The sequence below is a fragment of the Chrysemys picta genome, chromosome 7, assembly GCF_011386835.1.
Source record: "Chrysemys picta bellii isolate R12L10 chromosome 7, ASM1138683v2, whole genome shotgun sequence".
NCBI classification, from domain to species: Eukaryota; Metazoa; Chordata; order Testudines; family Emydidae; genus Chrysemys; species Chrysemys picta.
Genome location: NC_088797.1, coordinates 28,783,116 through 28,855,204, shown reverse-complemented (window position 1 = coordinate 28,855,204; position 72,089 = coordinate 28,783,116). Strand labels below are relative to the sequence as shown.

The 72,089-nt window shown below is 42.8% G+C and overlaps 1 protein-coding gene across 3 annotated transcripts; it reads left to right on the top strand.

Annotated features, from left to right (window-relative positions):
* The first annotated feature begins 24,762 nt into the window (after nt 1-24,762).
* Nucleotides 24,763-58,499, top strand: NINJ1 (ninjurin 1). Of its 3 annotated transcripts, XR_010589065.1 has the most exons (5): nt 24,764-25,446; nt 43,371-43,584; nt 50,909-51,261; nt 51,870-52,035; nt 56,325-58,499. XR_010589065.1 is itself a non-coding variant. In XM_005305436.5 (4 exons), exons 1-3 carry the CDS (start codon nt 25,363-25,365, stop codon nt 52,022-52,024), a joined length of 453 nt encoding a protein of 150 aa, XP_005305493.1. In that variant the 5' UTR covers nt 24,820-25,362; the 3' UTR covers nt 52,025-52,035; nt 56,325-58,499. The 3 variants fall into 3 exon arrangements, 1 of the variants encoding a protein (XP_005305493.1); XR_006174306.2 differs by lacking the exon at nt 56,325-58,499 and having other exon boundaries at nt 24,763-25,446; nt 50,912-51,261; nt 51,870-52,008; XM_005305436.5 differs by lacking the exon at nt 50,909-51,261 and having other exon boundaries at nt 24,820-25,446.
* The last annotated feature ends 13,590 nt before the right edge of the window (nt 58,500-72,089 follow it).

The following is a 72,089-nucleotide window of genomic DNA, read 5'->3' as shown; positions in this document are numbered from 1 at the left end:
CCACTAAAGTCACTGGCAATTGATTTCAATGTGGTCAGGATTTCACCCTGGGTCTTTTTTGTTGAATGGATTGAAAGAGTTAAATTCTGCATTCATGTCAAAGCAGTATGCAGGCACGTGTGGTGTTTGGGCCCACACGTATGCGGTGTGTATGTACATATCTAGACAGATTATTGATTGATTAAACATTTTCTTCCCATCACCCCCTCCCACTGTTAGCAGCATTGGAGAACAAATCCTGACACAGGAAACCTAAGAAGGAAGCACTTTCGTGATCCTTGTTGTTAATGAGACCGTCACTCTTCAGGGTATCAAGCCCCAGAAGGCTTGTTGCTAGGCAAAGGAACAAATTAGCTTTGTCACGTTGTTCCATGGATGAGTCTGAAGATCTGAGTATAAGCAAGCAGCTGAATTCCAGGCGTGTTTTAATATTTACTTCATTTAAAAACTGGTATTTAGAATGAATTAAACCTTTAACTCATGTTATGTCCTACTATTGGTTTTTGGTGTTTGTTGTAGCACTGTCTCTGAAGACTTGCATTAAAATCCTTTTTACTAAAATAACGTTTGTAAAGTCTGGTTTTCTGGCTTCCATTTATATTAAATTTTACATAGTGAGTTTGCCATAGACATTATTATGCCATAATCTTTAACAGCATAAGGTATTCATTGTCTTGCATATATATAAATGTATCATCCTACCCTGAAATGGCCTTCAGACTTGCAATTGTGGTATCAAAACATCATCTCCATGGAATGAGAGCACTTTACAGTAAACTAGGAGTCTCCACAAATGCAACATCAAGTTGTGCTGCATACAGCATAATAATGTGATCTTTCTAGGCTTGTCGTGACACAGTCATGAGGAGACTGCTGTAATTTCTATTCTAGTGAATGGTGAACTAAGATTATTTTTTAAGAAAAACAAACCATGTAAAGTAGCTACTGTACAAACTTCACTGGTTTACTGTTTTGAGTTTAGGTAATTTGACGGTTTATTGCTGATAGCTGAAAAAGTGGCCATCTGCGGGGCAGTGAAGCCTGGCAAAAGAGTTGTAATTGCAAAGTAGAATGAAATACCATGACCTAATACTGTGCTAAGTGATTGGCCATTTCCATTTATGTTCAGTACTCTGTTATTTCATTTCTGTTATCCAGCCAGCATAATTCTCTATAATACAAAACTTACAGTGGAAGATATTTTTAAACAAGAGTTTTCATTTACCCACTGTTTCCAAACAGTGGTACCCAAGATACCAACTCTTAGTATAGGAAATGATTATCTGTTGGCAAAGGTTGATTTTTTAAATAGTGACCATGGCAGGTTATGGCTTTCATTAACTATAGGACTGAACTAAAAGCTTAGGTCCAAGCCTTGCCCTTGAATTGCCAAGGGTTAAATTTTAATCCACAATCCAAGTTTGCCCTAACAGATTTGTTCACGTCAAATCCAGACCTACAAGAGTCTTGTTTTCTGGATATAGTTTGCACTGACCCCAAACTCAAAATCTCTTGATAGCAGCTCTTGAGATTTTGGTTCAGCTGAATCTGAACCCCCAGTCCTAATTGGGATGAACACCAAACCTCGTCCTAACCCCACTATGAATCAAAGCCTTTCATGCACATATTTGTCAAATGTGAGAGAATTGCTGGGGGTGGACGTACCCGGTCCCCTGTGCGTATCACTCCCATCACTAATCAACCCTTCCTGCATCTACTCCCCATATCACTCCTGCATGTGTGCGTGTACACACACACACACACACACACACACACAGTCAAGTCTGCCTAAGCTCCTGGACTCTCTCCCCACCAATGGAGTGAGAGGCAGTGAATTAGAGAGCCCTGTCAGCAGGAAATCTTTACTCCCTTTTGCCAAAACCCAGGAACCACCCTCATTGCTATAGTGGGGGTAGGGCAGGAGGGATGAAGGAAAAGGATGAAGAGGGAGGAGGCAGAATCTTCACTTCTCTTCAGCCTGGGGAGAGAGACAGGCACCACTGGAACTTAAGCTGGTAGTTCACAGTGAGTGCCTGCAGCATCAGTGGCATTACCAATTCCCATTACCAAGGCTTTTTCTCTCAAGCTCTCTAGAGACAGGTAAGTCTTCCTGTGTAGGTGCTGTCTCTTCACCTGCTTCTTGCCATCATTTCACGGAGCTGAGACCATGTGACATTGGGATGCCACTTATGACCACACATTTCCATGACTCTTCTGCAGTTTTAGATTCTATCAGCACAGACTGCATCATGCTCATTATTTAGCTGGAAGCCTGAGGTGTACGTCTACCTCCTCTGTTTGCCCCTCGATAGGTTAGCATCACTGGTTCAGAATCTGAAAGACAGCATGTTCATTTCCCCCCCAGTACTTCTCTCCTGATTTTTCTATACAAATAAAGGATGCATCTCTCCTCTTTTGTCTTCCCCATTTCAGGCCAGGATATTTAAAATTTCATTTGCACCAATGCCAGTGTGGAAAATTATGTCAATATTATATACCTTACACATTATTATACAGAATAAAAAATGACAAACGCTGTTGGGTTCAGAGTTATGATACTGCTTTGTGCTGTGTTTTATGACAGTTTCCCAGTGATGAAGATCAGCTGTACTTCTATTTGTCATTGGAATATTAAAGTTGGTTTACATTAGACACTGCCGAGTAAACATGATATACCTGTTGGCTGCAGCGTTTGCCATTTCTTTTCCCAGAGAGAGCCATTATTCTCTACTTCAGTACAATGAATCCTTTTTCATAGGCCTATTTACACAACTACTCATTGTGTATGAAAGAACAGGTGATGTGTTGCTTGCCATAAAATCATGAAATAAATATTCCAGAATACAAACGGCCAAATGCAACCAAGGCTTGACAGAGAGCTATAGAACTGTCAGCACAAGTCACGTGCATGCAAAGTCGCCTTTTCATGTTAGTCCAGGGGTCATTAACCTTAAGATGACCAGCACTTTGTAAGGGATAAAGGAGTCTGTCCTCCACAGTCAGGACAGCATGTGCACGCATGCACACATGATGGAAACATTTGCACGCGGCCAACAAAAGGGAAAGTTCACTCTGCACAGCTAAAGCAGTTCAATATGCGGTACAGGATTTGGGAGTAGTTAGCACACTGGGGACAGAAAGGGGGAGATCTCAGGAAGGCAGAACAGACAAAAGAATGAGATGTGGGGAAGAGAGATGCCAGTAGCTAGAAAGATACAATATGTAAGTGTTATCATCCTGTGACAAATGGGAGCCCTGCAATACAAAACCGAGCTCTCTTCCTTTCTAATCAATGAAAAAAATGTAACACAGCATGGGACATGTGGCTCATATAATGTTTTTCTTTTGGCGGGGTCCTAAGACTGCCAAGAGGGAGAAGCAGCAGCAACATCTGGGTAACAGTATTTTTTTTTTTAATTATACAATAACACCCACAGATCCCAACCAGGAATGGGACCTATGGCGCTAGACACTATAGCCCAGATTCACAAAGATAGTTAGAACCTTCCTCCAATTGATTTCCAGTGTCGTTGAGAGGCATATATAGCCCCAAGCATGTGCAGCTACTTGCTGCATAGAAGTAAATCTAGATAAGATATGAATGTTGTGGGCTGCTGGACTGTCTAGGTCCATTTTCCTCTGTATTTCTTACTACATACATCATGGAGATAAAGGGGGGCAGAAGTAAGCATGGTTGTATGGTTTGCCTGGTTGTTTCTTATACCTGTGATTTACTAGCACTATGAGGTTATGATGAAGCAGAGAACAGATGATGTCACAGGTAGGAATTCATAATTACTCAGACCTTTCTTCTTCACTCTTGGTGCTGATATTTTCTGTATCATGTAGTTATACCCGAGAGCTTATTTGAGTAGGAGCTGTCCATAGATCCCTGGGTTTGGGAGGGAAAGAAGTGGTCTTCATCCAATGGGTGCATGAAGAAGAGAAGTACTTTTATCCTCTTTTGCTTTTTTGAATTAAACAGCTGACACTGTAATAAGTACAGGGAAAACTATACAAGACAGCCCCCATGAAAAGAAACCTCAATGCCTTAAGAGATTACCCCAAAATACCCCCAAACTTATTGACTACAGTTATGATCCACCTTCATAACGGAAGGCCACTTCTATTAAGCAGCCAATTTTTGTCTCTTGAGTTATGGCTGAAGGCAGCTTTCAATGTATTCTTGATTTCAGGCTTCTCACTTATCCAGGAATGATTGAGAGTGGCTTCTTGTTTCAGTGTAGCTGAAGGCCCTTCAACAGGAGAAGTTGTGTCAGAGTGTATCAGATGGCCCCTGCATAAAAACAGTGTATTGTGCTTGTTATCTATAATCCATCTGAAGTGATGGCACAAAAGGTTCTGCAGTAGGAAAAGCTTTGTACAGGATGCTGCATCTCTTGTTCCTTATTTTCCTTCTACAAAGCAGAACAGTTCTTTGTTGTGGAACTGGGCCCTGTTCTGCAGTAGCAACAGCACTCAAGCAGATGTACAAGAGGAAAAAAAACCCAACAACCTCTGCTTGCAGGAAAAGCCTGTTCAAATAACCTGCTTGGGCTGGCAAATCCCGCTTGAGCGATACCAGTCCCAACACCGATAGCTAAAGTGCCCAACTATTAACACAGTTTAGAGAAGCAGCCTTTTAGAACGATTCTCTGTTTCCTACCACTTAACCAGTTCTTAATCCACAATAGGATTTTTGCCTATTGCTCTGATTATTTAGGTAACTTAACTTTAATAACCAGCTTGTTAAAAGCCTTTGAAAAAAAAGATAGAATGTAGCTACATCCACCAGTAAGCTCTCAGGTGTTTTCAAATCCTTTCAATTTGTTTTAATAGGTTAAAGCAGCACAATGTTCTAGGGTTACCATATTTCAGCAAGCAAAAAAGAGGACGGGAGGAGCCCCGCCCTAGCCCCGCCCCTGCCCCTCCCACTTCCTGCCCCCCCAGAACCCCCAACCCTCCCCCCGTTCCTTGTCCCCTGACTGCCCCCTCCTGGGACCCCTGCCCCTAACTGCCCCCCAGGACTCCACTCCCTATCTAAGCCTCCCTGCCTCTTGTCCCCTGACTGCCCCAACCCTTATCCACACCCCCACCCCCAGACAGACCCCTGGGACTCCCACGCCCCATCCAACCACTCCCCACCCCCTGACAGCCCCCCCCCAGAACTCCCAACCCATCTAAACCCCTCTGCTCCCTGTCCCCTGACTGCTCCGATCCCTCTCCGCACTCCTGCCCCCCTGACAGCCCCCCCCAGAACTCCCAACCCATCTAAACCCCTCTGCTCCCTGTCCCCTGACTGCTCCGATCCCTCTCCCCACTCCTGCCCCCTGACAGCTCCCCCCCAGAACTCCCAGTCCCCCACCCCACTCCTTGTCCCCTGACTGCCCCCTCCTGGGACCCCTGCTCCTAACTGCCCTCCAGAACCCCACCCCCTACCTAAGACTCCCTGTTCCTTGTCCCCTAACTGCCCCCTCCTAAGACCCCCCCAACTGCCCCCCAGGACCCTACCCCCTACCTGTACCCTGACTGCCCAAAACTTTCTCCACTCCCCCCAAAAAGCCCCCCCCGTTTCTTGACTGCCCCCTCCAGAACCTCCCTGCCCCTTCTCCTGCCCCCTGGCCCCCTTACCCTGCTGCTCAGAACAGGGTGTTGGGCTCTGTGCGAGCCGGACACGTGGCTAAGCTCCCCAGCACAACAAAACCCGGTCCCTGGCCCTGCACAGTGCTGCCGGACCGGGCTGCAGGGGAGAGCTGCCCTTGTATCAGCACAAAGTGCTCTCGCTCCCGTTTTGCTACGCTGCATGGCAGAAACCGCTCCCAGTTGCAAAAGGGGAGGGCTGCACTTTGTGCTGATACACTTGCTCAGAATGCAGGGCGGAGCCGGCTCCTCTACAGCTGCTCCGGAGTCCAGCCCGGGACTTTCCTGCAGCCCTCCCTGCCGCTCGCTCTGCTCTGCCGGGGGAGGGGGGAAATCCCGGACATTGTGAGTGCTTTACAAATTCCCCCCGGACGCTATTTTTAGCACAAAAAGGAGGACATGTCCGGGTAAATCCGGACGAATGGTAACCCTACAATGTACCCTTAGTTACAGCATGCTGCTTTGGCCCCATCTTGTTCTATTTATTCAAGTCTTGTGTTACTTTCTCCTTAGTTACACTTTCAATCAATTGGGTCCATTCAGGAAAGACAGTCTGTAGTGATGGACACCTTTGTAAAACAATGCAAATCCAGTTCAGGGGAGATTTAACACAACATGGTGATATACAAATGCTTCTGGACAGCATCACATCTAAGGCAGCTCTTACCACTGCAGAAAAACTGCCCTTTCCTTTTCATTTATTAGTTGATGATTTGTTAGGGTTTTTAACGTTATATTGGCTTCATATACTGATTAGATTATATTTTGTTTACTGAAATGCAATATTTTCGATGTGGATACAGAAAAAAATCACTCAAGTTTCAATAATTCCGTACATGTAATACTAATGTTAGTCTCTCCCCTACTTCACGTTTTATTCCCTTGGTGACTTGAATAAATAACCATTTGATCACAGGCTGTTTGAGTGGCTAACATCCTAACTTCATCTTTAGAGACTTACACTAAGGTCACTGCCCGGTCAGTGAAAAGCAGTTTCTGAAAAGGAATTGTCTCATTTTCCACAGTGACGATGGAGGCAAATAGCTCATTTAGCTTTCTTGCAACCTTGTCGTCTTCCTCCTATGCCCCTTACCAGTGAGTTCATGAACAGATGCACGTGACTCCTTCTTGTTCTAATATATTTTAGATTATCTATCTTAGTATTTATATAGCCTCTTTTAGGTCTCAATTCAACTTCACATTTAAGTCCATCTCTATTCAGTACGGGACATATTTGCTATTAAGCACGGGTTTATTGCTTTACACAACAGAAGTATTAATGCTCAGCTTATGTTTTGCCTCATATAGGCCTTGATCCTGCAATTGGATCTACATAGGTGCAATGGTCTCAGAGAGGAATTCAACTGCAATTTAAATTCTGATTTGTTTAAAGTATTTGGGCAGGATTCATCTTAGTGCCTGTACATTTCTAATCAAGACTAGGCCATTCTGAAAATTTAAGTGAGTTTTCTCTCTACTTTCCACATAGTAATTAGAATATTTTAGTTAGTAAGCAGAATGGGTTTTAAGTATTGGATTGCTTTTGGGCTCAGACTAGTCCTTAGAATAATGCATCTTTAAGTAAATGTATGTGCTGTTGTTGTAGCCATGTTGGTTCCAGGATATTAGAGAGACAAGGTGGGTGAGGTGAAATCTTTAATATTAATGTATTTAATATTATTTTATGAATATCTTTTATTACAGAGGTTGGCTCAATAACATATTACCTCCCCCACGCTGTCTCTTTAAATAGATGACTGGCTCAGTAACAAATAAATACTTTAGAGCAATTTAACTTCACACATTATGCATGTATCCTAGCAGCAGCTTTATATGAAACCATATAATCAAGTGAACAGAACATTTCTCCTCTCCTTGTGTACAGCCAGCTACATTGCAGAAGTGCTTGCTGGGCAGACCTGGAATGTCATTCAGTAATGAAGTGATTAATGTTTATTACCAACACTCTGAATGTCTAGAACACTTTCTAAAGAGTCTCAAAACATGTTACATGAATATTAATGAATTAAGCATCACAACACTTATGGAAAGGAAGTATTGTTACCACCCCCATCTTATGGATGGGGAAACAGACCTAGATGTCAGTTAATTTCTCATTAAGCCTTATGGAATAACGTTACCCAAGTCTGTGTTAAACTGGGGTATAGAACCTAGGATTAAAGAGTCCAGATTGCAGGCTTCCTTCTCTAACTCGTAGAATACACATCCTCTTTATAGGCTACAAATTCCATGTGAAACAATGAAGCAGCATTTCCAGTTTGTGTTGAGATTATGAGTTTCCTTCTAAAAGTCAAAACCTGATCATCATCATCACTTTTTTCATAATAATCCCATATGGTCCAGCTCTTTTCACACCTTTCTAGAAGTGCAAGTTTCTGTTCAGCACCCTGAGTGTCTGCAAGAAGTCCCTTTAAAATGGCACTGAGACTGCCCAAAGAGCTTTGGCATCAGCATTCATTATTTGTATGGCTTATTAGATTTCCTGTTCTAAAATAAGGATTGAGACCCTAGAACTGCAGCAGTGCAGAAGTTTCCAAAGCAGAATTGCTGCTTTCCCAGTACTAGGGTGCTTCCTGCCTCCCATCACTATCAATTAACTCTCATTTGCATTTCAGTCACTGCAGAAAGTGAATGCAACCCTGAAAGATAAAATCCAGCCTATCCTCTGTTGACCGTACGGGGAGTAACAGAAAAATAATTGGAGGCACTCCTCTAGGAAGTAAGGGAACTAATGACTTCCTCCTCATTCTAGCCTTCACTGGAGAGTGGACTCATAACTCTCCATCACACTGACCTACTCACAGTGGTTCTCAAACATCATTGCATTGTGACCCCCTTCTGATAACAAAAATTACTACATGGCCCTGGGTGTGGGGGAGGAGAAGGGACGGAGCCTCAACCCCACTGGCCGGGGCTGAAGCCCTCGGGCTTTGGCTTCAGCTCCGGGCCGCAGCAAGTCTAACAATGGCCTTGGCGACCCCATGGTTGCAATCCACTTTGGGGTCTGGACCCACAGATTGAGAACCGCTGTTGGGGGATTTAGAGCTTGACAGCTCAGGCTCCTGGCAGCCAGCCACACTGCAGAAGTCATTTGCATATGGTCCTACCGGGCTAACCATAACGTTTAAATCAGTTGTTCTCAAACTTTTGTACTGGTGACCCCTTTCACACAGCAAGCTTCTGAGTGTGACCCTCCGCCCCCTTATAAATGAAAAACACTTTTTTATATTTAACGCTATTATAAATGCTGGAGGCAAAGTGGGGTTTGGGGCTGGAAGCTGACAGCTCATGACCCCCCCCTATAATAACCTTGTAGCGCCCTGAGCCTGAGCGGTGCAATCGCCAGTTTGAGAACCCCTGGTTTAAATCCTACCTGCATCTGTGCAGTAATGAATTAACACAAACAGGATTCTTGGGAACCTTCTTGGGCCATGATGTTAGCATGGGACTGAGACTCAGGAAACCTGGATTCTTTTCCCAGCTCAGCCACAGACTGCCTTTCTGACTTTGTGACCATCACCAACAAATGGGGATATTGAGGCACAGAGGACAAGAGAGGATTTATACTTTTCTACATCACAGGAGGGATGTGAGGATTGAAGCAGCAATATTTATAATGCACTTTAGAGGTCCTCTGATAACAGGCACGCTGGGAAAAAAAGAGTGCCTAAGTGACCTAGGCTCCTTCGACACGTCTGAAAATTTTAACCAATAAATGCAAAGAATTACATTACTATAGCAATAACTTTCAATGGGATGTTGCACTTCTGTTATGTGACCCACTTTGTTTCACTAAATTTAGGGAAACCCAGCAAAAGTGTATTGCAACCAACTCTTGGGGAAAGTGTTATTTCTGTATGTGATATTAGGGTTTTTTTCAAGCTTTGTTGTTAGTTTTGTGACCTTTCAGTGGCTGAGTCAATTCAATTCTTGGCTTATATGCTTAGTTAGGGAACACAGTTTAGTTAGTGCAGCCATCAATATTTAATGATAATGTAACAGACACCAAACAAATACAAGAAAACCCAAACCCAACATCTGGCAATACTTCAAAGTGTATGTACTTATAAGTGAAAATGCAGTAACATAATGGTAAAAGAATAGCATTATTGGAAATGTTCCCAATATACTGTATCAAATCTTTTCAGTTTATTCAGTCAATAGAAAGTAGAAAAAGCTAGAGGGCGCTGCCTTCTTTTAGACTCTCTTACTAGGACAATAGAAGCTCTCTGTAATGTATAGCTTACACAATATATTAAAGAGGAGGAGAAAGACATTTGGTTTCTTATTCCCGAAAGAAAACTTTACTGACAGACTGCCACAAACACCTTGTGAAACACCAGGACAATGTTGCATCTTACAACTTGCCAATAACATTGGCAAAGCTTAGGCTTCAAACTGGGTTCTCGTAGCAGAGATGCAGAGGAGAATGAACAATTCATGGGGTCAGTTTCTAAACTATGTGCTCCAGTTCAACCACAAGTTACTGGGATTGATGCAGGAATCACTGGGTGAGACTCTGTGGACCTGTGGTATGCAGGAGGGCAGACTAGATGATCATAAATAGCCTTTTCAGAAACCTCTGAATCTATGTTTGGAGGGGCCAGAGACTGAGTTACCCTCTCCCCACTAGAGGTAGACCTGTTAGCTTAGGGATGGATGCATAACAGCAAGGCCTAGAGCGTACTTGTTGTGTGGATAAACTGGGGGTACCATTTCATGTAGATTCCTCAAACCAAAAATGCTACTTGCATTCTAAGCATTCCTGTGAGTTTCCAGAGCCCATTTACAGCATATTACACATAAAAATCCCAGTCAAAAAGACTTGGTACAGACAGATTTATCAATTCCCAGCTGTATCTATTAATTTTAATTATTAGAATGTTATAATTAAAAAACCCAAACGCTTAAAAAAAGATTCTAGGTATCTGAAGGTCTGGAAATACTCATTTAAGGCTCCTCCACTCACCTTCACTCTGTCCCCTAAACAATGGGAGGACCTTCACCAGTTGCTACAGTAAAGAAATATAGTCTTCTTGGTTGCGTATATTAGTTACAATAGTATACTCTTATGTTATGCTATATGAATCCATTCATGGACTGTGTGCGTGTCTTGGACCCATCTTGTGACCGTGTGTAGATTACTTGGCATCTGTAGCCATTAGTTCATAATGTTCTGAGATGATAAGTACCTGTGCTTCCATCCATCCAAAAGTTATAAAGAAAAAATAAATAATACAAACATAGGCTCCACTCCTGCTTTGTGTGTACTATTGAGCCCCATTGCAAGATCAGGGCCATAGCTATCTAGAGTTAGTGCCATAGCTCCATGATACGCAACGAGATAATACTGATAACTGCTTTCAAAATAAATTAAGTGCACAAGGATTTGGGGGCATAGGCGGCCAGGGGACAGGTTTAGGCAACCTATCCAATCCTCATATTTGGTCCTTCAATTCTTACCTTCCTCTCTCCTTCAGTGGAAGGGATGCTTTAGGGCCTGAGGACTGTGATAGTAGCTATGGAGCAGCTATGATCTTGTGTGGAGCATTCATTCCTGTCCCCTGGGTCGCTCCTGAGCTGGGATTTAAGGGGAGGTACTCCTGATTCACTGCTATGTAAGTGAGAGGATAATCAGGGCCTGGCTTATTATGCCACTGCCCTCACAGAGAACACCCTGCTAGTCACCCCCACTCTTTTATCATGAGGGGAGTTCAGCTCAGGCACTTCCACTGACCGCAGCCGTTAACTAAAGCCAGCCTACTTCTCCTGTAGTAGCCTGTTATGCAGAGGTGCTGGGAAAATTTGTATAGTGGAGGCGCTGAGAGCCATTGAACCAAACTGTAAACCCTGGATATGATGGAAACCACATCAGGCCAGGGGGTGCAGCAGCACCCTTAGATCCAGCACCTATGCTGTAATGAACTTTTTGGAGTACAGAGTATTACACAGGACAAGATGCTGCACATGTATATAACATAGGAAAACTAGATTACATTGTATTACTTGAGAAACAGAATGTGATCAACGCACTGAAGACGATCACAGTTCATATGCAAAAAGGAGCAGGGTTAAGATTGGGCTTTCTACAATAAGGGCAGTATTTCCTAATTTCTGACAGCCTAACCATGGACCCACAGTTTTATCATAGCAGTTTTTTTGTATGGAGAATTTAATAGTCTCCTAGTTAGTGGTTTGCAGTGTTGTGGGCAAGCGTCACAGGGTGTTCTCTACTCACCGCTGGGTGGCACCCCTTTCTAGCAATTCTGGGGATTAGATCTGCCTGGTTCAGCACCCTCTTCCTTCTCTTGCACTGTTGCAGCTTTCCTCCCACTCACAGAGTTGCAGTATGGCTGCTTTGTGACTCAAGCCTGCCGACTAGAGCAGCTGTGATTTTTCCCTTCAAGGGGAATCTTTCAAAGACTCCCTGCACAAGCAGTGGCAGGCAGCCCTCATGCCCACTGCCCTGACTATGTCACTCTCAGTGACTCAGGCTGTCTTCCCATCACTGCTCCAAGCAACAGCACTCTGCAGAGGCTAGTAGGGGAGACCAGGCCTGCCCTCTACACTGGGTTCCACTCCAGAGCTCTATAGCAAGCAGTTAAGGTTGGAGATTAAACCAACCTTACTACTCTCTTTCCTGGACTACTTCCTACCATGCTTCTTTAAGTTCCTCCTTCATCAGACTCCTTAGTCAAACCCCTCTCTCTTAGACCTACTAGGTAAACCCTTCCTCACGAGCTCCTATCTCCCCTTCCTTCTCCCTTACCCCAGAGAAAAACACTCCAGACTTCCTCCCTACTATCCCACATGTGTTGCCAGCCTCCTGGATTTACAGAAACCCTACCTGTTCCTTCACAGGTGAGCTTCCTTCTAATTAGCTCCCTGCACTCAGCATACGTCTCTCCCCTTTGCAGCTTAATTAGCTGATTGCATCCATCTAGCCTAATTCAACTCCTTCAGGGCTGGTGTGGGGACTACAGCCCACCACAGTGAGGTAATATCTTTTATGGGACCGACTTTCTGTTGGTGAATGAGACAAGTTTGGGAGCCACACATAGCTGAAGAAAACCTGAAGAAGAGCTCTGTGTAGTTTACAAGCTTGTCTCTCTCACCAACAGAAGTTGGTCCCATAAAAGATATTACCTCACCCACCTTGACAGTTATTAATTTAACCAAAAGGTAAAACAGGTTGAGGAGCTCCACCTCTCAGGAGAATGCTTTGCTGGCTAGCATAAAATGGCAATGAAGTGTGGCTATTCCATAATGGGGAATTCTTTAGACACAAACAAAATTCCTAGCCCCACATCCTTTAGCAGAATGGTGCTACAGCACTCCTAAAATGAATCAGTTTCCTGCACACTTTACAAAGCCCATGCCAGCCCTCTCTATTAGTGCATGCCTTTAGCATACTCTCCACTACGCAGCTAAGATAGTCACATGTGGGCACAAACACAGCTTTCCTTAGCTGGTCACTTTATGTGCTTGGATGTGAAATGTGCTGTGCTTGTGCATTAATATTTCATATGATCGTAAGTCCATGAAGTCAATATTAAATTTCACTGGAACACTCAGTAAGGGCAATATTCATATTGAACTTCAACTTTCTACCCTCACAGGGTTCAGCTGTAGAGTTTTTCCACAAGAAAAGGCAACATTCTTCTCTACTGGAGAAAGTGTATTAAGTTATACATTAATATTATATGTAGTCATGGTACTCAGAGAGAGAGAGAGACACGCAGCTGATATGATTTTGGAATAGAGATCATGCTTAGAAAACATCAACCTGAAAATGTGAACGTTATGAGTGTCTAAAAAATAAGGAAAGTATGGAAAGTGTTATGCTTCCTTAACAGCAGCAGTCAGTGATCTACCCTTCTAATCCAGTCATCGCCATAAAAAAGTTATTGATTGCCAGAGGATTCTCAAACCACTAGCACAGTTATTTCCTATTTTAAGTAGAGGGTTAAGATTGTGGTATCTGAGATGGCAAGGTGTGGTAACACCTAGAAAACAGTGAGTGCTATTATCTTACGGAAAGCAGGGGATGGGATGAGATGAATAGGCCTCATACAGGATTTTGCTGGGACAGGGTTAACAGAAAGTCCTGCTGTACACAGCCAGATGCCCGTATGAAATCTGTACCAGGAATAAAGTGGAACCATCTGACAACCTGGCTGCCTGGAATCAGCTAACAGAAGGTTGTGGAGTAGCAGGCTCTCTGGAGAGGAATATGAATAATCTCTATAAAGTAGAACTGTAGTTTGGACTAAGAGGCTGGTTGTTTGTGTCTTTGTCTATTGTTTATAACTAAACAGCACCATCAGTGTGTGAAATGTAGTCCCGTTGTACAGATTCCTTTGTCTGATTTCCAGCATTGCTCACAGTGGGGTTTTGTTTTAGATTCTCTTTTACTGGTATGGCGTGCTGTTGGCAGGATTCTGAAAGAGTTCTCTGTTTTAAGACTAACTAATTCGATCCCTCCCCTCTCCTTCCATGGGAGGAGAGGGAAAAGTAACCTCAGGCCTTGGCTACACTGGCGCTGTACAGCGCTGCAACTTGCTGCACTCAGGGGTGTGAAAACGCCCCCCCCCCCCGAGCGCAGCGAGTGCAGCGCTGTAAAGCGCCAGTGTGATCAGAGCCTGCAGCGCTGCACGCTCGCTCGCAGCGCTGCAAGCTATTCCCCTCAGAGAGGTGGAGTACATGCAGCGCTGTGAGAGAGCTCTCGCAGCGCTGGCGGTGCGACTACAGTCGCGCTTCACAGCGCTGAATTCCCAAGTGTAGCCAAGGCCTTAGCTGATGCAGGGTGTCTCCAGCTAACATTGAAATCTTGTCTCTGAAACACTGATATATTAGATGCCTGTATATATATATATATATATATATATATATATATGCACACACAGAAAACTTCTTAGCAATATCAAGTGTTTTTTTCCAGTGTGCATACCTGCCTGTAAAAAAGAAAGACAAGGTGGATGAGGTAATATCTTTTATTGGACCAACTTCTGTAGGTGAGAGAGACAAGCTTTCGATCTTATATTGAGCTCTTCTAAGCTTGAAAGCTTGTCTCTCTTCAACAAAAGTTGACCTAATAAAGATATTACCTCACTCACCTTCTCTCTCTTATATCTTGGGAACAACACGGCTACAACAACGCTCGGTGAAAAACAGAACACAGTGCAGTCAAGAGAGTTGCTCTGGATGTATGGCTGTTTTGATGTGTACTGTGAACAGGATGCAATATAGAGAAATGTGTTACTGCTTAAAGGGCAGCAAGCCCAAGGGAAAGGGACTAGCCATGCAAGCACTACAGTCTGGAAGAGTGGTTTATGTAAGGACAACTTCCTAGGGTAATGCCAGCTACTCTCTGGGAAAACTAACTGCATTACAGTGCCTTGTTAAATAAATCAAATAAAATATTCTTAAGCTGCAATTGCTGGGGTCAGCTGACTGTCAGGAGTTCCAGACATCCATGTGTCAATGCTGGAGAATTCATCTAGATGTAGGTCTAAAAATATGCCACTCTATTTGTTTGGTTTCAGCATGTATGATAGATAAGTTTGGCAGAGGCCCAAGTCTGCCTGAAAGGCTAGTCTTGGTGGGTATTGATGAAAGAAAACGGAGAGGGGGAAGCCAAGAGCTTTCTCCCCTATTTTCTTTAAAGACTTTACTGGGAGTTTTTCTTCCTTGAGTAAGAGAACAATATTCTTTCCTAAATAAAAATGACTGATTTTTAACCTACATACATTTTCATAGATATTAAAGCCATAAGAGACCTTTATGATTATCTAGTGACTCTAGTCTGACCTCTTGAATAATACAGGCCATCAAATTTCACCAAGTATTTCCTGCATCAAGCCTATAGCTACTTTTATATTAGTCTCTGAACAGGCAAAATATTTGAATTCTTTTCAGAATATACTGACTGCAAAGGTGGAACAAACTAATCCTCCTCCCCACCTTCTGAGTGTGTGTGTTTGTATTTAAAGGCACATAGAGATCATTTAGATAGAACACTGGCCTGACCCTGAGAGCATTAAGGCTTAACAACCCTTCATATGTATCCTCAATAGGGTTTGATCCCAGGCCCTTCAATACAGCAGCACAGGTTTAACAATTCAAAGTAAAGGAATAACTCCAGTAACTGGTAACTGTCATATGCAGTTATCTAGTGGACCAGAGAGAGTGGCATGTGACACACTCTTCACCAATGTGTTACACAGCAATAATTGTTTGCTAATTGGTTTGGTTCTAAACAAGAAGTAGGAAATTAATTTTAACTGATTAGGACATAGGATTTCTAACCTTAGTTCACACAGAAATGTAACCCTTTCTCTGCAGCAGTATAAATGAAGTCCTGTAACGACTGCATTCTTCGTAAAGCTCCATAATTACTACTAAACTGGGCCCCTGCTGAAATCAGTGACAAAACTCCCATTGACCATGACCTCCAGAATAGGATGGGGGTGTTTAATCCATCAGCAAAGCTTGTCTCTTAGCAGCCGGTGTAATAGTAGAAGGGAAGCTTGTTGCCAGAGAATAATCACCACTTTACAGTTTTTAATGGCACAAAGTCTCATTAAGACCTTTAAGGATAAAACCAAATCTTATAATGGCATTAGTTTGGGATTTTTTTTCTTTTAAAGAAGGCATCATGTGGTTAATTATAGCTGAGGGGGGGAAAATACTCATTTGAAAATTCTTTTAAGCTAATATTGGAGAATATTTATAGAAAACAACTTTTATATTTGTAAACTGCAGTAATTGCTCCAGAAACCTTATTCTAAGAGTTCTTCATTCAAGTGTCAAAAACATAGCAGAGCCCCAATCCTACAAACACTCATACACACTTAATTTTACTACCACAAGTAGTCTCAGTAAAATCAATAGGGCCGCTCACAGTAGTAAAGTTATGCATGCAAGTGTTTGGAGGATCACAGCCAAGGTGACCTATGTGAGCAGTCAAAATAACCAAGTATTTTGAATACTCAATTAATGGCTTGTGAACTAATCTATACTGCAAAAGTTTCAACTATATTGCAAACATTTCAGCTAATCTGAGGAAAATCATGACCTGCTCAGACAAATCATAGACAGAAGAACATGCAAACTTTGTCGAATATATTTTGTTATTATTTGAGCTGTAACCCTACTCCAGTGGAATAGTAGTTTCGTGTTCACAGGTATACTCCAAATCCCAAATTAGAAAATGAGACATTTTGCATTATAAAAGATACACAAGTGGTGGCAGGTCTAGCATCTTGCCTCTTTGCAACACAGCTGACTGACTTTCTGCCACTTGCTATATAAAGTATGCAACTAATTTTTGGACTCTACAAGGAGTCTATATTTTCCTAGGCATTGTTTTATGATCTGAATCTTTAACTGTGCTGCTTATATTAGGAGGGCTGATCCAATTTCTTTCCAAATCTCAAATCATTTTGGTTTCAATGATTTGCTTACCTAAAGATTTTCTGAATTGCACCCATATTACTCCTCTGCATATACTCATCTATGGTATTTGGGGGTAGGGTGGGACTATTTTCAATCCAGAGTAAAAAAGGACAGGTATTTGGAGCAACAAAGTCTCATGAAGCAATCTGAAGCAATTCTGAGTCTCTCATTTAAGATGAAAATACACTTGTTGGAAGGTACAATGCATGGCTGGGAGGAGTAGCAGGAAACACAAAAAGGAAGGCACAGAGTGTGGAACAATATGGTGTGAACATTTTAAAAGGAGGTACAGTGGTAAAATGTAGACCTAAAAAGAAACAAGTGAACAAACTGTGCACACACCTTACCACTGAGGTGCTGAAAATTTTTTGCTCAGAATGTATCGGCCAGCCAAAGCCATCTTTTAAATAATAAATGTAGGAGCAAATACAATAAAGAAGGATGTGCTGTGGGGACAGGAGATTATAAACAGGATTACAGCTATTACTGACACCAAGTGTTGGTTTTGGAATTGCAGCCTCTATTCCCAGGTACAATAACTCTATCAGACATTCATATTTCAATCCCTCCCTCCCCATTTGGGTCTTTTCTTAAATAAAACTTTCCCTATTTTATTCTTTGGCAGGAATGAGTGACGCCCTCCTTTCCCACACAGAGATTATAGTGTATCATGTTCTATTGCTTTAAATTTGTGCTCTGGCTAGGAAGCACCAGACTCTTGTACTGACCACAAATGTCAGCCTTTACCACATACTTTTTATTTTGGGAATCTCTTCAGACACGCTCTGCATCCCCATAAACTGCACTGTGTTAAAGAAAATGAATTGCTAGATACAAAGAAGAGTTTAGCAAAAAAATGATGATAATTCCTCAGTCAGATCATTCATTCTCCATAACTAAGAAACCAGTGCTGTTTTATGCCCGCCAAATAAGCATCTTGGGAAAACTGGTTAATTATGATCCACTGCTGGCTTGGGAGACCAGCGCAATCTGAAAGTGAATTTCACTCAGATGCCAGGATGTAGGGCAATGGGGTCAGCGCCTCTTGAAGGCTGCAACTGAGGTTTCATTGGCTGATCTGAGTGGTAGTCCTAACAACATTCACCATCCTTCTTCATAACACTCGCTCATTCACATGCTCTCTCCTTAGACTGGTGATCTCATGTAAGGAAATCCAGACACCACACAGGTTCTCATTACTTTGTAATGACTGTACTTTCAGTTCCTAAACAAACGGAATGACTTGCAGTACAGTATTAAGTGACTAGTTCATTACTAGTTTTCCTATTGATCATGTCTAGGTATACAGTATTTGGGTTTTGCCTCAGTGCTGGAGGTTGGACTAGATGACCTCTTCAGGTCCTTTTGAGCCCTGTATTTCTATAATTCCGTGTCACAGCTTGATAACCTCTCCTCCCATCACGGGCAGTCATGACTAATGGTTTGTAAATATTACGTTAAAGGGAGCACTGGGTCTTTTCTTTATTGTTAGAAATTAAGCAGTCAACTAGAACATTTTTTTTTTAATTTACTCAGAGTAACTCTCAACTCAGATGCTCCTTTTTGGGTAAGAAGAAAAAGTTCTGCTTTTACACACTAACGGTTGGACTGACTGAAGCATGAGAAGAGAATGTGCTTTGCCCCAGGTCACACGCTGCACTGAGTGTTTCAGCCTGCATTTGAATCCTGGCTCCCAGCCCTTTTATGTCAAACACCAGAGACCAAAGTGCTTCTTAATATGTACTCTTTCCCCATAAAACTACAAAAACAGGCTACATCCCACAAATCTGTTTGTATGGCAGCTCCATGCAAACATCATAGGCAGCATAATGCCAGAACCATCTAGAACTGCTGTACCTCACACACACAGAGCTCAAGTATCAGAGGGGTAGCCGTGTTAGTCTGAATCTGTAAAAAGCAACAGAGGGTCCTGTGGCACCTTTGAGACTAACAGAAGTACTGGGAGCATAAGCTTTCGTGGGTAAGAACCTCACTTCTTCAGATGCAAGACGCTTGCATCTGAAGAAGTGAGGGTCTTACCCACGAAAGCTTATGCTCCCAGTACTTCTGTTAGTCTCAAAGGTGCCACAGGACCCTCTGTTGCTCTTTACACACAGAGCTGAAGTTCACCTCCCCAAATCTTTTAGACTTACAGCCAGAATGCTGGACATCATTAATACTTGTTGACCCCTGATGTTTTCAACAAATCTATCAAAAAGAGTGTGTAGGGGAAAGGAGAGGGGGGGATACATGGGCAATCAAAAACAGAATTTTTGATAAAAGTATCACAGAAAAATTTAAATTCAGAGAATTTTGACCAGTTCTACTCACCAGTGTTACTCCTTAAGGCTGCTCTAGCTATTACAGGCCAAGAAAATTGGGGTTTTAATCAGGCATTATCGTGATGACTGATAAAGCAATTGACGGAGTGGTTGACCACGTGCTCAGCTAGGCTGGCCTCTACCAGCAGAGGCCACTAGCGCACAGCCCAGTACAGGGTCCAAGATGGGAAGCAATATGCCTCCCCTGTGTCCTGGAGCTGCCTCAGCCTGTGATGTAGTTTGCAGCAAACTGCCCCAATAATTACCCTGTTGCAGTGGCCCCTATTGACCATTGCAACACTATAGGCAGAATGGCCAGGCCCACCCCTGACAAGCCACCACAATACCCCTTGCACAATTCCTTCCCATTGTCCTGGTAAATGCTTCAGTCATGTCCCTCTGTCACCTTGGATATGGTGGTCCAAAGCAGCAGCAGTATGTGCGTGGGGTTTTTTTTTAAGCTCTTTTACTCTCTCCTCTTCTCGTTTTATATTTCCACTACATAACCAGGGGAGTTCAGAGTACACCTTTGTTTTCAAAATGTTATTCCAAATATTATTCTATGGTGTTTTCTCACTTTTCTGAGAGTCCATAATGCTGTAAAGCTTTACTTCTATCTTCTCTAAATACAGACTTTCCATCCAGCTCTGTTTTTTTTAAAGTCCACAATGAATCCGTATAGATTTGTAGATTATGGGAATTTTCTTTAAGTCGTCCAAGATATTCCACTAAAACAAATGGCTGCTGGTTTTTATCATGAGAAGCTGTATATTTTTTTTTCTTTTTTCTGATGTACATTACACTTTTTATAGACAGGAAGTTAATGACCAATTGGATTGGACTCATCTGTAAAGTTTTTTCTTCAGTAACGTTTAGCAGTAAATATGGAAGCCTAACCTGTGCTTGTTTGCATTCAGACATGTTTGACAGTTCACACACTTTTATCTGCAATGTAGCAAACCTAAAAGTTTAGTGACTTGCTGATAGTTGGTTGAGTAATCAGTTTTGTATAAAATACTGTAAAGTCCAATAGAAAATGATTAGCAGCAGTGACTCAGTGTAATCCTATATTGAAATGCATACTGATTTGTACATAGGAAAGGGGTTGGGACGGCTTTGTGGCCTGCATCATGCGGGAGGTCAGACTAGATGATCATAATGGTCCCTTCTGACCTTAAAGTCTATGAGTCTATAATAAACCATGTTACAGGAAGTGTAAAGGCTCCGCCAAATCACAACACGCCATGAAATTCAAAGAGAACATCAGAATTCCACTCTTAAACTGACACCCAAACCTTGCAGCACATTTGCTGGATAAGATCATATACTGTTTGGAATTGGCTACAATAATCTGGTGCAGAGGAATGAGTTTAATTTCGTGATTAATACTACTACACCTCTACCCCACTATCACGCGACCCGATATAACATGGGTTCGCATATAGCGCGGTAGCAGCGGGACTCTGGCGGCGCTTTAAAGGGTCTGGGGCTCCGGCTGCTGCGGGGAGCCCCGGGCCCTTTAAATCACCGCTGGAGCCCTGCTGCTGCTACCCCGGGGCTGCGGCAGCGGTGCTCACTGGCGATTTAAAGGGCCCAGGCTCCCCACAGCGGCCGGAGCCCGGAGCTCTTTAAATCACTGCTGGAGCCCTGCCGCCCCTACCCCAGGGCTGCGGCAGCGGGGCTTGCCGGCGCTTTAAAGGGCCGCTACTCCGGGACTGTGGCACCAGGGCTCCACCAGCGATTTAAAGGGCCTGGGGCTCCCCGCAGTGGCTGGAGCCCGGAGCTCTTTAAATCACCGTCGGAGCCCTGCTGCTGCTACCCCGATATAACGGGGTTTCAGCTATAACGTGGTAGGGATTTTTGGCTCCCCATGACCGCGTTATAGCGGGGTAGAGCTGTATATAGCTAGCACTTTAAGAACATAAGAACAGCTATACTGGGTCAGACCAAAGGTCCATCTAGCCCAGTATCCTGGCTTCCGACAGTGGCCAATGCCAGGTGCCCCAGAGGGAATGACCAGAACATGTAATCATCAAGAGATCCATGCCCTGTCGCCCATTCCCAGCTTCTGGCAAACAGAAGCTAGGGACACCACCCCTGCCCATCCTGGCTAATAGCCATTGATGGACCTATCCTCCATGAACTTATCTAGTTCTTTTTTTAACCCTGTTATAGTCTTGGCCTTCACACCATCCTCTGGCAAAGAGCCAAGTTCTCCATTCTGCCAGCCCTTTAGCGATTGTCTGTTGGTGCAAAGAAGCCATGAAACTGCTGGAGAGCGTTAGGTGTGATGAAGGAATCCCTTGGTAGTGTAGCAGTTCTAGCCCACATCTCTTCATAAGGAGCAAAGCCTAAAAGGTGAAAGTTGGAGTGTCTCTATGCTGTGGATAATCTCAGTTGCTCTAACTTAAACTGGGGGATGAATGAGTCCCAGCCAGAGCCAACATTTTTAATAATGGAAATTTATCGGATTATATACTAAGGAATTATTCTATGTTTAGATACAATTACTCAGATCTAAACGGCATAAGAATAGAGCTACTGAACAATCAACCTGTAACTGTGTAAAGCCTTTTCACTGTTGGAAAGCAATTTCAGTTGTAGCTATGATGCTATTTGAGAGTGGATTATGTGTGTGTATGTTAAAGGAAGAGTCCATGTAATTTTTTAATCTATACTCTTTCAATCTTAGGTAATCATAGATGTTACTTGTAACAGTAGTAAATTTAAAAAAAATCAGGAAAAAAGTGATTGAAATTATTTTCCTCTATTTCTTTTCACATTGTTTACTTTTTGCAGTTGTAGTCACTTTGTGTAGTCAGTTTCACTGTTTCTACCTATTTTAGGGATCTGTGCTGGTGTCCTTTACCATAAAATCTGTACACTATACAGTCAGTCATTCCTTTTTATGTGGGTCATTCACACAGTAATAGAGAAGAGAAATATTTCTAGAAAAATAGGACAAGGAGATTGCAAGCCCACAAACATTGGAAGGAGGATACAGATTAGTATTTAGGTTGTAAATGTCCTTTATATTCATGGCCTACAAAGACCTTCAGATAAATGTCTGAAAAAATTGCATTTTAGAAAAAAATGTAATGGACCAATAACACTGAGATTAAAAAAAGTCACCAATTTGAAATTTATTTTATTTTTTTAAGAGAATAAATTTCAAATTGGTGACTTTTTAATCTTCCCAGTGTTATTGGTTCAGTAAATATTTTTTCTAAAATGCAATTTTTTCAGACATTTATCTGAAGGTCTTTGTAGGCCATGAATAAAAAGGATATTTACAACCTAAATAACTATTCTACTGTTGAGATATACAAAGTCTAAGGTCAAGCGCCTTCATCCACCCAAAAAGTACAAGTTCCCGTATAGCCCCATTTCTTGATGTATATTAGGTTAGTCATATTTGGCTGTGTTTGACCCATTGAATTATAACAACTATTTCTACACGGCCCAACCTGGAAGGAATGGCTTATCTGCCAAAGCCCTCCATTAACCAGCAGGATCAACAAAGCTTCCTAGTAAGGAAGATAATTGGATTTACTTACTATGTAAGGGGTTAAACATCTTAAACAGAGCTCTTATCTGCTCTGCATGGACATTAAAGATTCCTTGGTGTTTTTTGTCAGAGTAGGGGGTTTGCCTTCATCTCCTTGGTGAAAATGGCTCATCCCTGATTGTTCTATAGTATGCTACATGCTGGCTGCCATCTCCTTGCATGCCAGTGATAGATATCACAAGCAATTCAGGTCCTGACATAAGACCCAACCTTGCACATATTTATGCCTGTGGATAGTCCCCCTGAAACTATTCACTTGTATGCAGTTCCTCATGTCTGCACATCTTTGCCCTATTTTGTAAAGTGTTTTGAATGCAAGCACTATGCAAGATTATTTTCATTTAAAAATCATCATACAGTGAACTTCAAGGAAGTGCATAGTCCTTGTACTAAAAGACCGATAAGATTTTGTATATTACAATGGCCACTTATCTAAAAGATGTTTGGAGAGTGTGGTCCCCTGATTAGTGCAGTGGGCTAGGAATCAAGATTTGTGGGTTCCATTACCATCTACTTCTAACTTGCAGTGTGACCAACTCTTGTTATTTTATTGAGAGTCTTACATTTGGTGTTTTTCTTCATGCACCAGCCCCTGGAGTCATGTTATTTTATGAGAATGTCAGCTTTCTTTTTTTAATTAAATGTTTAGCCCTCCCAGTTCCAGAGAAAAGCTTGAAAACCTGTCCTGAGTGTGTTCTAAAGGTTTGTAAACCAGAAAGCAAGAACTAAAAATATATTTAAAGAAAACCCATCTCATTTTGAAAACCAATCTCAGGATTTTTGAATATTTGGGATTAGGAATACTAAATTTACTTTGTGATCGTGAATAAGTGGCTCCTCAACAATCTGTAAAATGGGGGTAACTCTTACCTACCTCTGAAGAGTGTTGAGAGATTTAGACCTTGTTTAGACCTAGAAAAGATTTGCTGGTATTGCTATACTGGCAAACCCCTCCTAGTGTAGACACACTTCCTTTATACCAGCACTCTTTTGCTGGGATAAGCTGTGTCTACACTAGGAGGATATGAACAACCAGTTATACGAACAATTTTTCCTGAAAGGAAAAAAAAAGTCACATAATGAAAATGATGTCACTGAAGCACAAGTTGACATCCCTTCACATTCTGACAGGTTTCAGAGTAGCAGCCGTGTTAGTCTGTATCCGCAAAAAGAAGAACAGGAGTACTTGTGGCACCTTAGAGACTAACAAATTTATTAGAGCATAAGCTTTCGTGGACTACAGCCCACTTCTTCGGATGCATCCGAAGAAGTGGGCTGTAGTCCACGAAAGCTTATGCTCTAATAAATTTGTTAGTCTCTAAGGTGCCACAAGTACTCCTGTTCTTCTTTCTTCACATTCTGGTGTATTGGAAATGGCTTTGCAATGGTTTACAGGACAAGAAGAAAATGAAGCAATGCTTCATACTGCAATTTATGCTCTGCACCTATTGTGATTTGAGATATTCCATTTTATGAACTTCCTGATTTTATGAAGTCCTCAGTCCCCAATGAGTTTGTCAGATAGGGGTTCTACTTGTAAGTTTTTGCCAGCAGAACTGTGTCTAGACTAGGGCTTTTGGGGGAAATGGGCGGTTTGGTTGTTTTTAATTCTTTGCCCTACCACAATGCTATAGGATAAAAGTTCCTAGAGTAGTCCTGGCCATAGATTATTATTCTCCCCATCTTCCAGGAAGACTGACAAGAACGGCCACACTGGGTCAGAGCAATGGTCCATCCAGCCCATTACCCTGTCTTCCAACAGGGGCTGGCACCAGATGCTTCAGAGGGAATACCAGAATAGGGCAATTTATTCTGACAGTAAGAGGTTTAGGGACACCTGCAGCATGGGGCTGCATCCCTGAGCATGGCCAGTAGCCATCGCTGGACCTATCCTCCAGGAATGTTATCTAATGCTTTTTTTGAAGCCAGTGATACTTTTAGCCCTCACAGCATCCCGAGCAAGGAGTGCCTGGGTCGGGTGAAGAAATAGTTCCTGTTGTTCGTTTCAAACCTGCTGCCTCTAGAGTTAATCCGGACGCCCGCTTCTTCTTCTGGTCTGGCTCCTTGCCCGGCAGAGCCGCCAACGTTTTATAACATCCTCTGGCCACTCACCCAGACACTTGCAGCTCTGCCCGTGCAGCCGCACCGCGATCCGGCCGGGACGAAGGGGAATCCCGGGCGGAAAGGGAAGCAGCCCCTGCGGAGCGAGCTCCAAGGCGGGACTCTCCGGCCCGGCCGCCGCATGTGTGTGTGCAGCGCGCTGGGAGGGCAGATACCGGGCGCGGCTGGGCTGGCGGATAAGCGGCCCCTGCGGGCAAGCGAGCTGCGGCCGAGCAGCCGGCCGGCCAGGGCACCATGGCCTCGACCTCGGCCTCCGAGATGCTCGAGCTGAACGGGCAAACCGGCAGCGGCGGCGGCGAGGGCCCGCGTCCCGACGCGGTAAGGAGCAGCGCCGGGCGCCGCAGACCCGGGCAGGCGCATCCTGCGCTGCGGGGCACAGAGGCGTTGCGGCCCGGCGGGGCTGTGCCAGCTCCCGGCCTGGGCTGAGGCCTGGTGGGTGAGGGGCGCTGTCCGGCCCGGCCATGGCGGGGGTCCCCGCGCTGCCAGGGGCTCTGGTCGGACCGCCGCAGGGCTGGGCCCCGCGCTCCGCGCCGGGAGATGGGTCAGTGGCTGACAAGCCAGAGGGCAAAGCGCTGGCCCCAGAGAGGGGAGAGCGAGCAAGGGGCCTTGCCCTTCACCCAGCAGCGAGACGGGGGCTGAGCGAGCCCCTGCCACCACGTCCCTGGTGTGCTTCAGGCTGTAGGAGGAAACCCATCACCTGCGGGGAGAGCGGGCGCAATCTCTGCCCCGCAAAACTATGCCTTAGGTTTTAATCCTGAAAGCCATTAGATGGGCTGGGTTAAGTTTAGGAATGATATAAAATTATTCTACTTAACTGCCAGGGGGCAAATTTGTCACTTACACATAGGAGAAAGAAGAAGGACAAAATGCAGGGTCAGCTATAGATAGTCAGGAAGTTCCTTCAAGAGGAAATGTAGCCAAACTCCAAACCTGGAGACAATGGACCTTTCTGTGCCTGCGTCCTGTAGATAGCTAACCGCTTAGTTTGCAAAATAAGCAAGGAGAAGGGGGCAAATAGATGAACAATAAGGGGTCACAAGATGGGCAAATACATGTAGCTTGCTAATTATGTATGGTAATGATGGCAAATTTTGGCCAATCATAGAGCGATAGATTATCATAAGCAACTGCATATAATGCTTTGGTGTAAGTGTTTTCTTTGTTCTTGCTAACTTATGAGCTCGAACCCAATTGCAGTTGAAATAAAATGATCGCCCCTCCCGGGGCTCCTTGCTTGGCTAACTGTGTCCGTCTCTCCTTATTCCTCAGCTGGAACGGACAAAAATTTCTATGACAGGAAGATCATCCAAAATTTGAGGTGCAAACGCCTCCCTCCCCCTGCCCCTGTACATTTCCATGTACTTCAGTCTGTCCCCCTATGGAATGGAGACTCTCATTTCCATTTATCACACTAAAACAGACTGCATAAGCCATGCAAGACTTTTTTCAATTTCTGCTTTGCTATTAATTTACCTAGAAGCAGGATTACACATGTGCTTTCCCTTCATATATATGAAATAAAACTGTGACTAACAAAGTGCTTTCTGTTAGAATATATACAGCATGTTCCTGTAAGGGTTCCATTCAGATTTCCAGTTTGCCTATAGAAGGGTAGTAGAGAATCGTTCTTCCTCTCTCTATACACTGGCCTGCTGCTTCCCGCAGCTCCTGTTGGCCAGGAATGGCGAACCGCGGCCACTGGGAGCTGTGGGAGGCCGTGCCTGCGGACTGTCAACGTAAGCAAAATGTCTTGTGGCCCGCAATCAGATTACACTGATGGGCTGCATGCGGCCCACGGGCCACAGGTTGCCCACCACTGCTGTAGCTGCTACCTTCCTTTGCCAACTGCTGTTTTATCACACTTGTTCATCCCTTGACATTGTCATTAAATTACAATATAAGCTTTTTGGGGCTGGAACCATATCTTTCTACATATTTATACAGTACTTAGGCCAATGGGGCTCTAAACCAGAATGTGGCCTTTAGGTATTACAAATAATAAATAATGTAGTTCTGTTAAGTTTGAGGGGAGGTTTTAGGAAATGTGTGTGCTATAGCTTGGTATGCACATAGGAAGGATGACATTTGCAAATGAATGTATAACTGACTCATAGCAGTATGTCACCAAGGAGGAATTCTACAGTATTTAAGGGAGATACGAGCTCCAGAAACTAGTGGAATTTGAGTAAGGACAGCTGATTTAAACCAAAGCCAAGACTCGAATATTTAGTGGATAGTGCTTACTACAAATGTCAGTTGTTCATATCCCCTTTGGAAATCTGATTGTGAGACTATTTTGAATGTCTTGAATCTCAAATATACTATAGTGGAAGAGAAAAAAAAATGTAATCTATTCCTTCCAAGACTGGGAGAACATTTCTCTAGTAGAGTTTTTCTGTCTTTCCTGCTTAAGAGCACAGCTATTAAAACAACAACCCTTCTTTTCTAATTTTCTTACAGTCACACTTGTATAAGCTATTTTTGAATTGACTGCTCACTCAGCTTGATGGGAGAATCTCTCTTTTGACCTGAAAATCTCCCACTTTGTCTATTCAAAATCTATGCTTTAAAGTACTGAGACATTCAGTATCCACTGACAGCAGCACAAAGGAGAATAGGAAAGTTGATTTTACTGTCTGCTTTTGTTTGCCCTTCAACTTGAGGCTGTTCAGCTCCTAGCTCCAGACATCAAGTCCTGTTGGCCAAAAGGTGTATTACCGCTCATCATACAGCCCTCCACTCAAGCCTGTGCTCACTCCTCCACCTCCTCTTAGGTAGAGCTGCTGTGAGCAGCAACAGGACTGAGTGCATTCTTCCTTTCCTACAGAGCAGCTCTAGCAACTCAAGGAGAAGCAGAGAGGTCCTCTTTCTGCATCTGATCAGTGAGGAGGATAGAGAAGAGACCAAAAGAGGTTCAGGAAAAGACTGGATGAATAGTTGACAAACTCCTAAATAACAACACCTGTCTGTAAAGTATTGAATCCTCAACTTGAAAAAGGCTTGTCTCCATGCAAATGTTTTTTCTTGGTGTAACTGAAGGTGCAAATTTAAACTTATCTAGTTATACCAGCATAACTCCAGTGTGGACACTTATTCTGGTATAAGAGGACCTTTCTTATGGTTTAGCTTAAGTTGCTTGTGAAGGGGGTTAAGCTAACCTGGAAAAAGCTGCTCCTATGCCTGAATAAGTGTCCATATAGAACAAAATATCAGTATAACTGTAGCTGTATAATTGGTAAAACTTTTTCATGCAGCCAGGACACAGGCACATCTGTGTAAGATTCCTGTTCCCACCCTGATGAGCCCTGTGTGTGATGTCATACAGTCTTACTGGCATAAGTTCTAAAGTAGATTGTCAAATACTGGAAAAGTACTGCAATAAAAAAAATAGTTTCACTTTGGCATTACTCATGTCTTACCCCAAGTCAAGCTTGATGTACTTGAGTCAGAATGCATCCGAAGAAGTGGGCTATAGCCCATGAAAGCTTATGCTCTAATAAATTTGTTAGTCTCTAAGGTGCCACAAGTACTCCTGTTCTTTTTGTGTCAGAATGGTGAACTGAAAAATTCTCTTTAGAACGGCCAGTTCCTCATTCATCTCATTTTAACAGAAAGGAATAGCTTTGACTAGGTCATGTTAACTCAAATTTTTCCCCTTCAGTTTCTATTCTTTCTGTATACTTCAGTGGGTTTTCTGATCTTGCTTTATATTCTGCCATCTGTAGTTACTGTTCCATTTGTGGCAAACCTTTCCCAAAGAAACTGAGACACAATCAGTCAATTAAGATATCATAAGCAGCTGTAAATTAACCGCCAAGCATATTTAAAACCAAATAATTCTATAAAGTAATGTTGTAGAAGTATTTACAAACTTTAATCCTCCCATTACACCGGAAATAGGCAGGTGTTACTTTTGTTTTGGCCTGGGCGGAGGGGGGAAGCGGGGATGAGGCAGAGGCTAAGGGTCAGATTTTCCAAAAGAACTCATATCCCTTTAAGGGTATGTCTACACAGCAAAGAAAAACTCGCAGCTTCCTGTGCCAGTGAACTCGAGAATTGCGGGGCTTGGGCGGCGGGGCTGTTTCATTGTTGTGTAGACTTCTGGACTCAACTGGAGCCCAGGCTCTAAGCCCCTGTGGGGTGGAGGGTCCCAGAGCTCAGGCTCCAGCCTGAGACTGGAAGTTTACACAGCAATAAAACAGCCCCAGCCCAAGCCTGAGTCAGCTGGCACAGGCCAACCACGTGTTTTTCTTTGCTGTGTAGACCAGGGCCGGCTCCAGGGTTTTTGCCGCCCCAAGCAGAAAAAAAAAAAAAAAAAAAAGCCGTGATCACTATCTGCAGCACTTCGGCGGCCGCTCTGCCGCTGCTGCTTCATTTTTCGGCGGCAATTTGGCGGTAGGTCCTTCGCTCCGAGAGGGAGTGAGGGACCCGCCGCCGAAAAGCCAGACGTGTCGCCCCTCTCCGTTGGCCGCCCCAAGCACCTGCTTGCTGAGCTGGTGCGTGGAGCTGGCCCTGGTGTAGACATACCCTTAGATACCTAAAAAAGGTGGAAGCACTCAGCACCCAATAGATCCCCCTGTGATATCTATGATCAGATTTTAAGAAGAGCTCAGCATGGTGGATAATTGGGAGCTAAGCTCTTCTGAAAAATCAAGCCTCCATTTTCGATGCTAAGCGCTATTGAAAATCTGGCCTTTATTGACTTGCCCAAGACCCCAAGGGATCTATATGAGAGAGAGAGATATTAAGAGCCAGAAATTCCTAGCTTCTACTGTTAGACTAGATTGTCATGCCTTTGCTCACACTGAGTAGTTCCTTTCTCACTTTTAGTAGAGCCTATTCTTCATTATTCCAATTCAAGTCAATGATGCTGCCTGAGAGATTGTGAAGAGAGTTTTTCATGCTAGTGCTGCTGGCAATAGCTAGTGAGGACAAGAAATAGAAAAATATGGAAGCTGTCTCAAAAGTTTTCTTATAGCTGGTGTGCTATCTCACTGTATCAATCCACACAGCGTATTCTGTCAGATGAATAAGCTACCAAAGAGAGGAAAGATAAACCCAAACGTGGTACAGCAAAGCAAGGGATATTAATGTCACGTTGTAGCCATTTGTACATTTATGTTTTTTTTCGGGCTAGAAACATATGCAAAGCAGGTAGTATATTTTCACTCTTAGTAAAGTGAAACCATAACCATAAGTAAATGTTAATAAAGAATATTGAGGTGTCCTGGCAGTCTAAAACTATAAATGAACAAATTTCAATACATGTGGGAACTTGAAATAATTATTCTTTTCTTCACTAGAATGAAATGTGTCCTGAAGCCTTGCATATTTCAAATGGAAACTCGGTCTCATCTAATGGCTAGTAGTAATTATTTATAGCAAATAGAACTTGTCAACAGAGCTTTACAAAGACACAACACAAACAAACAGTCAGCTTACAATGTAATTCTGACAAATGCTGTAAGACCAAATAGCAGTGGAGTGGAGAGATGGAAGGTGAAAGCCAGCAGTCTAAAGATGCTCTTGGGTTAAAAATAATTTTAAAAACAAGTTCTCATTGCCTTAAATTATTAAAATTGATTTTTAGAGTTGGCTTTTTCATCATTTTTGTTGGTTTACTTTTTGCATAGTCGGTCAGTTTGGGTAATAAAAATATTCCAAACAGGATTTGAGAAAAGAAAGGCGACTTGGCATACGTGAAAGATGAAGCTGTTCTAAACGTAGGGAACAGAAGGTAAAGAAGTACAGAGTCAAAAGCAGGATGATGAGCCAAGGGAATACTTAAAAACCTGGAACCTCTGGGGAGAGAGTCTGCCCTTATCTGCTCAGTGCCCAGACTTAAGCTACTCATTTAGGGTCCAATCCTGCATACCCAAAACTCATTAGTTTTACCATATTAAAGTCTGCATGGAACAAAGATGCACATGTCAGTGATGCTTATTGGCAAGGAAACAGTTACACTGAGGACTATCAAAGAAAAGGACCAGAACAATGAAGATTTGAATCTGGGCAGAATCTGATATTGCTCCATACAAAGCAAAACCCACTGGAGAACGTGTGATGTGCCATATGATTACATGAGTCAGACCCCTAGTACCCTGCATTTATCATTTCGATCAAGTTTAGTTCTCAGTTGCAGTAGTACTTTTAAAACTTATTTTGAAGCTATCAAAATGTCTGCAAGCCACAGCATGGCTCTGTGAAAACCTGCCACATTAGTCTTCTTGTCTTCCAGAATGGTATTCCTGGCTTTCAAGAGCTTTGTAGTTAGAACTCTCATGTGCGATTTAGTGTCATTAAATAATCATATTGGCTCGGAATATTCATTTTCTTCTATAGAGTGTGTGTCATGCAGAGAAAATATTAGTGTGTATTAAAGGAGAAACCTTTGCTGTTTCACCGCATAGGGTGGTAATTATACTGCCTCACGGCCTAATCTTGCTCTCGGTTAATTCATTGACAAGACTCCCACTGATTTAAAATAGAGCAGGATCAGTCCCTCCCTTCCCTTTCAATTTAAGTCTGAAAGCTAAACGCAGCCCTGGCATGGGCTTCAGTGGAGTTGCTCCTGCTTAGAGTGGATTTGAATTTGGTCCAATATCTTTGGCATTTAATTTCAAAAAGGGGAACTATGCAAAAACGAGGGGGTTAGTTAAACAGAAATTAAAAGGTACAGTGACTAAAGTGAAATCCCTGCAAGCTACATGGACGCTTTTTAAAGACACCATAATAGAGGCCCAACTTAAATGCATACCCCAAATTAAGAAACACAGTAAAAGAACTAAAAAAGAGCCACCGTGGCTTGGCTTAACCATGTAAAAGAAGCAGTGAGAGATAAAAAGGCATCTTTTAAAAAGTGGAAGTCAAATCCTAGTGAGGTAAATAGAAAGGAGCATAAACACTGCCAAATTAAGTGTAAAAATGTAATGAGAAAAGCCAAAGAGGAGTTTGAAGAACGGCTAGCCAAAAACTCAAAGGGTAATAACAAAATGTTTTTTAAGTACATCATAAGCAGGAAACCTGCTAAACAACCAGTGGGGCCCCTGGATGATCGAGATACAAAAGGAGCGCTTAAAGACGATAAAGTCATTGCGGAGAAACTAAATGGATTCTTTACTTCAGTCTTCAAGGCTGAGGATGTTAGGGAGATTCCCAAACCTGAGCCGGCTTTTGTAGATGACAAATCTGAGGAACTGTCACAGATTGAAGTGTCAGTAGAGGAGGTTTTGGAATTAATTGATAAACTTAACAAGTCACCGGGACCAGATGGCATTCACCCAAGAGTTCTGAAAGAACTCAGATGTGAAGTTGCGGAACTATTAACTATGGTTTGTAACCGGTCCTTTAAGTTGGCTTCTGTACCCAGTGACTAGAAGATAGCTAATCTAACGCCAATATTTAAAAAGGGCTCTAGAGGTGATCCCGGCAATTACAGACCGGTAAGTCTAACGTCAGTACCAGGCAAATTAGTTGAAACAATAGTAAAGAATAAAATTGTCAGACACATAGAAGAACATAAATTGTTGGGCAAAAGTCAACATGGTTTCTGTAAAGGGAAATCGTATTTTACTAATCTATTAGAGTTCTTTGAAGGGGTTAACAAACATGTGGACAAGGGGGATCCAGGGGACATAGTATACTTAGATTTCCAGAAAGCCTTTGACAACGTCCCTCACCAAAGGCTCTTATGTAAATTAAGTTGTCATGGGATAAAAGGGGGAAGATCCTTTCATGGATTGAGAACTGGTTAAGACAGGGAACAAAGGGTAGGAATAAATGGTAAATTCTCAAAATGGAGAGGGGTAACTAGTGGTGTTCCCCAAGGGTCAGTCCTAGGACCAATCCTATTCAACTTATTCATAAATGATCTGGAGAAAAGGGTAAAAAGTGAGGTGGCAAAGTTGGCAGCTGATACTAAACTGCTCAAGATAGTTAAGACCAAAGCAGACTGTGAAGAACTTCAAAAAGATCTCACAAAACTAAGTGATTGGGCAACAAAATGGAAATGAAATTTAATGTCGATAAATGTAAAGTAATGCACATTGGAAAAAATAACCCCAACTATACATATAATATGATGGGGGGCTAATTTAGCTAGAACGAATCAGGAAAAAGATCTTGGAGTCATCGTGGATAGTTCTCTGAAGACGTCCACGCAGTGTGCAGAGGCAGTTAAAAAAGCAAACAGGATGTTAGGAATTATTAAACGGGATAAAGAATAAGATGGAGAATTTATTATTGCCCTTATATAAATCGATGGTACGCCCACATCTTGAATACTGCGTACAGATGTGGTTTCCTCATCTCAAAAAAGATATACTGGCACTAGAAGAGGTTCAGAGAAGACCAACTAAAATGATTAGGGGTTTGGAACGGGTCCCATAAGAGGAGAGATTAAAGAGGCTAGGACTTTTCAGCTTGGACAAGAGGAGACTAAGGGGGGATATGATAGAGGTATATAAAATCATGAGTGATGTGGAGAAAGTAGATAAGGAAAAGGTATTTACTTATTTCCATAATACAAGAACTAGGGGCCACCAAATGAAATTAATGGGCAGCAGGTTTAAAACAAATAAAAGGACGTTCTTCTTCACACAGCGCACAGTCAACTTGTGGAACTCCTTACCTGAGGAGGTTGTGAAGGCTAGGACTATAACAGGGTTTAAAAGAGAACTGGATAAATTCATGGAGATTAAGTCCATTAATGGCTATTAGCCAGGATGGGTAAGGAATGATGTCCCTAGCCTCTATTTGTCAGAGGGTGGAGATGGATGGCAGGAGAGAGATCACTTGATCATTACCTGTTAGGTTCACTCCCTCTGGGGCACCTGGAATTGGCTACTGTTGGTAGACCGGATACTGGGCTAGATGGACCTTTGATCTGACCCAATACGGCCGTTCTTATGTTTTGTAAGAGACAATAGGATATAGTTATACACATTCTTTGGAACAAGTTCTACGCAAGCATTAACGCAATACATTAACATGCAGGGACTGCAATCTTGTCTAATCTGGGAATGATGGCAGATTGGGATGCTTTCCTGAATCTGGTCCTATTTAAGCATGTTCTTACATACTGCCCTTAGTGCAGTCTTGAATAGGGATGCACTTAAGTTCATGTGTACACACTTTCCTGAATCAAAGCCTTAATGCAGAAGTGAAAAGAAAACATGATGCAGGGAAAACGAAATCTAGCATGAATGGTTTTGTCTTGATTAAATAAGTTGGATTTGTTTTCCTTTTAAAACACTTTACTATTTGATTTGCATTGTCATCTTGATTGCTTTCTAAGGAATTCTGTATTGTCTTTTTTATCTGAATATATTATTAATCCTACTTTCTCCTTTTCTTTTTAAATAATGTTGCTATAATACTACTCTTGATTTTAGACCTGTGAAAAACATCTCAGTTTATAGAGGTCCCCTGTTCTGTAGTGATAATGGACTGCAGCCATGCCATCTCAAGATGTGATCTCACCAGCTCTCACAAGCTAGTATTGTTGAGCTGGATTAGCACTTGAATGCCAGACCTCTAAGGAAAATGGAGGCAGGAAGGGGTGTTGATGAGGGCTTGTCTACACTGGCAAGTTTCTGCACAGTAAAGCAGCTTATTGTCCCATAATGCCTCAAGTGATCGCTCTGCTCATTGTTTTGAACTCGGTTGCCCTGAGACATGCACCCATCCCCTTTCAAAGCGGGGCTGATGTTGGGAGTTTCCCCCTCCCCCTGCCTCAGGACTGGTTGCTTCCTGCCACTGTCTGAACTTACAAGACAGCATGCTGACACACACTCTCTGTCCCCCAAAACACACTCTCTCCTCCTCTCCATACACACACTCACTCCCTGTCAAATTCTCCCCCACTCCCCTTCAGTTGAAAAGCAGCTGGCAATGTAGTAGGATGCCCATGGAACAATGGGATTGGGAAACCTGCATCATGTGATGCTGTGCCTGCCCCATGAGGCATTGCACATCCTTCCCAAAGCACCCTGTGGCCAGTTGCACAGTGGGATAGCTACCACAATGCACTGCTGTCTTTGCCGTGGCAAGAACTGCTAATGTGGATGCGCTCCAACGTCAAAAGGAGCACAGTGTGGACACGCAACAGCGTTTTAATAAAAGTGGTATAACTTGTGGCGCAGAAACTTGCCAGTGTAGACATACCCTCAGTTCTGTATGTGGTATTTTTCTGTCTGCGTCAGTACTTAACTAGTGGTTGAGTGTGGTGTCGTGGGCAGGGTCCTTGGGAGGTTTTATCTTTACGGAGATAGAAAAACAAGAAGGTCCTAACCATCTGTTGCATAGCTGCCACCATTCCAAAGATTTTCCTAGGCATAATACTGAAAAGCAGCAAGGGCTCTGGAGTCTTTTCAGGATAGAATTCCTAAAACAAGATATTTCTGCTTGCTGAGTGACAGCATAGTTATCCATCATAGTTATCCATCATATTTCTGATTTGTGAATGATAGAGAACTGGGGAAGCTGCGATTGACAAACAATTATGTAATCAGCTTAATGGTGTAGTTACAGGAATAACATTTCCACTTAGACACTGGGAAACTAATGGTTTATGTTAAAAAAAAAATCCAGAAGTTGTCCTCCTTACTCACTTTTCCTCTATTGCAATTTGGTGCTTTGCAGACAAAGTATTGTCTATAATACACATGCAATGGGTGAAGTTTTCTGAATTGGCCAGTGCTTTTGGATACTTTAGTTTCTGGAAGCCCAACTTGAGACATGGGGCCTGATATTCAGAAGCACTGAGCACTCACAGCCCCAGTTGAAACCCACAGGAGCTGTGAATGCTCAACGATTCTGAATCAGGGTCAAAGCGTCCCAAATTTGTATTGTGTGCACACAAATCAAAGATTGCAGTACCCACAGAGAAGCTGGAAATGGAAAGTTTAGTTTAAGAACTCTAAACTGTTGGTTTTCCAGTAGAGTCAGTTAAGGATGGATTAAGAGTTGTAGAGCTTGATCTTGCAAACCCCAATTCATGTATGTGAGTAAGTTCATTCATGTTAACAGCCCTATAGCCCTCAATATGCACAAGCATTTGCAAAATCTGGCTCATAACTTTTAAGTTTCAGGCCTCTGTTGGTTATGGGCATGTTCTAAAACAAACACTATTTAATTCTATCCTCTTAGAAAGCATGTGTATGATGGGAGAAATGTAAGAGGCTAACTAGAACAATAGCTGCATGTAAGCCAGAAGCAAAAGGGCATGCATTAAAATCTCCAGCGCGTGAAGTCAAGTGCATTTTCTTTCATACATGCAAGGGCACAAGAAAGTCACAGAAGTGAACTTTAACATAGTTATGGAGTTAATGAAAGAAAGGAGTGCTCAGTGGTGCTGGTGTTTGCAGTCTAATTTCCAGCATGGAGAGGTATCCACATCAAAAACCAGAACACGAATTGGTACTGACACTTTTACCTCTCCTGATAGTGTAATTAGTACTCTTTTGGGGACTCTCAGCAGAGGCCAAAGTTTGAATAACGAGACTAAATTCCTCTCTCCCCCCCATAAGCCATTCCTCTTTGTCAGTCTTTAGGCATGTTAGTGTGGTAGTGTGTGGAAGCTTAAGTAGAGAGCATCGTTTAGTGAATGAACAGGGGACTTTGGTCTTCAGGCTTTTCAATGAGGTAACTTTCACCACTGAGTCAATAAAGAGCATAAACGCTTGAGCCTTACTATAATGCACACAAGACCTGTATGTTTAGCAAACTGCCTTGATATTTGTTTTCAAACTTTACCTGAAGTGGGTACCGTCACTGAGTTGCAACTGAAAGCCCGAGAATTTTTGTTGTTGAGTCATCGGGTATAAAGAAATAAGGCTTTTTTTTATAAAGGAAATCCCCATGAACTGGAAGTCACAGGGTCAGAATGGTCAGTAAAAACAAGTAGTTACAAAAGATTCTCTTTTACCCATACAGTTCCTAGTAAAATATTACTAAATATAACCATAGTGTGGGGAAATAAGCATTGAGTTACCCGGGTTACCCTTTTAATCTTTCGGTAAAGGTTTAAGAGAAGAAAAACAATGCAACTATTCTGATGTTGTGTCTTAATTAGTTGGCTCCCCACAGCTGGGATTAAACACTGCTGGTGAAGACAGCAGTCCCACAAACCTTGAAAAGGGGCTGTAAGATGCTGGGCGGGTGGGAAAGTTCAGTCAATGAAAAACTAAGCTGTTCAGCAAACTGTTCTCACTGCTCTCAGAAGAGCCACAGAGACTGGAGATGGGGAAAGCTTTTCACAGCTCCCCTTTTCAGAGAAAGCTAAAGAACACACTGCACAGACAAATATGGTTTATTCCCAGAGCTAGGGTGACCAGATGTCCCAATTTTATAGGGACAGTCCCGGTATTCGGGGCTTTGTCTTATATGAGCGCCTATTACCCCCCACCCCCTGTCCCACTTGCTATCTGGTCACCCTACCCAGAGCTCAGATACCAGCTCTGCTGTGGCAAACCTGCATGCATGCAGGTTGTTAACATGGAATTGAATACACTAAGATCTTGTTCACATGAGCGATTCTTTGAAACCATTCTCAGACACTTCTGAGCCCCCCCCCCGCACCCTCCCTACCAATATAGTCAGTAACTTGTGTCTGTACTAGATAATTCTGGTGGTAGGAGCATGGCACGGGATTGCATCACACCGCTCTGTGACCAAAGATGCAAAGTGTTTGCAATGGTGCAGAAACATGCCGGCACTATTGATATTTTAGTTGCTTGGGACAAGACTCGCCATCATCACATCCAGCACTGGCTCACCACGGTAGTGCTCATGTAAACCAAGACCACATCTACATTAGGCAGATCGCCCAAAGTTACACATCCACTGGTGTAGCCCCACGAGTGGTAGCAACAGTGCTAGCATTAGTGTAGTGCTGAGAGCTGCTGACATTTTTTATTGCACGTCATCTAGACCTACTCCAAGTAAGGTTAGCTGCATATTGCAGGGATGCAATTCTCGGGGGTGTGCAAGGCTATTAAGGTACGGCACTGATGGTGAGGCAGGTAAACAGCTTTATCCCAGCCACATTTACCCAGAGAGCTCCAGGAAAAAAGGATGGGGAATAAATTTCTTCATAGAATTGTCTCCCCACTACTCTGTAAGCTGTCTGGCAGCAGGTGTCCTCTCACTGCTCCTTATGGATCTTTACACAGTTTGGGTAAAATAAGCATGTTGGAAAAAACAGTAAGGGAGACAGACCCTAGACATGTGTATGGAAAGAACCTTCTGTAGCTGGATCTTATCCTTCCTGTATACATTTGTAGGGAGGGGGGAAAATAGAGTTGCCCCATCACTCCTGCCACAAATACCAGAGGGCCCTCTGAAGATCCAGCCTTCCACTGACTGGGGGAAGGTCTCTCTGTAGTGGAAACACAATCTTTATCTTGCACTCACTGGAAAAGGTTACTATAGTTGGAATCTGTAGCAATGTATTTATAGTCTTCCCTCTGTGTGGGAAACGCTCCTTAAAAAGGGTCAGGTACTGGCTGAGGGAGTGCCACCAGTATTAGCAGTATGTCCAGACTGCAAGTGAAGGGGTAATTGTAGCACGGATAGGCATAGACATGCTAGCTTTAATCTAGCTAGCATTGGTAACAGTAGAGATGTGGCAGCACAGGCTAGCATCCAGAGTGCAAGCCCTGCAGGAAGCCTACGTACGCACACTGGTTGCTAGCTTGTAGTGAAATCTGTGCCACCACATCTACACGACTATTGTCATCCCCGCTAGCTAGATTAAAGCTAGTATAGGCATGCCTATCCATGTTATAGTCACACCTTCACTTCGCAGTGTAGACATAGCATAAAGCTCCATTAGAACTGGACAGAGCCACAGGGTGCCAGGAGCCACTGCAGAAGAGAGCAATCCCCGCTCTTCTGCAGGGGGCAAATGTTGCCCTTGTGGAGGGGAAAAGGTAGATACCCTGCGGTTTTTGAACAGTGCTTATAAAATGGAAAGCACTGGTTAAATACATGGCACTGTTACAGTGCTGTGGTAGCAAGCACTGGGTGGCATTTTACAGTCACATAGTAGCAACAAGCATTTTGGACAGTTATTGTAAGCCCAGTTCAAGCTTTAGCATAGACCTTGCTTCTGTATCTCACTTTGCTTCAGGCTTAAATCTTCTAAAGCCAAGAAGCTGCAGCACAAAGACTTAATTTCTGGTACCTGCCAGCTATTTGCATGTTGTTCTCTTAACCACAGTATGAAATCATTTCCTGCTTTCCCCCAACGTAGATTTTAAACACAGAGATTGCTATATAATATGCCTTTTTTTCTGATTCTCACTGCCATAGACAGCAAAGCCTCTGCAGTAGTACTAGCTAAATCTGTATTTTCAGCAGTTGCCTTAAACTGATCTTCCAGCATGTCAGATCTTCAATTCTGACATATTAATCCATGCACTGTTCCTTTCCTCTTCTTTTGCCAGATGGGAAGTACCACTGCCTAATGAGGGTGTGGAAGTTCCTGGAACTTTTCTGGTTACGTTCCCCCTCTCCACAAATAAAAAGCGATAAACACCACCATTTCCTCAGCTAACGGGTGTTTGGAAATACTTGCATACAGTAGAGGACTGCCATTTTTCAGTGGTGAATTTGTTAGAACAGCTGCATCTGAGTTTCCGAGACTGTGAGTCACCATATAAAACGTCAATAGTAAACTTAACAAATGGGACATGAATTCAGTGGAGTGGGCAGGCACTAGAATATCAAGAGTAGGTATTCTCTCTGTGCCTAGCTAGAACAGTCTTACTTTCCCTGCTATTTAAAGTAGTTATTGTTGAAAAGCAACTCAAACCCAAATTACTGTACTTGTTTGCTCTATGATCCACAAAAGCCCAAACCACAGTGCTGAACAGAGGTGCTCCGCAGTAGCTCAGAACAGGAGGTCAGTGACTAAGGATATCTATTAACCATAACCCTTACATGGGGCTGGAACGCAGCGGCCACTACAATAGACCATTTAATGAATCAGGATATTAACCCTTCATATCCCTCCATCCTCCCCCCCTTTGTTTTTTTAAATGCAAAGGACCAGATTGTCTACTCAGCTAATATGGTGTGACTCCATTTATGAGCTACTCCAGTGTAATCCACTGCCCATGCACTGGTCCACTGTGTCTGCACAACAAAGGAAGTCTTTTGGAATGGCAGGATGTTTAAAAATGTGGGAGTGCTTTTCCTAGTATAAGGACTAGGCCAAGTTTCACTCTGACACATGAGCACCCCATTGTATCCACAGGTGGAAATTAAAGCAGAATGAGCCCCAGTCCATTTACATGTAGTTAATTAAGAGTTGTGTATTAAAGTAAATTATTTAAGGCCATGTTCCCACTCCCATTGAAGCCAAAGGGAAAACAGAGAGAGCTCCAAGACTGGGCCCTAAAGTTTTTATCGTAATATGGATAGGGAAGCAATCTGTTTGCTTCGTTTAGAATTGGAGCCTGGGTCAAACCAATCTGCTATTTACCGATATGTCAAATATTGCACCAAGTCAGTTTCTTTGGCAGGAAGAAGCAAACAATTAGCCAGCAGATACCTGAACAGATATTGGTATGCTTCCTCAGTTATGAACTTATTGCAAAACCCCACAAATGATATCAGTTTGATAGTCCATAAAATTTTTTTAAAGTTATTTTCAATAGAAAAACACTGGCCAAATTCTGCTGTTACACTTGTGCAACTTTTTGATGTTATTGACATTACATGTTTGCAGCCACAGGCAGAATATAGCCTCTGCTGTACAATTAATAGGTGATATTAGTCTAAGTCTTTTTGCTCAATAGCTCCAACATTTATTTTGGGCTGCTTTTCCTTGAAGGTAATGGGAACACAGCCACACAGGTTCTCACTGCTGTTCGGGAGATGGTATCATTCGAGGAACTGCAATGTAGCTGGTGTCCATGTCCTCTCCTCCCCCCCCGGAAACTGAGGCAAATAGGGTTTTTTGTGTGTTTTTTTTTAAATATCATGGGTCCCAAACAAAGCAAAATAAATAGCTAGTTCTTCCTAACTGAAGTTTAGATCTGAAAAATTAACACTGCCTCTTTTCACCATGAGCAAAGTCTCAGTAATCAAGCCCTCTGTGTGAGGCTAAGATTACATGGCTTCATTCCCATTGCTGCTGTTTCATGACATTTTTCTCTCAGTACATTATTTAAATTGTGTCCAGAGAAATGAGGTCAAATTTTGCAGTTTGTTCTCTTGGAAGGAACTGGGAAGTTACGTGGTGTAGCATAACACATTTAATGCACTGAAATTTTTCTAGCTTCAAAGATGACAAGCACGGGATGGACAGTGGCTGAACTGGCTTTGAAACTGGAAGTTTGGCTGTTTTGATCACAGCCACTGACCAGTTTAATTAGAGAGTCTCTTCTGCATTTGAAGTAACCTTTAAATAGAGATTTTTCCCACAGTGCTTAACCTTTCCAAAGAAAACGTTTATATAGTAAAAAATATCCCTAACAAATAGGAGTTAAAAAACCCAAAACCATAAAACCCAGCCACGACACTTCTTATAATCTTTCAAAAGAAATTATATTGAAGTAGTTAGAAACCAAAGATATGGACAAGAGGGAAGCTCATATATAGTCAGTCACACAAGAGAAAAGGAAGTTGTTTGTATAATTAAACATTCAGTAAGGAAGAAGAGTTATTAAATCAAACATTGAAGGTCTATATTCTGCTCCCTCTTATGCCTGTGCAACTTCATGGAGGTGAGGAGAGGTGCCTGGGTGTATAGTTGTACTATGGGTGTAACAGAAGGCATAATTTGGTTCATGGTTTCAAGTGTGTACCAAGGGCCAGGTTTTTTAAAGCGGTCAAAGGGAGGTAGGCACCTAACCTGCTTTGAGAGAGACAAGGTGGGTGAGTTAATATCTTTTATTGGACCAACTTCTGTTGGTGGGAGAAACAAACTCTTGAGCTTCTGAAGAAGAGCTCTGTGTAAGCTCAAGAGCTTTTTGCTCTCACCAACAGAAGCTGGTCCAAATAAAAGATATTAACTCATCCTCCTTGTCTCTCTAATATCCTCGGACCAACACAGCTGCAACATAAGCTGCTTTTAGGCAGTTTTGAAAATCTCACCAAGTGCCTAATTCCTTTAGAAATCTGGTGCCAATGACAGAGTTTTACTGATCTCCTAAAGGACAAGGAAAGAAAAAGAGCAAGAGAGAACAGACCTGCTATGTCTACTGCTTTTTTGGCATTTGGTGTTGGAAATCCCCTGTGTCTTAACCATCTCCTATCACATGAGATCAGAAATGGAATATCCACATACGTATGGTTGGGCGGGGGCAGCATGGGAATATCCACCAGTGTATCTGGGGGGGGGGGGGGGAAGATTTATGCAGCAGTTTAATCCAACAAATACTCAAATAGGATTATTGAATGACTCCAGTGGTGCATAGGCCTTGTCCCACATCCCATACAGGGAGGAGTTTCATCCAGTGTAGTGGGTGTTTAAAGCAGTGGCTCTCAACCTTTCCAGACTACTGTACCCCTTTCAGGAGTCTGATTTGTTTTGCGTACCCCCAGGTTTTACCTCACTTAAAAACTACTTGCTTACAAAATCAGACTAAAAATAGAAAAAAGTGTCACAGCACACTCTTACTGAAAAATTGCTTAGGGTCTCATTTTTACCATACAATTATAAAATAAATCAATTGGAGTACAGATATTGTACTTACATTTCACTGTATAGCATATAGAACAGTATAAACAAGTCATTGTATGAAATTTTAGTTTGTACTGACTTTGCTAGTGTTTTTTATGTAGCCTATTGTAAAACTAGGTAAATATCTAGATATGTTGATGTACCCCCTGGAAGACTTGAGTGTACCCGCAGGGGTACACGTACCCCTTGTTGAGAATTGCTGGTTTAAAGTATAGCCCTGGTTTTAAAAATGTTTAAAAGCAATCCCGTTTATACACTTCTAAGCCTTTAGATTATCCAGATTACCCAAACTTTCTGTCTCTTGTGACATGGAAATTGTGATGCACATGCTTCTAACAGTTAATACATTTGTACATATCTGCCTTAAGTCCAGGCACAATCTATTGCTCCTTGGTTAGAGGATCTTTGTAGGTGTGAGCACACAGAAACAGATGAAAGCAGTACAGAGATGAGCAGATTAGGGAAATCAGTCGCTGGACCAAAGTCTGTTTCTTAGCTCGCTAACCCATTAAACTTGATGTATCCATAATTGAAATATTTTCACTTTCAGCCTAGAACACGACGCATTAATATGAACCACTACGCCAATAAGAAGAGTGCTGCAGAGAGCATGCTGGACGTTGCTCTTCTGATGGCCAATGCATCCCAGTTGAAAGCAGTAATGGATCAAGGACCTTCTTTCTCATTCTACGTCCCACTTATTGTTCTCATCAGCATATCCCTCATACTTCAAATTGGCGTGGGCATGCTCCTGATATTCCTTGGTACGTATTAAGAACATTACCATTTATTTTTCCCTATAGGATTAACCCTGTTTTTTGCATTTTCCTTTTGGAAAGAAAGCTATTTGAATGACTTTGTCTCAGAACAGGTTAAAATTCAGCCACAGAATACAGGAAATGTTTTTAGTGTATTGGCTTCCTTTTCACTAGGGAAAAGTGGATTGCCGATAAGCTTCCTCATTTTTAATTGCTGACTGCAGGAAAATGGACGATTATTTCAGTGAGGCTGGAGGAGCAAGGAACATAGTTAAATACAGTGCACATTAAACAAACAACAACAACAACAAAATCTTTATAGGGCAGGCTCTTTATGCACCGTAGCCTCATGCAATTAGAGAGGGATAGCTCAGTGGTTTGAGCATTGGCCTGCTAACCCAGGGTTGTGAGTTCAATCCTTGAGGGGGCCACTTGGGGATCTGGGGCAAAATAAGTACTTGGTCCTGCTAGTGAAGGCAGGGGGCTGGACTCGATGACCTTTCAAGGTCCCTTCCAGTTCTAGGAGATGGGGTATCTTCCATTAACAGAGTGTTAAGGAATGACCAAAAAGTTATTCTGTAGCAACAGCAGTATAAGAGTAGATTACACCTCCTCCCCAACATCTTTATTACCAATGACACTACAGTCCTCCACCCCTACATTACCAATGCCACAGACTAATGGTTGTATCCTAGATGTTTTCTTTAGTTTATCACTATATTACCCCCCTCCCCCCACAGAATTTCTTTTACATTGATGCTGTACATTGGCTTTAACGGCTTTAAAGCAGTGTGAGTGAAAGCAAAATTTGGGCCTGAGTACTAGACATCAGCATAAGGCTTGGTAGGAATAAAATTGACGTCTTTGAAAACTCCCAGTCTTCTGGGGTAAATAAGGGAACTGATATTACTGCATGTACCATAAATGGCATTAAGGAGTATTTTAGAATACTGACATTCTGGTTACCACACACATCGTACAAAGAACAATGGAAATATATAGTCAAGGATGCCAAAGTCATTACTGGTTTTGACACTAGTGATTTATAGAAGTATTAACTGGACTTAAAGCTAAGAAGAAGAGATTCACCCTTTCTAGCATTTCTTATTGGTATATAATCCCTTGAAAGAAATGGATTGACAGCCATAAGCTATTAGAGAATTGTTCAAAGGCAAGATCCTGGATTCTATTTGAAGAATGGTCTAGCTAACAAACAGCTAAGGTAGAATTTCTTCACACCAAAGACATGTCTAATCCATCATCAAGCCACCATTACTTCATCTTGACTTTTTGGCCAACAGGACATAAAACATCAGAGTAAAAGCTGATATGTCTATGCCTGGGGACCGTCTTCTGGACTGGCAAGGAGATTCTAGCACGAGCATCAAGATTACTTTGATTTCTAACTTATTTGTCACTATTAATATTCATTATTACCAGTGTCTGATTACCGATAAGACTAAAGAAAACATCTAGAACATAAGAACGGCCGTACCAGCTCAGACCAAATGTCCATCTAGCCCAGTATCCTGTCTACCGACAGTGGCCAATGCCAGGTTCCCCAGAGGGAGTGAACCTAACAGGTAATGATCAAGTAATCTCTCTCCTGCCATCCATCTCCACCCTCTGACAAACAGAGGCTAGGGACACCATTCCTTACCCATCCTGGCTAATAGCCATTAATGGACTTAACCTCCATGAATTTATCCAGTTCTCTTTTAAACGCTGTTATAGTCCTAGCCTTCACAACCTCCTCAGGTAAGGAGTTCCACAAGTTGACTGTGCGCTGCGTGAAGAACTTCCTTGTATTTGTTTTAAACCTGCTGCCTATTATTTTCATTTGGTGACCCCTAGTTCTTGTATTATGGGAATAAGTAAATAACTTTTCCTTATCCACTTTCTCCACATCACTCATGATTTTATATACCTCTATCATATCCCCCCTTAGTCTCCTCTTTTCCAAGCTGAAAAGTCCTAGCCTCTTTAATCTCTCCTCATATGGGACCCGTTCCAAACCCCTAATCATTTTAGTTGCCCTTTTCTGAACCTTTTCTAGTGCCAGTATATCTTTTTTTAGATGAGGAGACCACATCTGTACGCAGTATTCGAGATGTGGGCGTACCATCGATTTATATAAGGGCAATAATATATTCTCAGTCTTATTTTCTATCCCCTTTTTAATGATTCCTAACATCCTGTTTGCTTTTTTGACCGCCGCTGCACACTGCGTGGACGTCTTCAGAGAACTATTCACAATGACTGCAAGATCTTTTTCCTGATTCGTTCTAGCTAAATTATCCCCCCATCATATTGTATGTATAGTTGGGGTTATTTTTTTCTGATGTTCATTACTTTACATGTATCCACATTAAATTTCGTTTGCCATTTTGTTGCCCAATCACTTAGTTTTGTTAGATCTTTTTGAAGTTCTTCACAGTCTGCTTTGGTCTTAACTATCTTGGGCAGTTTAGTATCAGCTGCCAACTTTGCCACCTCACTTTTTACCCCTTTCTCCAGATCATTTATGAATAAGTTGAATAGGATTGGTCCTAGGACTGACCCTTGGGGAACACCACTAGTTACCCCTCTCCTTTTTGAGAATTTACCATTTATTCCTTTGTTATACCCTTTGTTCCCTGTTTTAACCAGTTCTCAATCCATGAAAGGACCTTCCCTCTTTTATCCCATGACAACTTAATTTATGTAAGAGCCTTTGGTGAGGGACCTTGTCAAAGGCTTTCTGGAAATCTAAGTATACTATGTCCACTGGATCCCCCTTGTCCACATGTTTGTTGACCCCTTCAAAGAACTCTAATAGATTAGTAAGACACGATTTCCCTTTACAGAAACCATGTTGACTTTTGCCCAACAATTTATGTTCTTCTATGTGTCTGACAATTTTATTCTTTACTATTTGTTTCAACTAAATTTGCCCAGTACGGACGTTAGACTTACCAGTCTGTAATTGCCGGGATCACCTCTAGAGCCCTTTTTAAATATTGGCGTTACATTAGCTATCTTCCAGTCATTGGGTACAGAAGCCGATTTAAAGGACAGGTTACAAACCATAGTTAATAGTTCCGCAACTTCACATTTGAGTTCTTTCAGAACTCTTGGGTGAATGCCATCTGGTCCCGGTGACTTGTTACTGTTGAGTTTATCAATTAATTCCAAAATCTCCTCTAGTGACACTTCAATCTGTGACAATTCCTCAGATTTGTCACCTACAAAAGCCAGCTCAGGTTTGGGAATCTCCCTAACATCCTCAGCCTTGAAGACTGAAGTAAAGAATCCATTTAGTTTCTCCGCAATGACTTTATCGTCTTTAAGCGCTCCTTTTGTATCTCGATCATTCAGGAGCCCCACTGGTTGTTTAGCATGCCAAGGGATTATGCAGCCTTCTTCCAAAACATTTTTGAAAGTAGAATCATTTGCATTGTCACTATCAGAATCTTTTGCTAGTCTTTGCATATACTTTGCCATCACAGGAGTGAGATGTGTAGTGAGATTCCAACATCACTTTGCAAAGTTTTTATACAAGGCCTGTATCCCTGGAGCTGTAGCATTCATAAGAATCACCTAGTCAAAAGGAAACAGACACCCAAAATATCTGCAGTGCAAGTTTCAAGAGTTGACTTGAGATGCTTATGCAAGTTGCCAGAAGAGAGGCTTAGGTTTTCACCCACAGCCCCTCAATAAGGGTCTGCACCACAGCCCATTGAAATAAGTGGGAGTTCTACTGACTTCAGAAGGCATTAGATCAACCCTTTGCTACTGACAACCATATACATATAAACATTGCTCATGTAGATTTTAAAGGCTCTTCTTTTGAAATTAAGACCCTAAGATATTTGTGTTTTGTCATATGTAGAAAAGAGAAGTCTGGAAGCAATAGCCACAGTTCACACAGGGCACTTAAAGAACTCCCCCCCCCCCCCCGATTTCTCATTGGCTACTATTTTGCTTAATTAGCTTTCTGCGAAGCACAACTGAGGAGGCAGTCTCCTGTTCCAAGGGTGAAGTTCCCAGCTAGCGAGGATGCATGGGCGGTGGTGTCTTCAACACGCTGATGGCACCCAGCTTTGTGTTTCTCTCTTCTCATCCAGCCAGGAGAGTTGGGTGCCTTTGCCAGTGTCTGGAGGAGATTGGGGAATAGAGATCTAACCGGCTGTGACTCAATTCAGATAAGACAGGAGTGATGATGGGTTCTATTTGGGGGCTACACCCAATCTCTGTTCAGAAGCTAGAGATAAGGCAGCTGTGCAGCAGCCCACTTGGTAAACAGAGTGGTGTACAGCCAGCACATTTAGCTGGTGCTTTAAGATCAGCACTGGCTGCTTGTGTCAAGTGTTGGCATGACTAATAGAGTTCTGAATTGCTTAGGGTGTTCCTATCTGAGAGGCTCTTCCCCAGTGACACACTGCCACATAGGTGCTAGAACTAGGGATGCTGGGGGTGCTGCTGCACCCCCCGGCTTGAAGTGGTTTCCATTTCATACAGGGTTTATAGTTTGGTTCAATTGCTCTCAGCACCCCCACTATGCAAATTGTTCCAGCACCCCTGCACTAACCATTGTGGAGATCAAAAGCAGTCAAGTGGGACCCCTCCTTGGTATAAATGGAATGAAGGCATGAGCCACTGTAAAGATAGCTTGCCTTTCACATGCAGATATGGCTGCTGCCTCAGTGTGTGGTTGTTGGACAGATAGGTTAGCTCTCTGGCTAACTAAAAACTTCCCCATTCCCCTCTTGCAGGGTAATGGAAGTCGAAGCCATTATTCAGTCTCTTTCCCTTTGTTATAGTTCAGGCCCAGAGTGTGCCAGTTTTCACCCTTCTCTAGGGAAGATCAGCAACTCTTCTCCCTCTTTCTCCCATCCTCTCCCAGAAACTCCAACCCTGGGCTTCAAAAGAGGTGGCAGCAAGTGCTCAGTCCAACACCCAACCACCCTCCCCTGAATACGTCCTTGCTCAAGGCCTCTCTTGCTCCCAGGGTTCTCTTCTCCAGATATCTAGCTTTTTAGGCAGCTTCCTCCAATTGCTCAGGTGAGGCCCAGAGTGGTCTCACTGGGCTCTGAGGCAAAGGCATGACTTATATATATCTTGGCAGTCCTTCCCATCATTCCTTGCTGTGAGCCTCCAACTCCCATCAGAAGTGGGAACGAGAACTCTGAAGAATTCCCCTGTTTTGGGTTGAACCAGCAGCTGGGCCATGAGCGTGCTGTAAAGGGCCAGTATTCCCTGCCACAAACACAAAGCAAGTGCAGAATGGGTCTGCTATTTGAGAAATAAGTTCACTGTTTCCTTCCAGTGCTAAACTGCATGGAAGGTTACACATGGCCTGTCCTTTGGAGAGACTGGTTTTCTGCACTTTTCCTTGAAGGTGCCATGGCAGCATTAACAACTTTTTTGAATGGGGAAAAATAGAGTATTTTGAAATAGTTTAGGCTGCCTGAAATGATAGCGGGATTGGATTACTAGGACAAAAGGTTTAAGAATAACTGTACTAAAGAATGGTTGAGGTTAGCTGCATGCTTAGTACTGTAATAATGAAATAGGATTACTATAATTCCATCTGAAATCTCAGAGTTCTACTTTAATAGATGGAGCTGTATTTTACCTACTTCCTCGCCCCCAATTTTGATGAATCATCAAAATGACATTTCTCTGCAACCTGATGTCTAACACATGAGATCCTCTAGGTACATATACATTGTTGTCTTTTTTCCCCACCACCAGCAGCCAGCCTTAAGAAACCCTATTCTTAAATACTACAAGAAAGGAGTTGTAGTTCATTTGTCTGGAACTGCCATGCATTACAGTGATCCAGGAGATGTTAGAAGACACACCTCCCCACACTCAAAATGACTACAAGCATGTTACCAGTGACGCTACATAACCTGTTTATTCAGGTTGCATACAGGGTTAACTCTCAGCAGTTTTAGTGTCAGTGTAGGTGCAGAATAGCTGAAATGGTCAAAGAGTCCCCCCACTACTGCCCCACAGTGCTCTGGCTGGCTTGGGATGTCTCTCACCACACGCTGCTTCTGGGAACAGAGCTGAGAACCATGGGACAGATCCCCAGAAGCCATTTGAATCGAGAGAGTTTATAGGGCAGCACTAGCATGGACGCAGGGCAAACCTGCAATGGGTCATACACTAATTCAGCATGGCTAGCTGGGATTCATGGAACTATTTGTACTTAAACTAACTCAGTTACAAATGGGGTCAGTAGTTCTTCAGTGTTCACAATGCCCACATGTAGGGCCCTACCAAATTCATAATCCATTTTGGTCAATTTCACAGCCATAGGATTTAAAAAAAAAAATCATAAATTTCATGATTTCAGCTATTTAAATCTGAAATTTCATTGTGTTGTAATTGTAGGGGTCCTGACCCCAAAACGAGTTGTGGAACTGCTACCCTTACTTCTGTGCTGCTGGTGGTGGTATAGCTGCCTTCAAAGCTGGGCACCTGGACAACAGCTGCCACTCTCTGGCTGCCGAGGTCTGAAGACAGCAGCGCAGAAGTAAAAGGTGGCATGGTATGGTATCGCTACCCTTACTTCAGCACTGCTTCTGGCGGGGTGCTGCCTACAGCCATCGCTGCTCTCCGCTGCCCAGCTCTGAAGGCAGCGCAGAAGTAAAGGTGGCAATACCACGACCCCCCCATAAAATAACTTTGCAACCCCCCTGCAACTCTCCTTTGGGTCAGGACCACCAATTTGAGAAATGCTGGTCTCCCCTATGAAATCTGTACAGTATAGGGTAAAAGCACACAAAAGACCAGATATCACAGTCCATGACTCATTTGTCATGGCTGTGAATTTGGTAGGGCGCTACCCATATGCTAAATAAACCCCACCCTGATTTGTATAGCAGAGTTCGCAAATTACACATCAAGGGGCTTTGGTAACACTGTTTATGATACTGTTGCTGCCACAGCCTGCATGGTACTTAACATCTTATTCAGATTTTTCTTTCTTTTGTTTATATAATTTATGTATCTTACTACCAACCAAAGTTAGAGTAAGATGTCCTTTCATTAGTTCTCTTTAAGGGCCTGATCCAAAGCCCACTGAAATCAATGACAGTCTGCCCACCAACTTCAATGATATTTGGATCAGGCCATAAATTACAGAACCCCCGTTTAGAGAGAAAGTGGTCAGAGGAGATTTTTGGCTTGCCATAATGCTGAACAGTCCTGCCCGATTTCACACAATCCTACACAAGCATATGCATATTTAATATTAGTCATATATACATTTTACAAGATCTGGAAATGAGGCCTACACCAATCTAATTTTATCTTCTCTTATTTGTCCTCCCCTCAGCAGTTCAAGCAAGGAAAAGTGCAAGCAAACAAAAGAAAACCATGTTTACACAGCTGATGCTCAAAATAAGACTGACTGCAAGCTGTGATGCTTTGAAATTTCACTCTCTGTTAAACAGATGTAATGCTACTGCTTTCTAAAAATAAGAACTAGAAGCTGTAGGCATAGCCATCAGTGGCTAGGTATGGGGAAGAGGACAGGTACAGAAATCTCATACTGGATCAGATGGAAGAGAGAGATATGATTGGGCTATCTAGAAAGGATGTACAGCCCATTCTGTCATAAGAAGCTAGACTTTATTGGCTCTCATTGGTAGATCTTCTGATAAATGAGTAAAGACAAGTTTTCTAGAGGTAAAGTAATAAATATTTAAAATTTGCATTATGATAGTTTTCCTTTTGGAAGGAAAGAAATTAAATGTACTGTAAGAAATGTTACTGCTTCAAGTGTTGGGGATATCTTTTCTGAAGGACACCATTCTGCATCTAGCTACACGTAGAAAGTCTGGGAGCTGCACAAATGTATCTAAGAGCAGAATTTGGCTCTTACACTATAAGAGGATATTACATATTCATCACAAATGAAAATTGTTCCCTTAGATTTTGTAACATTGGCTTCAATGCTAACTTCCCTTTTTGCAGGACGGATGTGTCTGGCATCTGGCATCTAGCGAGGGGGAAAGAGACATATCGGGTGGGGGGGAGATAGCTCAGTGGTTTGAGCATTGGCCTGCTAAACCCAGGGTTGTGAGTTCAGCCCTTGAGGGGGGTCACTTAAGGATCTGGGGCAAAATCAGTACTTGGTCCTGCTAGTGAAGGCAGGGGGCTGGACTCAATGACCTTTCAAGGTCCCTTCCAGCTCTATGAGATATATGTACATAAGATAAATAATAAAAAGCTTTTTACCGTGTGTGTAAATGTGTTTTGATAGTAAAATACCACTTTTCTCTTTTCCTTTGAAGTAAAATATGACCTTAATGACCCTGCAAAACATGCCAGGCTGGATTTCCTCAATAACCTTGCAACTGGACTGGTGTTCATTATAGTAGTTGTGAATATTTTGATCACTGCCTTTGGAGTGCAGAAACCAGTGGCTGAGACAGCTTCAAGACAGTAGGTAACAAGAAGGTGAGTTATGATCCTTTCAAATTTTTTCCTATTGCCTTCCACCCGACTGACAGTGCACACTCAAACAGCCTCCCCACTCCACATCAGGGCCTGAAGATCATGTTTTTTTAGAAAGTGACCATTTCCCCCTTTAAAGATTATCTGTATGAGCTCTGTAGAGAACAAGTGTATTCTTCACACTGGTCTTGAATCAGATTATAAATATTAGGGATTATCGATGAATTTGATACTGGATTTTAACTGCAAAGTGCAAAAAACGACTTAGGCATATAGAAGACAGTTTTGTATTCCAAGAGGGGCCCCTTGTATGTTCCCTCTGTGAAGTCATAGAGAGCATGCCTCAGGAAAAGCCACTCCCTCTTCTCAGTGCTCACAAAGCCAGTCAAGGGACTGAAGACTGTACATTTACCCTTCTACTACAAAAGCTTTTTTACTAGGCAGGTTTGCATTTGCAGTATACTGCTATGCCAGTCAGTTATTAACACGTGAAAGACTTTATCCAAGCTTTTGGTATGGTTTATTGTTAACCCAATACAGTGTTAGGTGGTAGCAGAGATGTTAGACTTCATTTAATGTGCCCTGTGGTTTTCCCAGGATGCACTTCTTCCTGTTTGTAGGAAGCCCAACCCAGGCAATTCTGCACTACAGGTTGCTTGGATAAATGTGGTAGAACTGTATTATTCCCCCTGCCCGAGCAGTGTAAGGCTACTCCTCAATGTGGAAGGTACTTGAAAATAAGAGGCTTTGATTTACCCTTCTACGTAAGAGTAGAAGAGCTTGTGAAAGATCAAAATGTATGTCTCAGCAGCATTGAGAGGCTGCATTCTGGCTGAAATTCACCACAGTGCAGAAGGCAAGCCCAAGAGCAGGGTACCACTACCATCACACTTATGCCCTCAACATAGGATTTAAATTATATACCATGTACCTTGCTCTGGCCCTCTGCACAGGGGGGCATGTCCTCTTAATCCCAAATCCCTTTTCAAGAAGACCTGTGGACAAAACCATTACATGGAACTGCCAGTAGTAATCCCATAGTATGCCAGATCCCCATGCTAATCCCACATGACACTGCACAGCCTCATACACATCCCCCTATCAGATGGGCGAGCTCTAGAAGCAGCAGCAAAGACAGTTACATTTTTTTAAAATGAATGTAACATTAAAAAGGCATCCATATACTTGCTCTGAGTGCCCTGCCCCCTATTCAAAATTACAAAGTCAGAACAACCATCTCAGTCAGCCTCATCCCTTCTACAGAGTAGCATTCCCTGGTATTACATACAAAAAAACCCCCACTATGAACACTACGATTGCAAAGTCAAGCACTCACAAGTGAGGGAATTCTGGAATTGCAAAACCCTGTGCGACCTTAGTTCAGCCCTCAGGAGTCTGGCCTAAAGTCACACAAGAAGCCTGTGCAAGAGCCAGCAATGGAAGCCAAGAGGAGACTACTAGGTCCCAGCTCTCATATCTAAGGCACTACAAACATTCTTTCACTTCTTACAACCCTTTTCCTCATTCACACCCCATACTGTGCAATGGTGAGGCAAGGGAACTGTTGAACTAGTATTAGGTAATTCTGTATTTACCCTACTATAATGCATACATACAAGGGGGCCAAATTAAGGTTCCTTAAGTAACTTTAATTCTCACATTTCCCTAGCTTTTGAGAGCTCCACTCCACAACCTCAACTGCCTTTTAAGGTAGGGTGTTTGTACGTGGTTTCCTGGGGTTTTAAAAAGGAAAATTGAGAAAAAACCCAAATTCCATCATTTAGAATCATATCTAATGTCTGCTAGGGTCACCAGCAGAATTGGAACCAAAGTCCATTAGCTAAAGTGAGAGAGATCTGTGCCATGGATCTAAAGGAGTCACTTCTTGTTTTGAACTTGCCACTTGAAGGGGCATTGTCATGGGGCATGACTGCCCTGTAGCACTGCAGGCACTCCCTGTCTCCATTTCCTCCTCCCAGGTGTTCACGTGGCTCCGCCGTGCAGCTGGGTCACCCTGAGTTCAATCCTTTTTCAGGGGTAACAAGTTCAAACAAACATCCCAAACAAATAAGCCCCAAAGACCAGAAGAACCTTTATCTGGGAGAATGTGAAGGGAGGGGCAAACTAATAGTTGCAAGCTTTTTAAGGTAGGGGGTCTGAGGGCTTTTGCTGAGAAGTTAGGGCTATGAAGTGCATAATAAAATCATTAACACCAGTCAGCGGAGAGTTGAGACCAGAAAGCGTGGATTCCTCCTCCCAGTCCAGCACACCTTTCCCTTTGCAGCATACCATGAGATGCTTAGTCGAGTCTTGAAGCATGCTCAGGGCAATTGCTTTTGTTAGGGAGCTATGTGTAGCCGGAGCATACTCTGTGCACAAGAAACGTTCAGAGATTTTACCAGCTAGCTTCTAATCAGCTATACAGAGTGTGCAGATAGCAATTTTCAGGGACTTGTAACTTCATCAAATCTAGGTGAGTTTTCACGGGGACAGCAAAAGGCACTTTGTGCCCCAGGATTATACCTTTGCCAAACATCAAATCCCTCCTTCAGGATGGAGGCACACAGCTGCAGGACTCAGCAATGAACATCTTAATGGGTGTTGCAGCTGTTACATGTGATCTACAAGTCATCTGTTTCCGAGCTTCACAAGCCAATTGTGCTTTGGGCAGAATTAACATGCCATGCTGGTTTCAGTGTCAGTTATTGTACATCATCCCTCTAAACATGCACAAGTGATTCCTCCTGCAGATTTCTACCACCTGCCCATTGACTTTGCTTCTCTCCTCCACCACTCCTCCACCCCATGTGTGGGAGAGTTGTAGGCATTTTGTGGACACAGTTGTTTTTCAGTTGCTGTGGTTTTGTGAAATATCATGTTACTTAGAATCCTCTATGCCCGATGGAGACAGCTATGTGGCATTTATGTAGGAGTTTCTTTGTTTCAGTGCCCTGGGCAGTGAACATGCCAGAAAAAACACATGACCCAAATGTTTTGGGTTTTTTCTCCCTTTACATTATGTTTGGGATTTGGGGTCTCTAGCTCACAGCAACCATCTTCCTGAAAAGTCAGAGTCTGAATATTCCTTCTTTGTGATCCCAATGGGAACCTTTAACACCTTGCATTCTGCCCAATGGATGCCTCTCTTTATAAGCAGAGTGTACATAGGTATATGTTTCATTAGTCATCCACAACATTTGTACGCACACAGGGTTACGTACCTACCACAAAGGCTGTCTGACTGAAATTGTAATAGAGATTTCATTTCCCCATTTTGCAGTGAAGACAAAACAGCAACAAATTTAATTTACCTTGGTGGTAAGAGGTCTGGTAGAGAAGTAGGCCCTATCACCTGCACAAGACTGTCATTATGCTCCAGCCTATAAACTGTACGTGAGGCTAACTCGCTCAACTTGAATGGCTAACTCAGAGTTGTGTCTGGGTCCTTTACCTTTTTTATCCTTACTTGGTCTATGTTTGAGGTTTCTGAAAAATGCACTTTGGATCTGTTCATATTTTAATTTAACAAAGAGAAGATTAAGGGGTGACTTCATTACAGTCTGTAAGTGTCTACATGGGGAACTGATATTTAATAATAATCTCTTAAATCTAGCTGAGAAAAATCTAACATGATCCAATGGGTAGAAGTTGAATCTAGACAAATTCAGACTGGAAATAAGGTGCAAGTTTTTTAAGGGTGAGAGTAATTGACCATTGGAACAATTTAGCAAAGGTTGTGCAATCAGTCCATCACTGACCATTTTTAAAATCAAGATTGGATGATTTTCTCAAAGGTCTGCTCTAGGAATTATTTTGGGGAAATTCTATGGCCTGTTGTATCAGAAGATCAGACTGGATGATCATGATGGTACCTCCTGGCCTCAGAATCTATGAATTATTTGCCCACTGGCACATGCAACTTTTGCTAAAAATAAAAAATCGGCCCATTCACTCATATACAGTCTTTACAGATCTTTGAAAATAAATCTCTTTTTCCTCTCTGGGATTTTGGCAAAAATACAGCCCCTGGTAGCCAAACGCAGAGTGGCAGCTAGAAGTGAGGCCCTCATTGGACAGCTCCCAGAGTCTAACAGGCGCTGGTCTGCTCACGAAGGACTGTGTTGGCATGCTACCTGTGAAGGACCATGCTGGGTGGAAGTGGGCACTTTCCAGCTTTGCCCTATGTTAGGCCAACATGGCAGAAGCTTTTGATTCCATTGCAGAGGGAACTTGTAGTTACTGTAATTATTACATAATCAAGCTTAATTTTTTTGCTTTTCATTTTATTGCAGAGATCTGAACCATTGACCCCTCCTCTAAGTACTTCTGCACTTGAGCCAGTTAAACTTGGACACAAAAAGGAGAAGCTGAAGTTATTCAAGCCAGCATTTTTCTGTTTCCTTCAAATGACTTGTTTTCTGTGCCTGGGATTTTCATCCTATTAAATATGTAATGTTCAGTTTCTAGTGGAAAGGTTGAGCGTTTTAACTGCTAGTTTATTGACTCTGCCTTCGAAGAGTCTGGCATCTCAATTTCTATAGAAACTGGAATTCTTCAGAGAAATATGCAACGTGAATGAATTCATCAGGAAACAAAGCGATGGAATCAGCTCCAGAGGCATCTCGGACTCCTCACTTTTTGTGCCTTCTGTTTTCTTGATGGATGAGAAGTTTCCCAACAAAAATTGCTGTCATTTCCACTATGGAAACCAAGGGTCTTAATTTCTGGCACAGTCACACTGTCCTAACCTCTCAGTTGTAGCTAGGTATTTGTATTCCATATTGCTGTAGGGGAATGTCTTTATGTTGTGTGAAGATGGCCATGCCTAATTTTCCCTCTTCCTAGGGAGCAGTTTGTCTCTTCAGCTAAACCAAAAACTCCACCTCTTCCAAGGTGACAGGAATCCAGTAGGAACAAACATTAACAAGCTTTCCTTTGCCCAATTTTTCTCTGACAAGTATTCATTGGCCCAGTTTCTCTGTCGCTGGATCACAAGGGCCTGCATAAACCTTCCCTCCCCTTGGTGCAGGGTCCCACAAGAAGTCCCTTTGCCTAGTTTCTCACTCTCAGTCGCTGCTCTCCTCCAATCCATACAGGATGATTTTTATCCACACTCTAGCACATCCTGAAAAGGCTTGTAAAAATGCTGCCATAGCTAGGTGCCACTGAGTAACTTAAGGACAGAGGGTGACGTTCATCCCTGCACAGAGGGCAAGGCAAGGCCTGTAAGTTATTAAGTCACATATAACCCATCAAATTAGGATACAGAGGGGCAAATTTCCCTCTGAAAAAAGGCCTGATCTCTGCACTTATTTGCTTTTGAGAGTTTGACTGATTCTTAAAAAAAAATGTTAAGTAATAAATTTAAAGAGATAGCAAGAAAAAGATCCTCAAGAGCTCACGTTCCCTGCTGGCACAGGAAGCAAAAAATTTTTGGAGGGCATACTGTTGCTGGCAATGTTGTATATTGCGAGTTTTGCTGCTTAAAGTATTTTAATCATTTTACTTCTAATTGATCATACCTGCAATTAGAAGGATTTTAATGTCCTTGCATTTTAACTTTGTTGATAAAAATTTATACTAATATATTTCTTGTGTTATCACATTATTTTGCACATTTGTGGCCCAACGTGTAAGCTTTTAGGAGAGTTAGCAGCAGCACTCATGTACAGTTTTAAATTGATAATCCTCTCTTCTAGTTATGAATACATGAATAACTGGGCTTAGAGACTTCCCTTGTTTACTGTAGGTTACATAAGAATTATCCTTTAACCAGAAACAAAGCAACAAAGTTACTATTTTTCTGTATTGCTAGTAGCAAAATATAGACATACAAGCAACATAGAAGAAGATTAAGCTTTTCTTGCTTTGTTTCTGGTCAAAGTTTTTCTGCAAGATTTCTGGCAAATACTGCTTTGAATGACTTGTTGTATATATTCAAATGTAGGTTGGAGCAGCTGTGAGATGAGGCACTTAGCACAAGTTTCCCCAACAGTTAATTTGTCTTCTGTTAAAATTAATGAAGGAATATCAGATTGTACCTGCATTATAAAATATTCTCAATATTGTATTGCAATGTGTTGATTGGTAAAATATCATTGCTTGACTGCTTAAAATAAAGACTTTCTTCCATTAAACAAAATCAAAAAAACTCCACAACAAAAAACACAGTACAACTGCAGGTGGAACCCTTCTGAACATGTAATTACCATAAATAAATATCAGAGTGGCTTTGATATATGCACCTTGAGTGTATCGCATGTGCGAAAGGTAGCAAAATATAGTACTATGCAATATAGTACATCCTCATGGTGTAACCCTAACTAAATAGTCATTGCAGTGGGCAGAAAAATGATTCTGACCCTTTAACTCAGGTTGGGATCCTAATTATTTCTGATTGCAGAATAGCATGAATTTTTCTAAGTGCAACTTTCCTTTTTTTATTGGTAAATAAATAATTTTTCTTACTTTTGTTTCTGGTTCTCATTTACTCTCCACCTTCAGACATTTATTACCCCCACAGCGCACACCTGATGTAAATGACTCCATTGACCTCACTGGAGTTTCTGCTGCTTGCACCAGGTTGGAATTTGGCCCGGGCTATTTCTAATTCCTTCCTCCCTCCCTCCCCTCCCCCCTTCCCCCATCCTTACAGACACGGAAAGCCAAACAGGGCTCATTTCACACTTAAATACCTTTCACTGGCTAACAGTTGTGGTCGAGAAGTACAAGGGACTCAATTTCTTACTACCTACAGACTCATGCTGCTGCCTTTGCTGCATTAAGCAGCCTCTGGGGACCTAGGTTTTTTACTCACGAACACAGAACGCTTATCTCTAGAGCAATCCTTGGGGCTTCTATGGGACTTGACCAATTCAATTTCCCTTCCCTTTATTTACTCTAAATTCTCACAGCGTTTTCTAGATTTCTGTGTTTGCTTCCTTTGTCTCCTCCATTCCGTCTGTTTCTCTTCCCTTTTCACAGTCTGCCAATTTTTCTATATTTGCTCTTGGTTTCTTCTTGCTACTTGACCTTCATTCTCACTGTCACGCAAGGGAACCAGCTGTTTCCGTGGGTTTTCCTTGAAAACGTCATAGGAACAGCTGTTCTCATGGTACTTTCCACCAGAAAGATATCCCACCCTCCAGCTGCTTATGTTATATCAGGGGGAAGAGAATCTACTGGATCCAAAACACCAAGTAGTGAAATTATGGCTGGATACAGTCTGTTCTCAGTGGATTCTGGGGAGAATGTACCCTAGCTAAAAAACATTCTCTCTTGGCTATCGAGAGCTAGGCACGTGTATCTAGAAATTAAGGGCCAGATTTTCAAGACAGCTGAGGACCTACCGCAGCAACCAGATTTTCTAGAGAGCTCAGCTCCCATTTACCCAGCATGCTGAGCTCTAGAAAATCTGGACACCAAGTGTCACAATGGGAGCTGCTGCTCAACTCTGAAAACTTGGCCTCAACTGTGGGTTCTGAGCACATGAAAAATCAGACCATGAGTAAATAGCTTGATTTTCAAAAGCTACCAAGCACCCTCACCATTGTCCTTAGATTTGAATAACTTTTGCCAGATGAAAAGGGTGATGTTTTATTGCCATGTTTTTACTGAAATTAAACTAGAATTGCAAAATGTCTTCAGTCATGCAATCTATGTTTTTAAGACACGGAGGCCTTTAAAAATCATGTATTTTTTATCAGGCAAAAGCTTCTCCAAGTTGGTTTCACCTATAAATAATTTAATTACATTAAAAAAATTCTTATCGGGCACCTATTTAAAATCCTAAATGACCATCTCCTTAGTGGTATCAGATAAATGCGTCATTTTCTGCAGCTTCTTGGTCTATTAAGCTTTCCCCATTATGTTCCCACAGTCAAAAACTGCTTGTTTCTAGGCAAAAGTTTCAGTTAAAAACAAATCATCAATAATGAAGCAAGATGAGCTTTTATTGGCCATCTTGGTTCATATCAGTTCATCTCGTTCTGTATTCAGCAAAATAGAAGTAGGGCAAGAATTACACATGCTGTTTAGGTTATGTTATCAGGACCTCCAGATCTAGGGCTGTTTAATGTTGCAGCTCTCTTGGTTTCATTTTAATTCACTTCAGCAAGTTACAATGACCAAATGTACTGGCCTGCAAAGTTATTCTAGGGTGTATGCCCTAAAACTCATCATCAGCTGGAAGCTGTTCTCCAGCAGAATGTGGCTATAAAATGGACTGAAGTGGTAAATGTATCTCTGGTTAATTTCAACCTTTACTCAGAAACAGTAAATAAATAATAATAAAGCCCCTAAAACGCTAACCCTGCATACTGCTAAGAGCTGCACAGCTTAGTGTATGCCAGACCTGTATTCACTTGTTTTGCTAGGTCTGTGTGTAGATTTGCTTTTGAACTCAGTTCTTTCACATATGGCCACTGTTCTGTGCCCAAGAAAAGTTCTCCATGGACATCCTTTTCTTGGTCTCTTTGCCTTGTGATGGCTGTGTCACAGGGTGGCTGCACCCTGCCAATGAGGGAGCCCCCGTGCTAGAACAGATGCTCTGAGTTTGGCCAAATAATAGGGTCGAGCAGCACCTGGGGCTAAGGGATCATGGACAAATCAGAGAGGAGACAGGCTGATGAATCAGAACTGGATGAGTGGGAGTCAGGGGCAGGTGAGAGCTACCAGAGGACTGTAGAAGGTGTTTCCTGGGGCAAGGTTGAAGGCAGGGAGAGCAGCAAGAGGGGTTTGCTGGCTGACCTCCCGCCAAGCTAGAGTCAGGGGGCCAGACAAGACTGAAGGCAAGGGAGCAGCAGAACAGAATACCCGCTGATATCTCCACAGTGGAGAGCTGGATCTAGGGGAACAGCGAGAGGAGCAGGGGGAGAGAGGGATGGTCCCTGGGCAAGGTTGATCTCCCAGGAGGGTGCGTGGGGCTTCCTGCTGGGAAGCGTGGGGTTCTAATCCAGCTGGGAGGCTGGGGCGGCTGTCCTGGCAGAGGGAGAGAAAAGGGCTAATAGGAGCCTATGTGTGGTGGAAGACACTGGAGTATGGTGAGGGTGCACTCCCAGCAGAGAGGCTGGAGGCATTCTTGCCGGGAAGAGCAGTCTTTTAAGAACTAGATTCCTGGGGAATGGGGGAGATATGGACTATGTTTTGTAATAAACTGGCCCCAAGGAGGGGTGTTATTTAATCAAGAGCCTGGTGTAGAGGCACATGGGTTGTGCTGTGGCCTGTCATGGGAGGGCACTTCAGGCAGGGTTGCCCGATGACAGGTTGTCAAACCCAGAAAACTAAGTGATTTCATACAGTTTGTAATGTACAGTTCTGTAATCTGAATAATAATTGAGATTATTTGGGAAACAATCAGGTGAAATTGTAGATTCCAGGCAGTTGGTCTAACTCACATTACCAGGAAATTGTGTGGAAAGTCTGGCCCCCCATTTCATCCATGACTGCTGCTGTCACAAGTTATGTCTACCCCAGTAATATTATATTAGTAGCTGAAAGCCCCTGCTGCCACATGGATGTGGCAATTGGGCCCAGTAATCCACCATCTGTGCAGTCTCCGTGATACTACCAATGAAATTGTTGCATGTAAGTTACCTGTAGGGTAAGGGAGGTGATTGGTTGAGTTACCTCTGATATCACAATGATGTAGGATTCTTGGCGAGGCATAGATACAGCTGTGCAACAGGAAGGCATGTAATATTGTAGAGAACTTAAAAGTGAGATAACAAGCGGCAAATCCCAGTGATGATCGAACCTGGTGATATTCTGAACCAAAAGAGCTCACAGCCATGCTTGTAACTGCTTCCATCACTTCACACTGACCTCACAGACAGTCTAGGCTTCAGAGTAACATTCCTGGAATCTTATTATACAGCTACTGTACCAGTAGTTGCACCATTTTATAGCAGGTCTCTCAGTAAAATAAAGGTATATCAAGCAAGTAATTCCGCTACATTATAGTGAAAAAGCCTGACAAAACAGGCTGGTTTACTGCCGGCCAATGGGAGCAGTTACTAGTGAACAACTAATACTATCATTCAGTGACTTGTATTGACTGGATTGTTTGGTAATTCAGGATTACCAATATTACATCTGACTCCAGTAAAAACGTTCTACACGGGTGAATAATCCATTTGTTGTTTTATGATCCTGCAGTTCCTCATGTGATGTTCCTGAAATGCTACAGTTTTGCTCTGATTTCTCATGTTCATGCAGCAGAGGACAGCTACTCAGGGTATGTCTACACTGTATTGTAAGCCCAGGGTTTGAACTCAGGCTCAAGCCTACCCCCCAACCCAATTTCCAGCTATACACAAGTCACGCTAGCCCAGGGCTTGGACCCCACAGGGATGGAAAGTCCAAGGCTGGGTCAAGCCAGGACCCAGGATTCAAGTTCTAGCACTTCGCAGTGTAGATGCAGCCCCACTGGACCTGTGCTCTGGGAATCCACCAAAAGTACCCACAATCCCACCGGCTGACTATCTTTGTCCTCTAGAGCAGGGGTCGGCAACCTTTCAGAAGTGGTGTGCCGAGTCTTCATTAATTCACTCTAATTTAAGGTTTCGCGTGCCGGTAATACATTTTAACATTTTTAGAAGGTCTCTTTCTATAAGTCTGTAATATATAACTAAATTATTGTATGTAAAGTAAACAAGGTTTTCAAAATGTTTAAGAAGCGTCATTTAAAAATTAAATTAAAATGCTGATCTTAGGCCACCAGCCTGCTCAGCTCGCTGCCAGCCTGGGGTTCTGTTCACCTAGGCCGGCAGCGGGCTGAGCAGGGCCTATGGCCGGGACCCCAGACCTGGTTGCGGCGGTGTTTCAGGAGTTCAGGGCAGAAGGCTGGGGGTGTGTGGGTGGGGTTCAGGGATCAAGGCAGAGGGCTGGAGGTGTGGGGGGGGTTAAAGGGTCAGGGCAGAAGGCTGGGGGTATGGAGGGTGTAGGGCAGAAGGCTGAGTGTGGAGGGGGGTTCAGGGCAGAGGGCTGGGGCTGTGGGGGTGCAGGGCAGAAGGCTGGGTGTGTGTTGGGGTGTGGGGTGTTCAGGACAGAGGTCCTGGTGGGTGTGGGTGGGTACAGGGCAGAAGGCTGGGGTGCTCGGCTCGTGGGGGTGCTCCCAGCCCCCTGCCCTGAGCAGCTCATGTAGGGGGCTGGAAGGGATATGCCCTTTTCCACCCCCTTCCCCCAGGCTCCATCCCTACCTCTCTCTATGTCCTCTACGGAGCTGTGTGCACGCTGCCGCTCTTCCCCCTCTCCCCCGCTAGGGCCATCAGCTGATTGACGCAGGGAAGGAGAGGAGGAGGGACAGGAAAGCACCACGCTGGGGGAAGAAGCGGGGGAGGGGGGAAGCTTGGCTGCCACAGAACCAAGCTTCTGCCTCCTGCCCCCGCAGGGGAGAGCGGTGGGCAGAGGGGCTGAGTGGGACTGGGGGCCGGGACTGCGGCAGGGAGCTGCGTGCCAATCAAAATCGGCTCACGTGCCGTAGGTTGCCGACCCCTGCTCTAGATGGTCACGTTTGGTAGACGATCAAGTTTTCTTACACCTCACCATGAACAAAGGATTAGAGCTGCCACATTTTGGGAGGGTGCTAGGAAGTCTGGGATAGGGTGGTTGGACTCAGGCCTGCATAATGCAGCATCGATGCTGGAGCTCCAGGTTGGAATCCAGCATTCAACAACCCCTAACCTGGAGTTACAAATGAGTGTAGACACTCAAGTTCTAGGTTAACAAACGCAGGGTCTGCTAACTTGAGTTCTATTGACTCTGGGCTTTGACTGCAGTGTAGACATGCCCGCAGTGACTACACAGGCAAGAAGGCTTTCATGCCATGTTTTTTCCCCCAAGAAACTGTACGGACAACATTGCACATATGAAAAACTCCTGGTGCACTAGTGTCAGATTGGGGGTTTGGGTTTTTTTGTTTGTTTGTTTTTTAAAAGTACGGATGCTGCAACAGTGAGGAAGTTAAAGATGAAAGACAGCCATGCAAAAAGCAGAACTTGACTGTGGAAATGCTGCTTTCACAACAGGTTATCTGAGGATCAGGAAAAAACAAATATCTAGACCAGGGGTCATGGCACGAGTGCCAAAGGCAGCACGCGAGATGATTTTGAGTGGCATTCACGCTGCCTGGGTCCCAGCCACCGGTCCCGGGGGCTCTGCTGCCATCCTGGGGTCCCGTCCGCCAGCCCCCTGCAAACCGGGGTCCCGTCCGCCGGCCCTGCTCAGCCCGCTGCCAGCCTTGGGTCCCGGCCACCAGTCCCGGGGTCTCTGCTGCCATCTTGGGGTAGTGAGGGGTGCAGACAGGGGCAAGAGGGGGCGCAGCTCAGCACCCCCACCTTAAAAATTGTTGCAGCGCCACTGTATTAGGATATTTTTAAGTCCTGATTTACTGCTTACATCACTATCACGTCATGTGGAACACTGCATTGCGTTTGACGTTGTGCGTGCCATCTGTCACGATTCTTTTTCCCCACTGTAAGTTGAGGGGTACATTTGACAAAATGTCAGCTCCTAAGAAAGCAAAAAGAACAGGAGTACTTGTGGCACCTTAGAGACTAACAAATTTATTAGAGCATAAGCTTTCGTGGACTACAGCCCACTTCTTCGGATGTAGTCCACGAAAGCTTATGCTCTAATAAATTTGTTAGTCTCTAAGGTGCCACAAGTACTCCTGTTCTTTTTGCGGATACAGACTAACATGGCTGCTACTCTGAAACCTAAGAAAGCAAAGTTAGATGTTCATTCATTTCAGCCTTCTTGGACAGACACATTTGAATTTATTCAAAAGAAGGACCGTGCTGTTTATGCTTTCTATTGTGAAAGTATTGTTTGTTGCACATCAAGTGTTTGACGACATTTTCAAACGAAGCACGAGAAAACCTTTCTTGATGAAGCAGACAAGTCTAAATCGATCAAAAACGCAGTAGCAGGGTATGAGAAGCAAAGCAGTATTTTTAAATGCTTAAGTGTAAGTAAAAATCAAGCCACAGAAGGAAGTTACAAGATTGCACAGTGCATTGCAAAAAACGGAAAGCTGTTTATATGCGGAATATATAAAAAATGCAGAATATATAAAAGAAATTTTTCTCAGCAGTTTGGAGGTTTTGTTCAATGATTGCCAAATAAAGATGTGTATCTAGAATAAAATAACTGCCTGTCTCTGCCAGAACAGTTGAGAGACGTGTAAGCAAAATGGCAGAAAACATTAACGAAAAGCAGACGTCTGCATTAAAAGACACAGCAGTGTTTAGCGTTGCAGTTGATGAGAGCGTGGATATAAACAACGTTCCACATTTGGCAGTTGTTGCAAGATATTGTGCTTCCGATGAAATCCAAGAGGAACTTTGTTGCCTAAAACCTCTGCATGGCACAACAAAGGGGGAAGATATAGCGGAAACTTTTGTAAACCATTTTGAAGAACAAGGAGTTGACATCAGAAAAATATTTTGTGTGACAACAGATAATGCTCCTGCCCTGGTCAAAAAATAGAAGGGATTTGTAAAATTACTTAAAGATCAAATTGGCCACCCGACAGTCAAATTTCACTGTATCATGCATCAAGAAAACCTGTGGGCTAAAATTTCTAATTCAGAGCTTAATAATGTGATGAATACAGAGGTGCAAATTGTGAATGTTCTTGTTGCTTGATCTGCTTTGACTTACAGTTTCAAGCACTGCTAGAAGAGATGGGCAGTACGTATAATGACATTGCACTTCACAGCAACATTTGGTGGCTAAGTTGTGGCAAGGTTTTGGTGCACTTTTTAAACTGTTTTGATGCAATCAAGGCCTTTTTGTTGAAAAAAGGACAAAACTACCCCAAACTGGATGACGACAAATGGCTGTAAACTCATGTTTCTAACTGACATCACCACTCACCTAAACGAACTCAACCTCCATCTCCAGGGTGCAGGGCAAATGGTTCTGGATCTTTATGAAACCTGGAAGGCATTTGTTGTAAAACTAGCAGTTTTTTCTCAGGATATTCGAACTTCAACTTTCCACTACTTCCAACACATAAAAGAGCTATTGACACGTTGCACTGTCAGTGTCAATGAGATTGGAATGTACATACAAGAATTGGAATCAGAATTTTCTGACAGATTTCAAGATTTCCAGTGATTTGGCCCAATGCTTTCTTTTCTAATTAAACCTGAAAAGTTCAACGAAAGCAACTTGGATTTGTCTGTATTTCAGTGGATGGGTGTTGAAGATTTCAAAATGCAACTCATTCAGTTAAAAAACTCAGAATTGTGGGCATCAAAGTTTGGAGATCTGCGGAGTGAACTTGAAGCTACCGAGAGAGATCATGGGGCCTCTATTCTGACCTGCTGTACATCCCTGCCAGTGAAATTTAACTGTTTGAAGAAAATTACGTTTGCAATGCTTTCAGTATTTGGATCCACATACCTGTGTGAACAGGTATTTTCACACATGAAATCTGTCCTTTTTCCCTCTCGGAGCTGGTTAACAACTGATCACTCAGAAGCCTGTGTGCAGCTTAAAGTATCCAAATACGTCCCAGACATTGGAAAACTCAGCAAGGAAAAGCAAGGCCAAGGATCACACTAAACTGATAAGATCTGCATTTTAATTTAATTTTAAGCTTCTTAAACATTTTTAAAACCTTATTTACTTAACTAAACTATTGTTGTATGTAATATATTATAGAGAGAGACCTTCTAAAAACTTTAAAATGTATTACTAGCACGCGAAACCTTAAATTAGAGTGAACAAATGAAGACTTGGCACATCACTTCTGAAAGGTTGCCGACCCCTGATCTAGACCTTATGTTAGAAAAATGTAAAAGTGAGACGGGAAATAGAGGAGAGGTCTCCCTGGCCTAGTGATCATGCTCTGTATTGCCAATCAAAGGAACCAGGTTTCATTAACATCTAAGGGTAGGTCTACACTTACCCGGTAGTTCGGCGGCAAGCAAATCGAACTTCTGGGTTCAACTTATCACGTCTTGTCTGGACGAGATAAGTCGAACCCAGAAGTGCTCGCCGTCGATTGCGGCACTCCAGCGCGGCGAGAGGAGTACGCAAAGTCGACGGGGGAGCCTGCCTGCCGCGTCTGGACCGAGGTAAGTTCGAACTAAGGTACTTCGAACTTCAGCTACGTTATTCACGTAGCTGAAGTTGCATACCTTAGTTCGAATTGGGGGGTTAGTGTAGACCAGGCCCTAGTCTTTTGCTTCCTGTAGCTGAGAGTGGGATGCATCAATTAGGGTCCCTCATTGCTCTGCTAAGAATGGGCAAGAAGGTTGCTGCACATTTTGACATGAGCTGCTTCTGGAGTGCATCCTACTTTAGGGAATGACTTCTAGCTGCCTCTGTGCGCTCTCCCACCCCACCTCATCCTAGCCTGGAGATCAAACAGTTTATTCTTCACCTTGGCATTCCCCTTATAGAAAAGGGTCTGTAAAATTTAATTCATATATTCATTTTCTGTAGTACTTTCAAGTCCTCTAATACAATTATGTTACAGTAATAAGGAATATTCCTGTTCATTCTATAGGCTGCTTTAATAAATCTATAAAAATAGTTGTGTTTGATAAGTCTGAAGACTACTTTCTATATACTTTTACTCTATTATAGAAGGCTTTTTGATAGGCCTACAATTCTATTCATCCACACAACAGATATTTCATGACCAGTGACAGTACTGTCTTCCCTGTACTGCCCCACCAATATGCCTCAACCCTGACCGGCAGGGACCACCGCTCGCGCTGAGAGAATAATCCAGTATTTCTATGCCCATTCTGTCCTTGTCAGATTTTATGAGGCTGCAAGGGAAAACATTGCTGTATTCAAAGGCGTGACACAGAGAGGAAGGGCTCCATGTTCCATAACCAAAGCCATGAACTCCCTGTTCTTCCTACAAGGGATGATTAAAGAGAGCAATAGGATTATAAGTACTCTTAACACTACTTTGTTTCAGTGTTTGCCAATCAACAGGCAGGGAATTTGTTTAACACATCGTATAGTAACTCTTTGAATGTTTTCTCTACTCTATAGGAACCACAGTTATCGCCATTAAACCAATATCCGTGAACAGATACCACGGAGAGATATCTGAGCCACCACACTTTCCTAATAGTTAGAGCCGGAAATAACTAGTATCTGAGATACTACCACATAGTAATTGTATGCAAATGAATTTATAATAGAAGCAATTGTAGTTTAGATCACTTTGGGGGACATACATATTAGTTGGACTTTCTCCACTGCTGTTTTTTCCCCTATTAAACAGCTTCAAGTCATCTACCCTCCCTCTGCCTTACAAATGCAATACGTTGCATTGCACTGGTGTCGGAGGAAAAGCCGGGTAGGGTTCTGGGCACTGAAATGTTGTCAGGGAGTCCAGCAAAATGTGTGTGTGGATTTGTATGTGACTAGACACTCAGTTATGATCAATTCATTAACTAACATTCTTCATTTTGGACCTCATCCCAAGAGATGCTGAACACACACAATTCTCATTGACGTCAAGCACTTCTCTAGTTTCAGGCCCTGACTGTGCTCATTACACCTCCAGGGATTTAAATATATAGCTTAATGTTTCCCATACAAACTAGAATTTCCACAATCTCATCTCTGGAATAACAAACAGCGTCCTGAGCCGGGATTCCATTTGTTATTACTTTCAGCCATGGAGCTATTATCTGATCTTTCTTCCACAGGAAAATCATGCATCATTGGGTAACTAGCAATACAATGTCAATATATGAAGGGCCAAATTCTGCCCTTGGAGGCACTGAGCATACAAATTTGAGGGCAGAATTTGGCCTTAGGTTTTGTCTACCACTAGGAGACTACAATATATTCTCCCCATGCAATGTAACATTTCATGTAGAAAAATTCATGATTAAAGGATAAAAGTCTCTGTTTCTGGTAATGTAATGCGTCACTGGCTGCATAACAAAAGCCAAATTATCTAGAACAAAAGCCAACTCCAAAATGGGAATTGTACATGTCTGATGATAAACCAAAGCTAAATAACTACTTTGGATAGTCACTGACTCGGGGACAATTACTGAGGTCTATTCTGTTCTCACTCAGACAGGCTCCTATTGACAGTGCTGGGAGCTTGCTTCAGTAAACCAGAAGTTAGGGAGGAGCCAGGATTTGGCCCCTTAGTGAACCCTAAATATTGCATCAATTGGTGGGGTTATTTTTGGCTTGTTCCCTCCCATCTTCTAGATGTTGCCTCCCTAATCTCACCTTCCCATCTTTTCCTTCATAAGTCTACAGTTGCTACTTGGACCAAAAGTTTCTTTCATTACAACTCTTGCTTATTAGCTACCTAAGTCATCATCCCTTATAAACCTTTTAATTCCTTTGATTTCTTCATCATCATAACCTTCCTTTGAAGGTATTTATAAGAATATTTGTTTGGTAAATAGGAGTGCTGCCAGCTTTTCTGCCGCCCTAGGCGGTGGAAGGTCCCGCCCCAAAATGCCGCCCCCCACAGAGGCGGCAGAAGGTCCCGCCACCGAAATACTGCCGCGGTGACTGCCCCCAAATTGTAGTGCCCTAGGTGACTGCCTAGGTGGCCTAATGGGTTGCGCTGGCCCTGTTGGTAAATTATCTTCAATCTTTAAAATTTAAAGGGTTCTTATCTGGAGATTATACAAACTATTATTCTGCTATTTATTACAGCTGGGCAAATTTATTGTGGCTCATAGTTTATTTGCTCAAAAATGCAGTTTTGGTCAATATTTGCAAATTTGTCAAAACATTTCAACCAAACTGAAAAATCAAAGTGTTTTGATAATATCCAGGCACATTGCCAAAACATTCCAGGTTTTCCAAATGGAGTCACAAAATGGGTGGAGATGTAGCTGTTGGTTGTCCTAATACCTTTTAGCCCATTGCTAATGGCTATGACTTGCCACTATGAAGAGTCATTGGGCCAGGCAAAGTGTGAGAATGACTCTATAGTCTGGTGGTTAAGGAACTCACCTAGGATTTGAGAAAACCCAAGTGCAAATTCAATGACTAATTAGTTATACACCGTGGGACAGCTTCAAACAGGAGAGACTGAGCAAGACCCATGCCAGACTGTCCCATCTCAGTGGCGAGGGCCCTCTGCTACCATGTGGGAGACACAAGTTGGTTCACATCAGGCAAAGGGGGGAATTAAACCTTTGTCTCCCACTTCCCAGGTAAGTGCTCTAATCACTGGGGAAAAAGTTGTAAGGAGACAACTTTCTCCCACCCCACCAAGTTGTGTTAATTTAATTCTCTTTTGCTTTTATTAAAATGCCCCAAAACTAAAAATATTTCATCAGATCAAATAAAACATTTTGTTCAACCTGAAAAAAATCCACTAATTGCCCAGCTCTGCTATTCACTGCATGGATTTAATTATACACCTCTACCTCGATAGAACGCTGTCCTCGGGTGCCAAAAAAATCTTACCGCGTTATAGGTGAAACCGCGTTATATTGAACTTGCTTTGATCCACCGGAGTGCGCAGCCCCGCCCCCCCGGAGCACTGCTTTACCGCGTTATACCTGAATTTGTGTTATATCGGGTCTCGTTATATCGAGGTAGCGGTGTATATCAGAGTGGATTACTGGGCCCCCCAGATCTGTCTCACAACCCTTTGTTCAGTAGAGGAAGTAGCATGCCCAAGAGCCATTTGTACATGTACTTGCAGTACTTAGTGTAGGACACTAGGTGACATGCAATCACCCATTACATGGGCACAAAGTTACATTTTTGCAGGTACAAGTGTACATTTTTATGGGTACAACAGGTGTGTTTTGCTAGTCCAAAGGCTGAACCAAACCCTGAAAGCCTGAATTACAAATGTATCATTTAAAAGCCCATTTCCCTATGTTGTCCAGTGATGCATTAGGTCACATTGCCGTAGATACTGCAGTTTAATAGAGATGAACAAGACTAAAGGAGGGGTGGGGGGGAAAGCCTAGTGGCCCTGCTCCATCTAGCTTTAACAAGTAATGAAATGAGATTATATTTCTTGGAAAAAATGATACAGTGACTTTGTGACGTTGTGCAGTCTATATGGTTTTATAAAAACATGTTAGTAAGTGAATATAATGCAACTGGGATATGCTTCGTGCAAAAGGTCTCTTGTAAGATATCATTACAAAGCTCGTATTCTACTGAGTGTGATCATCCTATTTGTAGAAATGTACCACTCTTGTATCTAAAACTAGAAATATAAAACATAACTCTGAGGGCCTATTGTAATTATATAAAGTGTGGGCCATTAATGATGGTTGGGAATCTTGATGACTCCCATTAACCAGGACCATTGTCTGCAGATGGCTATGTTTACCTGTTAGTCTTCCTGTATATGTGTGTGCTGGCAAGTGGGTAATGAAGTCTTGCAGTGACATGTGATCATGTCACCTGAACTGGAATCCATCTTTAACCTGGTGCTTTTCCAGTGAGGGGGAGTGGAAACCCTGAGGGATAAAGGGTTCCCGCCTTATGCAAAAGATATATAAAGGGGTGGAAGAGAACAAAGAGAGAGAGGAGCCATCATGAAGAATCCCCTAGCTATCACCTGAGCTGGAACAAAAGCTGTACCAGGGGAAAGAATTGTGTCCAGGCCTGGAAGGTGTCCAGCCTGAGAAAAAAAACTTACTGAAGCATCTCTGAGGGTGAGATTATCTGTATTCAGTTTGATTAGACATAGATTTGCATATTTTATTTTATTTTGCTTGGTGACTTACTTTGTTCTGCCTGTTACCACTTGGAACCACTTAAATCCTACTTTCTGTATTTAATAAAAATCACTTTTTATTTAGTAATTTACTCAGAGTATGTATTAATACCCAGGGGAGCAAACAACTGTGCATATCTCTCTATCAGTGTTACAGAGGGTGAACAATTTATGAGTTTACTCTGCATAAGCTTTATGCAGGGTAAAACGGATTTATCTGGGTTTAGACCCCATTGGGAGTTGGGCATCTGAGTGCTAAAGACAAGCACACTTCTGTGAGCTGTTTTCGGGTAAACTTGCAGCTCTGGGACAAGTGATTCAGACTCTGGGTCTGTGTTGGAGCAGACGGGACTGT

What these genes read in the sequence shown, in the direction of transcription:
- NINJ1 (XM_005305436.5), top strand. Translation starts at nt 25,363, where the DNA reads ATGGCCTCGACCTCGGCCTCCGAGATGCTCGAGCTGAACGGGCAAACC. An exon ending in AGGGCCCGCGTCCCGACGCG is followed by an intron (nt 25,447 to 43,370) that starts GTAAGGAGCAGC and finishes TTTCACTTTCAG; the next exon opens with CCTAGAACACGACGCATTAA. An exon ending in CATGCTCCTGATATTCCTTG is followed by an intron (nt 43,585 to 51,869) that starts GTACGTATTAAG and finishes TTTCCTTTGAAG; the next exon opens with TAAAATATGACCTTAATGAC.